At 35.7% G+C, this 71,145-nt stretch overlaps 9 protein-coding genes across 9 annotated transcripts; 3 read left to right on the top strand and 6 right to left on the bottom strand.

Moving 5' to 3' along the window:
* Positions 1-20,702: 20,702 nt before the first annotated feature.
* Positions 20,703-21,965, top strand: LOC146993791 (uncharacterized). The gene is made up of 3 exons (XM_085826526.1): positions 20,703-20,729; positions 20,896-21,039; positions 21,129-21,965. The coding sequence occupies exons 1-3, from the start codon at positions 20,703-20,705 to the stop codon at positions 21,963-21,965; spliced, it is 1,008 nt and encodes a 335-aa protein (XP_085682652.1).
* Positions 21,966-24,607: 2,642 nt separating this feature from the next.
* Positions 24,608-25,423, top strand: LOC146993790 (uncharacterized protein F54H12.2-like). Its single transcript, XM_085826524.1, has one exon. The coding sequence runs from the start codon at positions 24,608-24,610 to the stop codon at positions 25,421-25,423; it is 816 nt and encodes a 271-aa protein (XP_085682650.1).
* Positions 25,424-28,716: 3,293 nt separating this feature from the next.
* LOC146993789 (uncharacterized) lies at positions 28,717-29,685 on the bottom strand. The gene is made up of 3 exons (XM_085826404.1): positions 29,605-29,685; positions 29,234-29,525; positions 28,717-29,132 (listed from the first exon to the last, which is right to left on the bottom strand). Exons 1-3 carry the CDS (start codon positions 29,683-29,685, stop codon positions 28,843-28,845), a joined length of 663 nt encoding a protein of 220 aa, XP_085682530.1. The 3' UTR covers positions 28,717-28,842.
* Positions 29,686-29,769: 84 nt separating this feature from the next.
* Positions 29,770-30,508, bottom strand: LOC146993788 (uncharacterized). The gene is made up of 2 exons (XM_085826403.1): positions 30,111-30,508; positions 29,770-30,018 (listed from the first exon to the last, which is right to left on the bottom strand). The coding sequence occupies exons 1-2, from the start codon at positions 30,249-30,251 to the stop codon at positions 29,770-29,772; spliced, it is 390 nt and encodes a 129-aa protein (XP_085682529.1). The 5' UTR covers positions 30,252-30,508.
* Positions 30,509-54,761: 24,253 nt separating this feature from the next.
* LOC118194128 (uncharacterized protein F54H12.2-like) lies at positions 54,762-56,060 on the top strand. Its single transcript, XM_035365312.2, has one exon. The coding sequence runs from the start codon at positions 54,762-54,764 to the stop codon at positions 56,058-56,060; it is 1,299 nt and encodes a 432-aa protein (XP_035221203.2).
* A 1,952-nt stretch (positions 56,061-58,012) lies between these two features.
* LOC146993787 (uncharacterized) lies at positions 58,013-59,455 on the bottom strand. Its single transcript, XM_085826402.1, has 3 exons — positions 59,156-59,455; positions 58,779-59,071; positions 58,013-58,656 (listed from the first exon to the last, which is right to left on the bottom strand). Exons 1-2 carry the CDS (start codon positions 59,301-59,303, stop codon positions 58,782-58,784), a joined length of 438 nt encoding a protein of 145 aa, XP_085682528.1. The 5' UTR covers positions 59,304-59,455; the 3' UTR covers positions 58,013-58,656; positions 58,779-58,781.
* Positions 59,456-59,997: 542 nt separating this feature from the next.
* LOC146993786 (uncharacterized) lies at positions 59,998-61,170 on the bottom strand. Its single transcript, XM_085826401.1, has 3 exons — positions 60,923-61,170; positions 60,507-60,833; positions 59,998-60,393 (listed from the first exon to the last, which is right to left on the bottom strand). Exons 1-3 carry the CDS (start codon positions 61,148-61,150, stop codon positions 60,148-60,150), a joined length of 801 nt encoding a protein of 266 aa, XP_085682527.1. The 5' UTR covers positions 61,151-61,170; the 3' UTR covers positions 59,998-60,147.
* Positions 61,171-61,388: 218 nt separating this feature from the next.
* Positions 61,389-62,952, bottom strand: LOC146993785 (uncharacterized). The gene is made up of 4 exons (XM_085826400.1): positions 62,819-62,952; positions 62,425-62,730; positions 61,956-62,305; positions 61,389-61,851 (listed from the first exon to the last, which is right to left on the bottom strand). The coding sequence occupies exons 1-4, from the start codon at positions 62,948-62,950 to the stop codon at positions 61,455-61,457; spliced, it is 1,185 nt and encodes a 394-aa protein (XP_085682526.1). The 5' UTR covers positions 62,951-62,952; the 3' UTR covers positions 61,389-61,454.
* Positions 62,953-63,613: 661 nt separating this feature from the next.
* LOC118192300 (uncharacterized) lies at positions 63,614-65,084 on the bottom strand. The gene is made up of 5 exons (XM_085826523.1): positions 64,598-65,084; positions 64,396-64,437; positions 64,163-64,204; positions 63,981-64,061; positions 63,614-63,871 (listed from the first exon to the last, which is right to left on the bottom strand). Exons 1-5 carry the CDS (start codon positions 64,808-64,810, stop codon positions 63,614-63,616), a joined length of 636 nt encoding a protein of 211 aa, XP_085682649.1. The 5' UTR covers positions 64,811-65,084.
* Positions 65,085-71,145: the final 6,061 nt, after the last annotated feature.

Raw genomic sequence — 71,145 nt, 5'->3', positions numbered from 1 at the left:
TCATTTTATGAAATGTTTTAGCTTTCAACACCCCTTCAACTATTCTATTCTTTAAAGTCCTTTCTCTTCTTTTCTATTCTGATAAAACTTGATATCTAAATTTAATTCTTTGTCTTTTAAATTTTAATTTTATATCTCTGGTCGCATTTTTCTTTAACGATTAACATTTTGCATTTGGCTTATTATTATTGTATTAAAATTATGCAAAATGAACAAACAGTAAATAATGAGAAGCTCAATTAAAAGCAAATACAGATTTAATGATAAAAGGGAAATTTTTAATGTCATTACAAACAAGATTTCAAGAGGTTCTAGAGACCGTTGCCTAAAAAAAAAAAACAATTCGTCGTTTCCGGAAGAAATGAAACTTTAAAAAATATTTTCGTTGTCACAAAAACCAAACTTTTTGAAACATTACGTTATTCAAACTCTTACGTCACTTCCGAGTGTCACGTTATCTAAGATGGCATAGGTTTCGGCTACGTCCCCAAGCCTCTGGCATCTCCTGAGGGCGGTTGGTTACTACACCTGTACCAACGATAGTGAACTTCCGGTGATATCCTTCTGTCTGTACCTGAATGAAACTGGCTCTATTTGACGGCACACTAGCGAAACACTAAAAAGTCATGATTTAAACGACGATGATTTGAATAATTTAACTGGAATTTTGAGGACGACAATTTAGATTAACTGCTGATGATTTTTTATTTAGGTGATCGTGAGTATATGGTTTAGTGATGAAGAGTATGAATAATTGAGTAGGATGATAATAAAACTTTAGGTGATCGGGCTTTGTATCTAGGTGAAGTTCTTTTATTCTGACAACGACTTCAATGATGATGATGAAGATGATACATAGGATGGTTTAGAATGACTGATGTGATTTGGGTGATGATGGTTTATCTTATTCTGACGATGATCATGGTGACGCGATATACATGATGGTTAAAATGACGATGTGTATTAAGTGATAATAAAGATTTAGATGAATTTGATGGTGACATAGTTTTGACTGATGACGATTTTATACATGATGTGAGAGTGATTTATATAATAATTTAGAGGAGTTAGACAGTGAAGACGATGATTAAATGAGGATGAAGAAGATGATGATTTGGTTGATATTCCTTTCTATTTAGATGATCTGGAGGATTATGATTTATCTATCTCGACGATGATAATGGTGATGATGACATATACGACGGTTTAAACTGAAGGTATGATTTCGATGATGATGATTATTTAAATGATGGTATTGAATTATCTGGTGATTATTTTATAATTTCTTTCTTGGTTATTCAGATAACAATTTTGATGGTGATTTAGACGGTTGAGGTGATGAAGACGATGATCAAATGAGTATCATATTGTTGATGGTGGTGATTTAGATGATACTGCTTTTTATTTAGTTGATTTTAGCTATGATGATTTATCTTAATTTGGCGATATTTTCAATGACGATGATGATGATAATATATATATGATGGTTTAACATGAATATGCGTTTTGGGTAGTTATGCTTAGTTAGATGTCTTAGATTAGCAGATGAAATTGATTGGATTTAGAAGGAAATTTATATAGATGATGATTTCAATGAGTTAGATATTGATTTAGATGAAGGTATATTCATTTGATAATGATTATTTAAGCAATAAGAGGGTCGTCCGAAAAATTACTTTGCCGTAAACCATAAAAAACAAAGTCTTATTACCTGGAAAGACCTACTGCAAAAGATACAGCTATATTTCTGCTACATCTCAGCATAAGAAACATCGGAACTATACCAATTGTCATAGCGTCGGTTACCTATTTCCATTAGAGTGTCATAGAAGTCTGTCGCCTGGGAAGAAAGGCAGCCCGTCACATTTGTCTGCAACATTTCACCTGTATGAAAGTGTGCCCAGACAAGAACATCTTCAGGTGCAATAGCACGTGGAAGTACTTGACAGCAAGATCGGAGCCATAGGATGGATGGACATCTCCCAGTGAAACGTTTGCAACATATATTTTGTGGAATTCCCCGTATGCGTCCGATGTTGTCGTAGGACACCACAACACCAGCACTGAGCATCCCAAACCATTTGTTCTGAATGGCTCTTCAGATGTTCTCTAGTAAAGCGCAATAAAGATCAGCTTTCACCGGAGCGCCACTCGCCAATACGTCAATGAGCAGAATGCCTTTACTATCGCAGAATACCGTGGACTTCAATTTCCGTGCATAGACTGAGGATCGTCCGGCGCGTGGATCCCTGTGACGCCAATCAGTCGTGAGTTGCTGGTTTCTGTGGTGAAGTGAGCTACCCACATCTCTTCACCTGTAACGATTCTGTTAAATTGCTTTCAATAAATTGATTTATGTATCTGCTGCCTCTAGTTCTTTGTGTTTAAGTTTTGAGTATTCGAAATGGAACTCAAATGCAATCAATCGCATATATAGATTACATATCAATTCATATATTTGAATTAAATACATATTTACTTACCGGCCCGAAACTTTCTTAACACGTTGAGCTCGGCGCCGGTCACTGGGGACCGACAGTGAACTTTCCGTGTGGCCGGCGTCGGTCCCTGGGGACCGGCACTGGAATTTTCGTTTGCCTGGCGTCGTTCCACGGGACCGACAGTATAAGTTAAAAAATAAATATAGTCTCAATGAAATGTGATCAAATTTAGCTTTAATGAAATGTATTGAAACATTCTAAACAAAAATACGGCTTAGCTTTAAGGCTTAGCTCGCTGCCGGCTGAACGGAAAGGACAGCAAATTCGGCGCCGAACTCAACGTGTTAATTGGAAAGCCACCGCTCGGCCTTAAAAACGCACAGCAGTTTGATTTAAATAACCCTTGATAACACTATTCTATAACGTTCTTTGTACGTTAAAGTACATATAGCACATGAGTGTGCATCACACAGTAACATTTAGTTATTGTACATTGTTTTTAATCAGCACTTACTAGCTGAAGTTTCGTCTTATTAAACTATCCATATTGGTGTTTTTCATGCTCCTAAATTTTTTTTTGTATATAAATAATGGAAATTACAATTGGGATGATCAGTTCCATAAAACTGTCAGTATTCTGCAATCCTAACCACATGACCAATGGTGCCCCAAACATACAAGAAACAAACAGGTATGTACAAGTAGGAATGATTTCCGAAACGTTTGCTTGAACAAAACTCAGAACAAAATAAAACAAAAAGGTCGAATCAAAATGTTAATATTTCATACAAATGTGCAGTATAATGTTAGATGTAAAGCCTGTTTTCGTTTCCCTGGCAGACGTACTAGGAAGTTTCATAAATGAAAGGTTTCTCTTTTAGTGGGATAGTGGCTGTGACCTATACATCGAACATTCATTGCTGGACAGTACGTGTATAATTACAGATAGATAGAGATAAGTAATTAATAGAGTATTTGGCAGATATAAACTCATCATTCAGATCTTCGAAAGTGTTCAAATAGTAAAAACACGATACCGTATGCTTTCACCACTTCACTTATGATGTATACTATGCCCATATGAGGTAATTCTGCCTGTTAGAGTTAACTAAATCTTAGCTATTGAAATATAGCATTTTAAAATTCTTTCCATGTGAATTTAACATGAATAATTTTACTCTGATCACTCTCTTTCTTTTCTGTTTGTTTCTTACTTCTAGCCATCTATATCCAGTTCTATATCTTCTACTTGTGCCTCTGATATTTAATGTAACGGCATTTTGCTTTAGAGTAAATAGTTTTAAAATAATTTAAAATTACATTCCTATTTTCAAGATACTTTTATTAATTTTTCAAGGTAAACATTTTGATATTCGTCAAATGGAACTCGAACCTAAAATTTAATTTTTATTAAATCTTTAATCTAAACTTCCACGCAATGCCCTTATGAAATAATTCACTGTATATTAGAAAAATACGAGAAACAGACGCGTATTTTTTCGAATGAAAAAAGTCGAAAAATTAAGTGCTTATTTAAGTCAAAAATCTCAGGCGAACAACTGATAAGGCCTTATAAGGCCTTATGTGTTGTTCCTTATAAGTTATGTGAACTTCCTTATAAGGCCTATTAAATTATGCACACTTTTTGCTGCTGATAATTTAAATTTATTTCTTCGAATTGATCTTTCAAACTTGAATACCCGATTCCTAAAAGAAAGTTGCTGATTTTGAAATTACGTATACTGCACAATTTTGGTCGTGCGTTTATGAATTTTTTCTATTTTTTTTTTTCTTTATTAGCGGAAGTACCCGATGTCAATTAAGTTAGATTGAAAGCAATGTATCTAACAACAGAGAGAACGATACCGTTGTAATCCTTCTCTAACGATGTAAAAAATACGATTCATAGTTATACATTTTTCAGTCTGGTGCGATATGGAACCCCACATAAAAAATTTTAATAGAAAAATATAATTCTCTCTCATTGTATCAGAAGCAATGCCACTCAGCTTTTAGTGATTTTCGTCTTTCTAATCAAATGGTCATAACAGCTCAAGTTCCGTCCAATATTTCACCTATATTCAACTTTAGTCGATTTAGTGTCGCAAAACATTTATCATAATTGATCAGAAATCAATAACGCAAACAAACAAACAAACACACAAACAGACATTCTTCTTTATATGTATAGGTTTTGTAAAACTTACAAATTTTTTATTAATAAAATGTACGATTTGCAAGCGAGCAGTAGCAACACTTTTCGAAATAAAGCAATTCTATCTCCAACGCCCGAGACTGTTACCACTAGGAAAAATGAGTGCGAAAATTAGTACTTTCAGAATTTTTAATTAGTATTTTGGCTCATGAAAGTGGTAAAGATGAGAATAGTCGAAATGGCTTCCCTCGAATTTTCGGAATCGGGAATAACGTATTTAATGTTTGGGAAAGCTATTTTTATTTCATCTTTTATCTATTTTCGTATTTTAACAAACTCTAGGATTTGAAAGAGAGCAATGGTAACAACTTTCGAAATTAAGCAGATTTTCGTCTCCAGCTTGCGAGACTGTTGCCATTCGGAAAATGAGGAAGAAAATTATCATTTTTCCGAGTTTTTAATTTATAGCTCTGATTTTATCTACTTTTTTTTTTTTTTTTTTTTGGAGAAAAGTGACGTCGACCTATTCCGGGACCGATAAAAGAATTGTAGAAAGTTTGGTGGTGATAGCTATAGTAATGACCGAGTTATAAGAGGACAAACACACAAACTTTCTTCTTTAATACTATATAGATAAAAAGTATGAAACTTTCCCAAATGTAAGTATACGAACCGCGAGACTGTATTAAAATTTGGATTTACTTATTTGACAAAAAAGATTTTTTTTTAAAATTTGACATCGCCAAAACATGAATATTTTCGTGATTTGAAAACATTTCGATAACTGGAAGTATATTACTACAAGCAACGATTGCAAAAATAAAGGTCGTGTAGGGACTTTTAAGCCGGATAAAGGATGTTGGTGTACATATACGTGAGCATATACATATACGGTTGGTACAGCTAACCTGCAGTATGAAAGAGAGAAGCACGCCTACTCTTTAGAAAATTTCTATATTATTCGGCTAATCGTTTTTGAGTTATACATACACACATATATTATATCTACATACATACAGAGAACACGAAAAAATCCCTTTTGAATGCATTATAAAATATACTATGAAAAGGAAGAAGTCTTTATTCTGTCCGTATGAGATGTCGCACAAAAATCATCCAAGTGGATTCAGAAATGGACAAAATGGATATTTCCACTGAAATGTGATACTTGAAATTTTTCGTAATTATAATACTTCCTTTATATTGTAAAAGGCAGTAATAAAAAATTACCTAAATGGGAAATCTTAGAAAGAGGAGAATTAGTACCAGATTTCCGCAGCTATACTTTTAAGAAGTGGTCGTAAAAGAAAGTGGTTCGCTGAGAACTTCGTTCTAAAAGTTCAAGCAATAACTAAAAAATTTTCGAATGAATTGTGTGTGAAAACTGTATGTCCCGTCGTTCAAAAGTAGTGGACTGTAAATTCACTTGATGTTCCCTCAGTGTAGAACCCAAGAAACCTCAGAGTCATAATGTTGACCGAAACTACTTTATTGGCTTTCAAACATTAAGTTGGCTGAGGAACCGCGAAGAACACGTTGAAATCTTCGACTTCAGTAGCGGCTCACCAAGTAAACTCAGGAGAACCTATGCTTAGTTGAAACTCACAGCAACCTAAAAGCTCTAAACCCGAGCTTTACGATCCTAACAAATTTGTGTCCGCGCCGCTCCTCGGTACAAAGAGAGAAATACAATTTGCGTAACATAGAACTAAAACATTTAATCTTTTGCAGAGCACTGTACGTTAACGTCGGAATTTCAGCAAGAAACGTTGTATGCAGTCTATTTAGTCCTAAAGGAGTATACAGGTAAAATGTTGTAAAAATTGCACTTACCGTTTTAATTCTGTGGGTGTTCCATGAGGTGGAACACTGCGCCGCCAGAGCTTTTAATACGGTTTCTAATATTACCTTTCATGACTGAAAATAACTGCTCGCACCGATAAGTGCTACCAAACATGGAAATAATTTCATATGCGAATTTTCGAGTATTTTCAAACCTGGCTGGTAAATATTTGTAAAGTTCAGGCACGCCCACTTCAATGAATTTTGCTTTCAAATTTGAGTTGCATTGAATCTCCATCACCTCCATTTGCATATGGCTGGGTACTGAGACAATGCTTATTGAGAAAATCGAAGAAAACCTCTTGAAGATAAAATCAAGTGGTTAGCGTAACGTTAACTTACGTTATATAATTAGCAAGAACAATACACCAAAATGAGTTTTGGTGAAAGATGTGCATAGTGTATATACTGTTTTTTCTACTTTTCATTATTTATTCCTTATTATATTTCCTTAATTAGTGCTGGAAAATCGATATGGATCTTGCGCCCTCTGGGGCAGCACTTTGATGTGTATTATGCGTTAAAAATTTCAACAACTGGTCTGTGCAACTATGCTCCGCCCACTTCTGTTGTATGCCTCAACAACTACCCCTACGCTATTCCGTTAGCTTCAAGACACGGAGGAAGGCGGACGCTACAGCCGTAGCACCTACGAGGAGAACGTTACTACAGAAAGTTTTTATACTACAGACGTGCTAATTTACTTTTACGATGCGAAAGTTATTTTTCAGATATTTTAAATCGCTATTTTACCCAAGTTGCTGTTACATATTGCCACACTGGATGGGATTCAGAACTTCAAGTGCACAGGTGTGTTCCAACATTTGGATTTTATTTTTCACTTTTATGATACACACTAAGGACAGATATGGATAGGTAAAGATTTCAGGGTCGTGTTCCTATTAACCAGGCGACGACATTTCATACGACCATCATAACAGACATTCTGAACATGTAAAACCGAGTGAATAGACTACAACACTTCAATTCTCTACATTCCTCAATACTAAGATATACTAATTTGGAAAGATGCTCAGTAGAATTCAAGTCAGGGCTTTTAAGTAGCCAATTCATGACAGAGACGTCAGACGAATGCTCATCCATTCAACCAACCAGTAGCCAACCTTAACCTGTGAGAGGCGCAGTTATCTTTCTGGGATACTCCCTTTTCGTGTTAATGACAGGCACATAAATGGATGTAGATAGCTCATCAACTCTACGTACAGAATCACATTGAGGGAGATTGGAACAAGGACCTAAGATCCCAAACACAACCAGAAGAAAGCATCCCAGACCAAGATTAAGCTTCCACGGCCTTCTACAACTCCAATCTGCGATACCGGATTTATAACTTTATGATTCTCTCGCCATATTCTCAGCCTCCCATCGGTATTATTATTATAATACGCCAGAGAACTGGGGCTCCGTTGCCTTGCAGTATAGCAGACTGCCTTACACGGATTAAGGTCTCTGCCTCCGGCAGCTGTCTACTACCCGCTTCCCCACAACCGGTTAAATTAGACGGATCGAGACTCATCACTCCTACACATTTCAACTCCACTAGTGTCTATTCTCTATATTTTCCTGCTCAGGTAAGAATGGCAACTCGATGGCATGTATTTAGGAAAGGTACCCTCGTGTGTCTACGGCTTCCGATGGCCATATGTTGAAGGGAGCGATACACGATCTTTTTACTGACTGTACGACTTTCTCCTGCTTCAGCTAGGTGGTAATTTGTGCTATTGTTTACTTCGTTGACCATGTACAATACGGCTGAGACGTCTCACTCAACGATTATTGCACTTTGCCCCATCGCTAGTTCGTTTTCCCACCATGCGTGCATTCTTGGTACACTCTTGACACTGTCTAATGTTAAAATGCTATCCCGCTGAGGATTTTGGAAATTGTATTTTACATGGCACGAATGACTACTATTAGCCGGATATTGAAGCTGTCTATGTCAGAAAGTTTACTAAACTGGTATGTGAAACCACTGATTATCAACAACCACAGTGCTAGCTTAATGTGCATTTAGCACAACTTCCTCACGTAAGCCCAGATACGGGGCAGCGCTATTCAATTTGCAAAGCCATGTCTATCCCTAATTTAGTGGCACTTCAGTGTAGTTACAAATCATGAAGCTTGGACATAGGTATAACGATTGCAATAGAAAAAGATTAATTTACGACCAAAAAAGAGGAGAAAAAGACACAGTATATTGGTTCAGAAAAATCAAGGACAATTTTTCTAAAGGTTTTATTGTTCTTACTGGATTCTTTTATAACGAGAAACGTAAAGTAAGGAAAGTAGAAACAAATATCAAAATTAATTCGGATTACAATCAGAAAAATCTTTAAACACCTATATTAAAAGACTAAATTTCATCTCTTTATCCAAAAGATCTTGAATGTATTAAGTTCCATCAGGTCAAGGCTACAATTCATACCTCTAAATCTACTGCTTTATGGTTTGAAAAAATGAGATATGAAATCGGAATTAAATCTGTACCCTCTAGATGCATATCCCCAAAATCTCCTGATGTGTCTCCTATGGATTAATGTGCATTTGTACGTTTAAAACAAGCTCTTTATACGTGGCATCACCAAACATTGGATGGACTGTGGAACATTTTGAAGGAGAAGTGGCATAAAATCAACATTGATGTTTTGAGAAAAAGGCTTTTCTCTTGGAAATCAAGATGTAATATGATGGTTCAACAAAACGACTCTCAGACGGAATATATTAGATAATGAGATTATAAGATTTGTTTATATATCTAAATATTTGCAAAATCCTTAAAAAATACCTGAACACCCCCTGTACTCAGTGATTTGCGATTGTTACGTTGAATTTTAAATTTCAGACTAAACGTTTCAGGATTATTCATACTGTTTCCTTTATTCTCAATTTTATTAATAATGCCTCATAAATATTTATTCAAATATATGAAAAGTTCATTTTGTAATTTATAAAATACGCTGTTTTTAAATATTTTTAACCCAGAGTTATATTAGCCCGAATTCTGTTCAAGCGTCTTATGTGTGCAAATAACAAAATGATCCCTTTGCGGTAATACAGAGTCTGAAAGCTTTCAGTTTAATATATGTTTTTCATGTATCTGTGGGGTTGTAAATTCTTTAACTTCCAGTATATATCCAATCGAGACATTTTTATAAAAGTTATTTAAATTAATTTCTTTCAAATTTCATGTCATGACTGATTTGTTTGAGTAAAAGTTAGGTTATCTGAAAAGGGCAAAGAAAAGGATGGTTACCTGCCTGGCGCGAGGGATGGCTTAACGGAGAACGTTCTATGGGAAATCGCCTAATATACATCGAGATAAGGAAAACTGCAGAAGCCAACCATGCAGCCAGCACGTTAGCGGGGAATCAAAGAGGGTAAAACTCTTAGCATTCTTAAACACAGGGCATACTGCTATGGGACACATATTGAAAATACTTCGTTTGAAAAGAAAGCAATATATTTTCATTTATTATTTCTAGTACGTTTTGACATGAAGGCCACAGAGAGAAAAAAATCTAAAATAAAAAATAACATCCTTATTCGTATTTTAATGATAATCTGGAGACTTTTTATGCGAAATGCCGACAAATCACTTACGAAAAACAAAAAGGAAGTGGCTGACGATCACTTTGAATTGAGAGCATAGACAACAAGGGAAAATATGCCTAAGAAAAATTTCAATAATAGCTACAGCTTTCCTTAATTCAATGAGAAGTTATAGTTAAAAATAGAGCATATTGGTAAATCATAACTGAATATGGTGTGTAAACTAGTAAATTAATTTAAGAACACAAGAAAAAGTAATTTAGCAATAGCATTTAACTGCAAATAATCATTTTAATTTCAGGTTAACATATAATTTCATTTTTATTTTACAGTTCTGAAAAATAGCTGCAAAAAACAATTTTAAAATTACTTTCTGTTTGCATTTCAGCTGTAGCGAAATCGATTGGACTGAAAACATCCTTCCTCTCTCTTATCGAAAAAGGCAATTTTTTCCGTCAAAATGCAATGCTCAGTCAAGGAGATCGTCACTTAGTCAGTCATTTTTCAGTCAAAGTCCAATTTTTATTCAGTCACTGGTCAGGCAAGGAGATCTTCCCTTCCTCGGTCCCTGTTCAGTGAATGTCTAATTTTTAGTCTGTCACTGGTCAGTCAATGAGATCGCTACTTAATCAGTCATTGCTCAGTCAATGTCCAATTTTTAGGCAGTCACTGGTCAGTCAATGAGATTGGTGTCATGGCAAACGAATTTTTGACGAATATGCATTGAAATTGTGTAAACTTATCTGAGATCTCGATAATATGCTATAAGTCCTTTGTTTATTTTTAATTTTTTAAAACAGAAATATTTTACTAGTGGTTTTCATAGGTTTGTAATTTTGAAACGCTTGCTATGATTCGAAGAAGGATGTTGAGTGTACTCGTCATCAATATAGATAACAGGGACGGTACCAACGACGACATCAATAGGGTGTTCTTGAAAATCTTGAATTGTTTTGTGTTCTATTCTGTCTATTTGATCCACTTTGCCATTCATTCCTGGTTCATTATTTGTGTTAAGGAGATTACCAGAATCGATGTCACTTTTTGCTCCAAGATCGTTATGCGATACAATGCATTCAGCATCCAATGATTTAAAACAGGCATTCAAACTGAATTCTTCTTGGTTCAAGATGGTTATACAGCTATTCGTGCCTCTTTGATTACCTGAGTTATCAGGTTTGTGAAAATCAAAATCCTTTTCTGTCTTTAAAATTATTTATTTATGTAACATATTTAAACACAATTCCATAATTTTTAATACAGAAACAAGAAATTAAATTACAAAAATAATAAAATTACACATATATTTACTAATGCATGTTTAGTGAGCAATTAAAATTAAAAAAGTGAAATGCACTAAAATTATTTTCCAAGCCAAAAAATTATATTGGTACATTTCTAATATATTCTTTGTTAGTTATGCTTACACAGCAACTGTTTTTAGTTTTCTTTTATCTGAATATTTAGAAAAGCTGTCATTTTTGAATTTACAATAATTGTTTAAAAGAGTATTTGTGCATGAGTATATAAGCAGTTGCATAATTTTACGTGACAAATGGTTTTTACAAGAAATAATTTTAATTTCTTTACACATAAGAATTTCTAATGTAATAGTGGATATTAAATTACGTTGGTTACATACTTGGAGAAAACTATTTTCATATTCAGGGCTTATGAGCTTATGACAATAAAATTATGCAGTATTACATTAATGACATCAGCAGATGGGTACTTTAACCCACCTCTATCACAATTATGAATATGTTTGAAATTGGGAGGAATTATTAGTGGTTTTTCAATAACTAAATTACCTCCACAGTCATCACATTTTAGCCTATTCATAACTGAGTGGCAACAATATCCAGCCAAGTATGCATTTAAAGGTAATTTATCAACCATAGTTTCAAGATCAGTATCTGTGACATTAATATGCTTGAAATTATGAAAATATTTTACAATAGATTCATGGGAAGTATCATTAATCAAATCAAAAGAGTTAGAAAATCATCGATAACAATTGTCCCTTTACTTTTCGATAACATAGTTAGATTTAATACAGAAAATGCACGTAGTTTGTTTTCTACTTCAAAAACCTGTCGAAGTGATATATGATAATTTGTTCCAGCCATCCTGCGATATAAACTAAAACGATGTTCCAATTAATCTGTCTGAATTTTACCGGGCAAAAAATACGGTATGTTGAGTTCACCTAGACAATACCTACACATTTCTATCATACACGTTGTTGTTAATATAAGAGCAGAAAGTGTCTCTTTTGTCAACCTACCCGTATCACTCTTCATTTCTTTCCATTTCATCAACCAATCAAGAAAATTATTTAAAAATACAAACTTTTGCCTGATTCATTTCATACTAATGGTTTACAGAAGTCATCACAAGAGTGTACTCCCTTGTTTGGTGTTTTAACATTCATTATTGAAAACCACGACGAAAATATTTTAATATATGCAGATGTTTCGTGAAAATTTAACAAATTATGCTTTACTCCTAATTCTTTCAGGCCTTGTGATGTTTGATCGTTGAAAATTTGTAAAGCCAGTTTCCCACTTTGACGTTCTAAATTTGTAGGCCACAGAGCTTTACGAGATATTGTACATCCATATTTTAACAAATTACCACTTTTAGCTTCATACATATTTTTTAAAGTAAGAAATGAAGAGGTACATACATTATTTGAAGACAAGTCAAAATTTGGAAAATACATAGCTTGTTTAGGGTTTTTCTGGTTTAACCAGTTGTTACGAACACTTTTAATAATATGAACAGAATCAACTGCATAAAACAATGGACGAGTTGCATCAACAGGATGAGGAAATACAAAATTTGATAATGGATTATTAAACAGAGATATACATCTTCTATTAATGGAATTATTGTCACTAACAACAACAATTACTTTGAAACCTATTGCTTCAAGACCAACAATACCCTCAGGGGGCTCACTTTTGTGAGTACGGGTGTGGCAATCCCGAGGTACCCTAGCCCTTCAGGGGATCATCTTCTTGGTGAGACGGGTGTCACGATCCTGGAGCCCCAGTGATCTATCCTCTTTTCCGTCTCCTCTCCTCTTGGCTGGAACTTTTCTCCTTCCCTTCTCCCTTGTGGTTTCTCTCTACGGAGTTTGGGGCTCGTCACGAGAAACTGGAACAACCCTTGCGTCCAATTTTCAAATGGCGAGAAAACTGCCCACGTGTTTGCCGTGCGTGGAGACCCGTGTCGCTGGAAAGGAGGGTCCTGGTAGTTGAGGGGCGAGATACTGTCCCCAACACACTGCTTTGGCCTCTGCTTCAGCTAAACGGGAGGCACCTTAGTCGTCCTCACGGGTGTCAATCGGCTGGTCACTAGTCCTTGTGTCAGTGGCTTGGGGTCAAGCTCTCGGGAGTACCTGCTTTCGGGAAAGCCGACTGTGGGGCTTCAGTTTGCGTATAGGTCCGGCTAGCCCTAACACAGGAATCTGTGTTCCCTTGTAGGGCTCCGTGGTGGGCGGGGCCGTCGGACCCGAATCTTTTCTTTTCTCATTATGGCTAACCCTCAATTTTTTCTAATCAAGGATTTTGAAGTTACTCCAGTCACTCAACCGAATTCTGAAAAGTCTACTGCTAAGCCAGTCACTCAACCTAGTCCTGAAAAGTCCACTACTAAACCAGTCACTCAACCTACTTCTGAAAAGTCTACTGCAAAAAAATTACGCACAGATACAAATGAAAAAAATCATAACAATAGTCCCCGTTTCCTAGTTATTTCTAGTCCTTCTGGAGAGCTGCAGAAGATGTCTCCTTTCATAATAAATAAATATATTCATTCTTGTATTGGTGAGCCGAGAAATATAAAGCGCCTCCGCTCCGGAGACTTGCTTATTGATACAATCTCAGCCACCCAGTCTACTTCTTTACTTCAAATAACTACACTTGGGCAAGCGAATGTCACTGTAACAGCACATAAGACACTGAATTATTGTCGTGGCGTAATATCGGAATTCGACCTTCTGTATGTTCCTGAAGAAGAGATCGCTTCCGAGCTATCCGACCAAAATGTCTGCGGTGCTAGGCGGATCAAGATGCGTAAGGAAGGTAAGTTGATCGATACGAAACACGTGATCCTTACCTTCAACACGCCTGATCTGCCTAAGAATATTAAGGCCGGATATTTAAATTGTCCTGTAAGACCTTATATTCCCAACCCTATGCGATGCTTCCAATGCCAGCGTTTCGGCCATTCTAAGATGTCTTGTCGTGGCAGCCTCACATGCGCCCGATGCTCACAGATTGGCCACGATTCTGAAAATTGTACCGCTGCGCCTCTTTGTATAAATTGCAAGGGTGAGCACCCAGCATTTTCACGCCTCTGCCCAAAATGGAAATTGGAAAAAGAAGTGCAGACTGCAAAGGTTACGAGGAACATCTCATATGCCGAAGCCAGAAGATTAGTCCAAAGCACACAGCTACGACCAAATACATCTTACGCGAATGCTCTTAAAAGATCTCGCACAGTTGCCACCCAAACATCAGTTAGTATGCAGACTCCACCAAACAAAACTCAACAGACTACAAACAAGAAGAAAGAAAACCCAACCCATACAGTACAAAATAAAGAAATAGTAATTCAAAGCAAACCCAAAACTACCACAGGAAAAGAAACAAATAAAAATAGAAGTTCCAGCAATAGCTCTTTTGATGGAATGGTTTCTGAATCTGCGGATTCAGACGGTATGGAAGTAGAAGAGGGTCTGGAAGTTCCCAAGCATCTACTTCCACGAAAAACCAAACACGAGTACAGAAAGAACAAAAACTATTCATAATGGCCACCCTCGTATCATGGAACTGTCGCGGTTTCCACCGAAATCTGCTCGACATCAAAGCTATAATCAATGTTCATCAACCTGTATGCTTCGCAATACAGGAAACAAATCTAAAACCAGAACAACAGGCAAAGCTTCGGAGGTTTTCTTTCGTCAGGAAAGATAACATTGCAGGTGAGCGTGCCAGTGGAGGTGTAGGTCTCCTCACCTCACTGGATTATCCCTCAAAAGTGCTTCCTTTGACGACATCCCTCCAAGTTGTCGCTACTCAAACAAATTTTGATATTGTTGTTACAGTCGTTTCTCTGTATTTGCCTCCAAATGAGCATATTGATCAGCAAGATTTAAATGGTCTTTTAGAGCAGCTGCCTGAGCCTTTCATCATAATAGGAGATTTTAACGGCCATAGTCCGCTCTGGGGTAGTAAAGATACAAATTGCCGAGGAAGACAAATTGAGCAGATGATCGAAGATCATAGCCTTTGTCTCCTCAATAATGAGCAAGATACTTACTTCCATGAGCCTTCAAAGACATTCCATGCTCTCGACCTTGCCATCTGTTTACCATCTCTGTTGCCTTTTTGCACTTTTAATGTGGGAAAAGATCTTTACAACAGTGATCATTATCCCATTTTTGTGTCTCTTGCACGAAGAGGAGCAACTCCCATGACGAGACTCCCTCGGTTTATACTGGACAGGGGGCCCACCAGCGGCCGAGCGGTAAAGTCGCTGAACACTGGTAGTTCGGTCCGAGGTTCGAATCCCGCAAACGGGCTGGCTGCATGAGTGTTTTCGTGGTTTTCCTCATGTGTAACGTTTATACGAGCCAGTTTCCCTTAGAAAGTCCTCCACGAAGGCATCCCTCCTCTTAGGCAGATAGCCCTCGAGGCTTTGCCGTAATTAAATAACCTAACCTATACTGGACAGGGCAGACTGGGAACTCTTCTCTTCCATTGCAGAGCTCAGAGATCAAATGGTAGAAGATGGGCATATCGATGACGCTGTTGAAGCTGTTACTAATACTATTATTCAGGCAGCTATGCTCTCCATTTCTAGAACATCAGGAACACTACTAAAATATTCAAAACCATGGTGGAATCGCGACTGTCATGAAGCACTGAAAAAACAGAAAAAAGCATGGGGTATTTTTCGTAGATATCCTACTCTGCGAAACCTCATAGCCTTTAAAAGAGCCAAAGCAAATGCACGAAAAGTAAGAAGGCAGAGCCAGAGGGATTCCTGGATTTCATATGTGTCGTCAATAACATCCTCCACGCCTAGTAAGCGGGTTTGGGAAAGAGTTCGAAAAGCATGCGGGATATATAAAGACCACTCACTTTCCTTTTTGGAAAAAGATGGCCGAGTGATTAGCTCCATAGAAGAAATTGCAAATACTATAGGTGAGACATTTGCTGCCGTTTCTTCCAGCAGAAACTATTCACCTGCATTTCTCTCTATCAAGCAGCACTCTGAAATAAATCCCATCGCATTCAACTCTACCAAATCTGAGCCTTACAATAGAGCATTTACTATGCTGGAATTAAAGAGAGCTTTATTGCTGACACATAGGTCTTCTCCGGGTCTTGATGGCGTGAATTACGAAATGCTAAAGCATCTGTCCTATAAGTCACTGAATGCCCTTCTCACTCTTTATAATAGAGTGTGGAAGGAGCATATTTTCCCCAGTGCATGGAGGAGAGCTATTGTAATTCCTATTGCTAAGCCAGGGAAAGACCCAAGAAATCCCTCGAACTATCGGCCAATTGCCCTTACCAGTTGCGTATGCAAACTTTTGGAAAAGATGGTAAACAGCCGCCTAGTCTACTTCTTGGAAAAGAATGATATTATATCGCCTTATCAGAGCGGTTTTCGAAAGGGAAGAACGACTGTAGATAACATGCTCCTCTTAGAGACATCTGTTCGAAAAGCATTTGTAAAAAGAAGCCACCTTGTCTCGATATTCTTCGACATTGAAAAAGCTTATGATAAGGCATGGAGATACGGTATACTCCGGGATCTTCACGAGAGTGGCTTGCGCGGCAACCTACCAATTTTCATTCAGAATTTCTTGAACAGTAGAACTTTTCAAGTAAGAATTGGCTCTGTTTTTTCGGATGTTTTCCAACAGGAAGAGGGTGTGCCTCAAGGCTGTGTGCTTAGTGTAACGCTGTTCAGTTTAAAAATAAATTCTGTATTAAAAGAACTTCCTCCTACCATCTTGGGATCACTATATGTAGATGATTTACAGATTAGCTGTCGAGGAGCAGACATGAGATACATAGAGAGGCAATTGCAGATGGCTCTGAATAAGATCCAAGAATGGTCAGACAAACAGGGATTTACCTTTTCGAAACAGAAAACTGTGTGCGTACACTTTTGTAGGAAGCGAGGTCTCCATCCTGAACCTGAGTTATATCTAAATGGTACAATTATTCCAGTTGCGCCCGAAGTGAAATTTTTAGGAGTGACGCTCGACCAGAAATTGACTTTCCTTTCTCGTGTTTTAAACCTGAGAAAGAAGTGTCTAAAAACACTAAATATTTTAAAAGTGTTGGCGAACACCTCTTGGGGTGCAGAGCGTTGCTCCATGCTTCGCATTTACAGAGCGCTTATCCGCTCTAGACTGGACTATGGCTCAGTGGTTTATGGATCTGCTTGCTCATCTGTTTTGTTAAAACTCGATCCTGTTCACCATCAAGGTTTGCGGATTTGTTCAGGAGCTTTCAGGACTTCTCCTGTACAGAGCCTATACGTTGACTGTAACGAACCATCACTTTATCTGAGGCGTGAGCAATTCTCCCTTTTACAATATTTTAATATCTTATCCCAACCTGAACATCCCAATAAGCTGTGCTTACTTGATAATGAGTGTAACACTTTATTTGAAACACGTCCATCCTGTGTTCTTACCTTTCCTTTAAGACTTCGCCCTATCATTGAGGAACTTTCCCTCTCTGATATGCGCCCCCAAGCAGTACAGAACTTTGAAATCCCACCTTGGGAAATTTCACAGATTCAGCTTCTTGATGTTTTCAAACATCACGTTAAGGCAAGCACTAAAGAGATCGTTTATAGACAACTCTTTGCTGAGCACAGGCACAAATATAGCAGTTATTATCCGATATACACAGATGGATCAAAATCAAATGATCATGTCGGGATGGCTTTTGTATTTGAAAATTACATAGAGGGCAGATGCCTGCACCATGCTTTCTCAGTCCTAACATCTGAACTGACTGCAATATATTATGGTCTTTTGTACATCTCAAAGCTCTGCCACAAAAAGTTCATAGTTTACACAGACTCGTATAGTGCTCTTAAATCCTTGGAAGCTTTTCCCAACACTCAGAATCCTCTGGTAGTGGATGTTCTCAAAATTCATATAAATTTAACGATTCGAGGTTATGAAGTCCTGTACTGCTGGGTTCCTGGACATGCTGGGATAAAGGGAAATGAGCTTGCAGATATCGCAGCCAAATCTGCTGTTGAACTGTCCAGTCAACAGCAGATATCCCTTTAGATTGCAGATATCTCTTTTAGAGATATCTGCAATGTCATCAAGGGAAAGGTCCGAAAAAAATGGCAGCAATTTTGGGATGTTCAGCATCACAACAAGTTGAGAAACGTCAAGCCTAGAATTGAGCATTGGGATTTTGTTGGAAATCGTAAGGAGGACGTTCTTTTGACTCGCCTCAGAATTGGTCACACTCGAATCACACATAACTATCTTCTCAAAGCTGAAAATGAGCCTATTTGTTTTAATTGTAATGTTTGTTTATCTGTTCGTCATATTTTAATTGAGTGTCCATGTTTTAATAGTCTTCGCCAGAAATATTTTAATAGCTGTGACTTACCTCTCGACCGTTTAATCGGAAGAGAGGTGAATTGTAATTTATTTTATTATTTAAAAGAGATTGGCTTTTATTACCAAATGTAATTTGTTTTGAAGACTGTGTCTTGAATTTTAATATGTGCTTTTAACTTGTGTTTATATGACTTCATCCTCTGGATTTGGTACATTTATCTACTTGTTTTTATTGATTGAATTTTAATGTCATCAATAGTAATCATCCCATCTTGTGTTTGGCGCGTCATAACCATCTCTGGTCTTTGCGCCATAATCACTCACTCACTCACTCAAGACCAACAATTATTTTTTTCAAAACAATGAATAAAACTTCAGCTGTCATTTTCTTCGATGGTAATATATGGACAACATCTTTAAAGCAGCACAAAATACTCTGTATCATAAATACATGTGCACTAGAAGCTAAGTTATGAACTTCCTGGCCAATTCCAACAATATCTCCACTTTTGTAGTCAAGAAAAGGTCTGATGTGAATTTCATCCATCATTAATGAAACATATAATTCATGCTCTTTCAGATAGCAAGCTTTTTGCTTAGCATATGCCAAAAACAACATATCATCTGTTTCCTTTTGGGGATTTACATTTAATTTAGAACTTATTTTATGTATAGTACTTTGATGAGGCAAAATTAAATTACCAGATTGTCGGACAAATTTATATGCTTGGGGCGATAACAAGTAAAACATAGAAGCTAAAATTAAGGTATTGGACATATATTGACGATTTTGGGGCTTACATTATACTAGAGAAAGTTGTTCAATCATGAACTCAAATAAAATTTTATCGCCTTCATTTGTGAAACTTAAAGATTTCATCAGGTTGATTATAATTTCAATCGAATTCATTAAGTCTTTAGTTTCTAACATTTAAATATGATCAAGTATTTCACGAATTTCATTAATATTACTTACTTTTATAGGTAACTCATTATACTTACTACTGATATGAGTCAATAACTTATTTTGAAACGATACAGATAATAAAAGATCTGCAGTAATGTGGACTGCATAAAGCAATTTTACACATCCATCAGTGCATTTTAAATTCAAAAACATCAAGATATTGTCTTTGTGCTCAACGTTCCAAAACGTAGAAAATTTATATTGCGTACAACAGGTTAAAAGTTCATTAAAGTCTGAAAATGTCCTCGATTTATAATACTCAGCAGCTGATAATTTACTATGAGCAATAGCATTCATCATGAGGTTTGCTTCTCGTTCCAATTTTTTCTCATTTGGACTTTGTCATTGTATGCAAATACACAGTATAAATTTAGAAACCACATAAAATACATTTTCAAATAGTGATAAGTTAATATATAATTAAACTCACAATAAAACAAACGTTTTTACTAGACTGTTCTTCAAAAACTGAACGCTTTGATCACATAACTTTTAAAGTTTGCCATTATCACTTATACTTACACTCATTATACAATGCACTCACATTTATTCTACTCACTCACATATTAGCGTAAGTAGTAACCCGGGGTACTCAATAGGCGGAAGTGACGTCACAGAAAAGGGGCGTGGTCGCCGCCATCTTGAATCACGTGACAACCGGAAATGACGTAGATGGAATGACATAGATGGAATGACATCCTCAAAGTTTCGTTTTGATTCTGTGGCAACGATTTTATGTCTCAAAGTTTTTATTTTTTGTGGCATTGAATATATATTTTTAGGTTTTGTGGCAACGAACTCTTGAACCACGTGTTTGGAATGACATCATCCATTTCTTGTTGGGGCATGTTATTTTACAAAATGGCGTCTGCCGTATCACACCTTTGTATGCCTCCGCTAAGGTGTATGGATACTTTTCTGTGAACCAATCAGATTCTTTGAAATATGACCTCACCGTCTCTTAACCAATCACAGTTGAGATGAAATAAAGAGTTCCTACCCGATATAAGGTTATCCCGAGCAACGTTCCGCATTTCTTTCCTGCCTGTCGCCCTGAGTGTACGTACCTGCTTTTGCTTCGAAAATCTTTCTTCACTGCTTCGAATGGATCAGGCACGAAACAACAAAGAAGTAAGTAACGTTTTGAAAAGTTACTGTTTTTAGATTTTTAATCTTTAAATACTTACTTTATACTTAAAATACTTTATACTTAAAATATTTTTATACTTAAATACTTTTATACTTAAAAAAGAGTTGAATTTGCAATATGTGCTTAATTTGTCTTTACTTTTTTCAGATGGAAAACCTATTTGAGAATGAACCTACGCCTTTGAACGATAAAGTGTTGAGCCATGAAAACCGCACCCAAGATGTTCCCAATGAATCAGCTAGCTCTTGTATCAAAAGAAAAGCAGAAGAAACATCCCATTTCGAGAAAAAAGTACGTATTTGCGAAAATCTTATATATTAAAGTTGATATTGTATGTGACCCCATTTTTATGTATTATATACTAACTGTTTTTTTTTCAGCGCAAAGGACTCTTCACCGAAGACGCTATTCCAGAGGAGCTCACTCACATGGGAGACAATGTCTTTGTGGGACCCAGCATTTACAAGGGAAAAGTGACTGTGCACATCCGAGAGTATGCCAAATATGGTAAAGCTTACTATCCGACAAGACGAGGAGTAAATTTTGAGCCATGGTGTTTGAATGTTCTCGCAACCAACATGACAGTGGAGGAACCAGACCTGATGACACTGAATCTGGAATTGCCCAAGAATTTTGTGGTCACGTATAAAGATTCCCACTTCACTTTGAAGCAACTCTCTTCGACAGGAGATGAAAAAAGTAGCCTCAGCATTACAACGACGCAGTGGGAAGAACTGATGTCCAACTTTAGCCGTATCAGCGATATTGTGACCAACCTCGTTTATCAAAACATGAACTTTTGTGAAGCCTACGAAAGCGTATCCGACGAACCTGTCAGAGAGGAAAATCTACCCCAATCCTTTGACATTTCTATGGGAAGAGCGCGACTTCAAACCATTCTAAAGACGTCACTTGAAGAACTTCTTAATCAACAAGACGAACTGAAATATCCCCAGCTGAAAGACTGTGAAGAACTCGTTCATAAAACAGAAACTGTGAATGCCATTGCTCTGAGATTCAATGCTGTTGACATCGCCAGGCAATTTTATGGAAACATTTGGGGTGAAGAACCCTATTTAATGTTAGTGAAACCTGCTCACTACATTACCAAGGACTTTTTAAAATCTGTGTGCTTAAACCATGTACTCGATGAAGTAAGAAACACATTTTGTACTACCAATGGTGTCTTAGGTATTGAATACTATGAATATTTGTAAAATAATTAGGATGCTCAATAAATGTTATTTTATTTTACAACGATCTCATGACTGTCTCCAGGTTCAGACCTTATTTAAAAGAATTAATATGTAATGATTACTCACATAAATTATTTTCAAAATACCTGTTGACTTTTATAGAGTATAAATAGTGTTGTTATTCTTAAACGTGTATCATTCATTATTCAGCCTTTGAGATGTTAAGTAACATTCATTTTTCTCTCTTGTTTTTTAGACCTATTTCTAGAATCTTAACATACGTGAAACTAGGGTATTTTTTTCTGTTCTAGTTAAACATATATAAATGAATATCAGTGTACGTTTAGATCATAACAACTGTTGCAATGAACGCAGCTCTGGCTCAGACCTATCGGGATCCACAGGTCCCCGCAAGTTTCGGGGGTGTTGCTGCTTTGCATCGTGCTTTAAAAGGTCCCGTAAAAACAAAAGACATCCAGAAATGGTTGCAAACCAAGGATTCTTATACTTTGCACAAACCTTTGAGGCACAAGTTTCCCAGGAACAGAGTCATCGTAGGAGGCTTAAACGAGCAATTTCAATCTGATTTAGTGGATATGCAATCCCTGGCCTCTTTTAATGATGGATATAAATATTTGCTGACCTGTATAGACATCCTTTCCAAATACGCTTGGGCTATCCCTCTCAAAGATAAAACATCCGTGTCCATCCAATCCGCTTTCGGAAAGATATTTTCGGAACGTACACCCGAATCATTACAAACAGATGCAGGGAAAGAGTTTACCAATAAACAAGTTCAAAATTTTTTGAAAAAGAGAAACGTTCGCTTTTTCACGACACATAATACAACCAAAGCTTCTGTCGTAGAACGATTTAATCGAACTCTAAAAACAAAAATGTGGAAATACTTTACCGAAATGAATACACGAAAGTACATTGATGTGATTGATAAATTGATATCCAGTTATAACCATACATGGCATCGCAGTATTAAGACAGAACCTGTGTCCGTTACATTACAAAATCAAGAAAAAATTTGGAAAACGCTGTATAGTCAGCAACCAGTACAAAAACCCTATTTCTTCAGATTTAAAGATTGGAGACACGGTACGCATCAGCCGAGAAAAAATGCTCTTTGAGAAAGGATACGAACAAAACTGGACACGAGAAATTTTTACAATCTATAAAATTATTCGACGAATTCCTGTTGTCTATAAACTGAAGGATCTTGCAGGAGAAGTTATACAAGGAACGTTTTACAAACAAGAACTTCAAAAGGTTTCGGACTCTGGTTATTATCCTGTAGAAAAAGTTTTAAGAAAGAGGAAACGTCGCGGGAAAATAGAATATTTTGTGAAATTTCAGGGGTACCCCGAAAGCTTCAATGCTTGGGTGGATGATGTGAGAAGGGTATAAAAGGCCCGTACATTCTGCTTATCGGTCATTTGAACGAAACATGTCTTTCTTTATCACACTGATCAGCGACAGCTCCATGCGTTTTTTTTCCAGACAACAAAATATCACAATTTACCACTCAGCTTCCTACTCCGATGGATTTAAATAGTCAGTGGGAGTTATCTCTTGTGGACTTCATTTACCCTTACACATGGTATAACGTCCGAAAAGACAATAATTTATTTGGATTTGATTTGGGTGATGGAAAATTGGAAGGTCGAAGAGTGCCTCCAGGATGTTATGAAACGATACCAGATTTATTAAAAGCCATGAAAATACCTTCCCATAAAAATAAGATTGAATTCAGTTATCATCCTGTTACGAAAAAAGTGACCATTAAGACCGACGAAAACTGCAAAGTCATTCTTCACGAAGGATTAGCGGAGCTTCTAGGGTTCGAGCCGGGTGTTTACAAAGGATTGGAACAAAGTCTTTTTGTAGCCGATCCCAAAGTATCTTTTCCTGTCATGTATGTGTATTGCGATCTCGTAGAACCTCAAATTGTGGGAGATGTACAAGCCCCGTTGTTAAAAATTGTCACCGTAGAAGGAAATGACGGAGACATCATAAACGCTCATTACCCCCGGCCCTTTTACTTGCCAGTTATCCGTCAACATTTTCAGACTATACATATTGACATAAGACTTCACTCTGGAGATTTAGTACCATTCGAAAGAGGCAAAGTATTTCTTGTGTTGCATTTTCGTCTGAGACAAATTCTATAAAAGAAGCCTTCATTTGCAAATTGATTTCATTTGGATTGTGTATGCAAGATTAGAAGCATCAAACATGCGGGTGCCTTATACGTGTTGCACGAAAAAATTTGAAGATTATTATTTAGCTCAAACTGGAAATGGATTACCTTACTATCAAGGAACCATTTTACAGAAAGGTTATGGTATTGGTGGATTTTTTGCAAAGCTGTTTCGCAGTGCTATGCCTTTTTTGATGAGTGGAGCCAAAACAGTCGGAAAAGAAGCCTTGCGGACTGGAACACAAATTGCAAACGACGTATTGTCGGGAGAAAATTTTAAAGTCTCCCTCAAAACCAGATCTAAAGAAGCTGGCAAAAAATTAGCGAGGAAAGCAGTTCAGAAAGCAGATGAGATGATTGGTCACGGAAGGTTTAAAAGGAAGCGCAAAACCCCCAAACACTTCATTTCGTCTAAAGCCAGGAAGGTGCAACGACGTGATATTTTTGACTCGTAATGGCTTTTCTGTTAAAAGATTCTCCGGAATGCGCAAAATCCGAATTGGATTTATTTTCGTTACCTCCCACACAAAGAGTTATCGAAAAAGGTCAGTGGGTTGAATTTCATCCATTAGCCAATGTATCGGAAGGAAGTCCTGTCGAGTTCAATGTTTCTGGAAGCGGAGACGACTACTTAGACTTATCACAGACACAACTCTACGTCAAAGTGAAAATTTTAAGAAATGGTGGCAAGCCAATCACGGCTGAAAGTAAAGTGGGACCTGTCAATCTCTTTTTACATTCTATGTTTTCTCAAGTGGATATTAGCTTAAATGAAAGACTCGTTTCCACCAGTAGTAACACGTATCCTTACAGAGCCATGATAGAAAAATTATTGAATCATGGTTTTGATACGAAAACGTCTCAACTGTCATCAGAATTGTTTTTCAAAGATACAGCAGGACGTATGAACGTTTTTGATATTCAAGACACTCAGCCGAATGAAGGATTCAACCAACGAGCAGAATTGTTTAAACTGAGTGCTTCGGTCGATATGATTGGCCGATTGCACTTGGATATGTTTCATCAGGAAAGACTTTTGCTGAATATGGTGGATATGAAAATTAAACTCATACGCAGAAAACCTGAATTTTGTTTATTGGGCGAAGGTGAATTTAAAGTTTTACTCGAACAAGCTTCATTGTTTGTACGCAAAGTGAGAGTCAGCCCAGGTGTTGTGCTAGGACATGCCAAAAGCCTAGAAAAATCAACAGCCAAATATCCCATTAATAGATTGCTCTGCAAAGCCTATTCCATTCCAAGGGAAATATGAGTTTTATTCAAGACAATATTTTCATAGGTCAAATGCCTAATCGTATTGTGGTGGCATGTGTCGATAATGATGCATTTAACGGAAACTATAAAAAGTCTCCTTTTGAATTCAAGCATTATAATATGAACTTTATCGGCGTTTATGTGGATGGGCAACCGGTACCTCATAATCCTCTTCAGCCTAATTTTGACAAAAATCATTTCATACGAGCTTATCAGAATTTGTTTATGAATGCAGACGACAGAGGACTTTACCTTTCAAGATCAGAATTTTCAAAAGGATATTCCTTATTTCGCTTCGACCTGTCACCTGACCTTTGTGATGGCTCTCATTTAAATCTAGTTCGACACAGCAACTTAAGATTAGAAATAAAATTTGGGACTCCCTTACAACAAACTGTTTCGTTATTAGTGTACGCTGAATTTGAAAATTTGATAGAAATCAATAAAGCTCGAAATATTCTGTACGATTTTGGAAACTGATGAATTCATCACAGATTCATCAAATCTTATCTCGAGATCCTATTTCTTTGAGATATTATGCGGGTGTTTTTCCTTGTGATAAAATACCTGCGATTCAAAGTTTTCCCTGTGCACTGGTGCTCAATACGGATAAACATGATGAAAAAGGAACTCATTGGCTAGCTGTCTACATTGCAGACAAACAGACTCTGGAATTTTTTGACTCTTATGGACTCCCGCCTGAAGTATATGGAAAAGATATCACATTCTTTGTCAAGAAATATCGTCATGTTTGCTGGAACAAGATTTCGCTTCAGAGTTTAACTTCTAATGTATGTGGACATTATTGTATTTATTTCATTATTAAACGCTGTCAAGGACTCTGTATGGAACTCATTGTATCACCCTTAGATGGGAAGAATCATGATTTCCAAATATTTCAATTTGTCAAAAAAAGATATGGTGTAAATATGATTTTTAAAAAATAAAGTTGTTTTAATTTGTAAAAATGTCTCTTGTGTTTCTTGTTTCTACACTTATTTAAACAAAATGAATAAATGTCTCATGCAAAAGGATTTTCGATAAAGTATAAAAGTCAGTGTTTTCTTAACATGCTGTCATTTCCAAAAATGGAACTGCCCAAGTTCGTACATCCTTCTACTTGTCTTCTGAGCGGACCTACCGGTTCGGGAAAAACATTTTTTGTGAAGAAATTGATAGATCATAAAATGTTCCATCCCATGCCGACGAATATTATTTATTGCTACGGAAGTTATCAACCTCTTTTTAATTCCATGAAAAACGTAAATTTTGAAGAAGGATTACCATCTAACCTGCAGACTCTTCAAAATGCTTTAATTATCATAGACGATTTAATGTCTGAATTAGCAAGTGATACTCGCTTAAGCAAACATTTTACAAAAGGAAGTCATCACCGAAACCTTTCAGTCGTTTTTATAACACAAAATCTTTTTCACCAAGGCAAGGAGATGAGAAATATTCATTTAAATTCCCATTACCTTGTCCTATACAAAAATCCTAGAGATAAAAGTCAAATTATGCATTTAGCTAGACAAATGTTCCCCGGAAAAGTAAAGGCCTTTCAAGAAATTTTTCAGGATGCTACTTCAACTCCATTTAGCTACTTGTTGATTGATTTACGACCTGAAACAAGTGAAACGCTTCGCCTTCGTACAGGCATCTTTCCTGGGGATAAATACTATGTCTACCAGCCCCGATAGTTCATTTCAGTTTGAGACGTCGAATGGCTAACATGTCTTCTCCCATCGTGATCGATTTCGAAGGTTTTCAGTGGATGCTTCATTATTACATTGTTAAAGAATTAGCTTTTTACTCCGTGCATGAAGGATATCACAGTTGCTGGTCATTTTTACCTCCTCAGCCTTGGAAAACATTATCACGATCTCAGCAAAAGTGTTTTGCTTGGGTCACAAGAAATCGTCATCATGTGAATTGGAGTGAGGGTGTTTTACCTTATACTCATCTTCGTATTATTTTGCAATATTTGTCATCTATTTATTCTGTCATATACGTGAAAGGATTAGAAAAGAAATTATTTTTAGAAAATTTATTAGGTAGAGACATCATATATCTAGACTGTCCTAAGATAAAGAATTTAAAAAAGAAAAGTTCTTAAACATGTTCGATTCATGCAAAAGGATTTAATTGCTGTGCTTTAAACAAAGCGGCTGCATTTGCTACCTATATAAAAGAAAGTGTGCAAGAAAAAGAGATCATTTGTCATCAGCATGTCTCATCTGAAGGATGTGGATTATCTAAAACTATTAGGAAAAAGTCGAATAAAAGCAGCTGTACTGAAAAAGTGTCCGAATCATCTCATCAAATCAGTTTGTGAATGCGTTTTAAATCTTCTAAAAGGAAACGTACCCATCACTAAACGCGTCAAAAATCGACTCGCCCCTTTTAAAAGCACTTTAAGAAAACTAGCGGACAAAAAAGTACCTCTTTTTAAGAAAAGACGTCTTTTGGTTCAAAAAGGTGACGGTTTCCTATCTTTCCTGATTCCTGCAGCAGTCAGTGTCTTATCCTCCCTTATCCATGGAACACAGTAAGAAATTTGCGCTGGTACCCCTGGATCGTATGCAACAATTTGAAGATGAACATTTGAGTGATTTAGATACCCAAATTCAAAACATCTTAAAAAAGAAAATGGACGATGAAGAAAAGTCTAAATTGTACATCCAGGTTCTGCAAAAGTATGTTACATTTCCTCATGTGAACACTTCCGAAGAACAACCGCCTGAACAACGTTCTGAGAAAGATATAGAAAAAGAAATTATGCAAACAGTTCCTGTGAAGCAGAAAAGAACGGCACAGAAAATAATAGATTTTCTAAAAGAGCATCAGATTTCCTGGACACAGAATAAAGAACTCATTCTGGATGATCATGTGTTTTCTGGCTCTGACATTGTTCAGTTGATAAACTTTCTGTTGAGAAATAGAACTCAAAAACCTTTTGCCTTTGAACAGTTTAAAAATGTACTGAATGTTAACAACTTTCCTCAAGACTTTGTGAAAAACAAACATTTAATGAATGTAAAAACTATGTATGCTAGACCTAAAAGAAACGCATCTTCCAAACTATGGCTGAAATTGTAATGATACGTGAATAAATGTAATGGCTGATCATTGGTGTTGTATTTCTTTCTAATTAAGTTAACATAATTTTTGAAAATAAAATATGACAATTATTTTCTAGGAAAAACTTACCTTTCATGAAATCCTTTCAAATAAGAAAAACACAATTTTATCATTCAAACTTCTGTTTATTTTTTTTTTCTAAATAAATTTTCTTTTATACACATACAAATGCATGATTCTGCACATATATATATATATATATATATATATTTACATACAAAATTTCATTTTCAGATAAGGTTCTAACATAAACATAAAAAGTTCTTCTTCAATATACTAATGACCATACGGCAATGTGCTCAAGTCTTTTTGAATTACCCGTTTGTCTAATACAATTCTGTACATTTTTGTCTCGGGTTTATTCATCACCTTTCTTCTCTTCGCTTCTCGGGTGATTTTGGAGGGGTTGTGGAGAGAGATGATCTCACTTCGGTCGAGGCTGCAGACCAACCGTTTCATACTTTCAAAATTCAGCAACTGAGAATTCCGGAAATTCAATGAAAATCCTCGGACTTTGCAGCAGGTTTTCCCAGTGGCCGTCTGATAAGCATAGTTTTTCGGACCTCCTGAAAAAATAAAAGATCATGAGAAAAAGAGATAATAATAAAAAACATGCATTAAACATTTTTGGTACACATTAAATAAAGAACTTTTTAAAGGTCCTTACCAGAGACGAAGGTTTTAATGACATCTCCATCCAGTTCATCCGGGAACTCTCCAAGAAAATTTCCTAACGGGGGATCATTTCTTCCATTTGAGGCATATATTATGGAGTCTGTGTCGTGGTACAGGACATCTCGACCCAGCTTCTCCATTTCACTATACAGCTTGAGACGAGCCCAAGCTGTCGTAAAAGTTGCTAGGAAAATGTTGGTCGAGGCATCCTGCGGCACAAACTCTTTCGCAGACTCCCAGGAAATGGCAGCCACCTCAGGCGTGGGCAGAAAGACATCTTTGATCTGAAAATAGAAGAGTCATGAGTTAACAGCTCAAAATACATTGAGTTTACACATTAATAAAATCGGTAAGGAAACTTACTGTTTTAGTAGGATCCGCCAACATCTTATTAAATTCTGGCACCGTATGCACATAAGTAAGCTGTCCTTTGTTGACGTTCATACCCCATCTGAAAAAAAAAATCCAACATAAATCACAAAGAATTAAAAATGTTTACAAAAAAATTTAAGTCCAAAAGAAATCATCTTACCTGCCCCAAAAGCTATTCAGGGCCAATTTGGCGACTTGGCGACGCCCAGGGTTCTTGGAAATCTTTCTTGCGTCTAACTTGACACCCTCTCTTTCTTCATATTGGCGAATGTACTTCAGTCTGGCTTCTTCCGTCACACACTCCGAAGGCCATCCGCTACTTTCCTGCTTGATCTTCAGAAACAGATCAATGTATGATCTGAACAGAGAAGTAGACGATGCCTGGAAATGGTACACTTCGTAAATCTAGAAAATAAAAAATAAATGTCAGTTATAAAAAATTTTTAAAAGTAACCTCTGAAACTAAATAAAGATTAAAATAATCTTTGAGTACTTACATGTGTGATGCGGTAGCCTTTCTTTTTCGCCAGTTTGACTTCCTCCGTTACCCACGTTCCGACAAGAGCTCGCTCGTCGTCTGTGTGGGTACACGGAGTCTGCAGTTGAAGAAGGGCGCAAGTCCGACACAGGGGGAACATCAGCTTCTTCCGGCACCGATAGGGCAGTACCGGAAGATGCAGATTCCGTGGAGGATTCACTCGGCATTGAATAATTCCAAAATAATCTTCCACATCTCTAAAGCTTTCCGTGATGATTGTTGGATGTCCCACAGGGTAGACGCAATACTTGTTCACCTGTGAATAAAAACAAAAAAAGTCAGAAAAAACACATCATAAAAATATACAGAAAATTTAGAAAAGTTTAAGTAAACATTTTTGAAATAATAAAAAGTACGAACCCAGGGATAGAGTGAGGTAAAATCCACATATTTAGCGTCTCCCTCGTGGAACAATTTGAGGGCATTGGTCCGTCCTCCGAAAAATGAGTCTCGAGGATTAAGCCGGTCCCTCAGATGGTGTAGCTCCAGGAAAGCTTGGAGATCTGGATTTTCCTCCTTCTCTCTTTGAAATTCATGCTCCCACATTTCGATGACGTGGAAACCCTGGGTGCGAAGCTTTCGTGTCGTCTCTTCTGTCTTTTCTCTTAACGTTGCCATGGAAACGCCTTTCAGTGGATGCATGATATCACCATCGTAACACGAACTACATCCATGAAAGAAACAGCCCTAAAATAATACAAATATATATTAATAGTCTTTAACATATAAAACACTAAAAAGAATCACATAGAAAAGGAATGGTTATATTTTCTTACCTGAAACTGATAGACGGTTTGTGTTTCTTGGCATAATCCGTCTACCGAGATTCCGGCGACTCTGTGCTCTCCGGAACCGTTCAACGCATGTTGAATCTGTAGGCCTTCCGAAGCAGCAACAAAGTCCAACCATCGGATCGAATCAGGGCTGTAATTCGTTGAGTTGATGTAGCCGTGTGTAGGCACCATGGCAATCGTGTCGGGTTGAATGTGGCCACTCCGATACGTTGCCATACAGGCTGACGCAATGGTCACGTATCTGAAAAGACTAAAATAAGAACGGTTTAATGAACTGTAAATATGATTATTATTGTATAAGAAAATGAGAAAATGACTTACTGGAATGGATCCACATTCGCCACATCCAAAAACTGGGCTCGAAACTCCAGACAACAGCGGCGAAGAATATCCACGTCCGATCTATGAATATTGTTACGAATTTGCTATTTAAAAAGCTAATGTTAGTTCAATTATAAATTAAATGGTTTTATTTCTCGCGCAGTGCAGCGCGTGACGAATATTAAAAGAAAGCTAAGCCGGAAAAATTAAAAATACAAGAGCGCGTGCGTTAAATAAATAAATATCTCTTTTTGATTTCGAGAAAGTGCTGGAAAATTCTAGCGCGTGATTTTAAAATCTTATAAAAGGAGGAAAACATCTCAGTTTGTAGTAGTTGTTTAGTTTGTTGTTGTTTAGAAAACTACTGTTGTTGATTGTAGCGAATTCGCGGATTAGCGTTCTTTAGCTGTTTTGAATTACGTTCTATTGGACATTTGAGTAGTTAAAAGATAACTACTGTGAGATATTGTAATACTGCATGATAATTTGAGAAAATTTAAGCATTTTTGTTGTGATAATAATAAATTTTTGTTCATTTTTCATCGGACTTGTGCATTCATTTCATAACGAACCCGTACGCACGCAACAATTTTTGGTGTCAGAAGTGGGATTTGAATGCCAATAACAAGAGCGATGGAAGAACAATTCAGGCAAATGATGACTGCATTTGCTGCTTTCCAAGAAAGGATGGAAGGAGCCGTCAACTCCGTTAAGGAAGATATAAAAGCTGTACAAGAGAAAATGGATGCTGGTCAAATATCCGTTAAGGAAGAAATGAAATTGGGCCAGGAATGCGTTAAGGAAGAGATGAAATCCCTTAAAGACGAGATGAAAGCAGGGCAGGACGAAATGAAAAGAGAAATTACCTGCGTAATAGAAAATAAATTTGAGGCTATGGAAGGCAGAATAGACGCGGTTGAAACTAAAATTGCACAAATAGAAGAAAGAGTTTCTTTGGTAAAAGAACAAGTAGAAGAAAGAATTTCTTCTGTAAAAGAATATATAGAAGAGAGAGTTTCTGCCGTCGAACAACAAATTGATGATAGGGTTTCTGCTGCCGTCGCCAAAGAAGTTGACAGCCTAAAGAAGTGCATAGCGACGGTAGGAAACAATTCTGAAGGTTTTAAATTTTTATCGATGCCTGCTCGTTCCGTTCTGAAACTATCTACATATGATGGGAAGACCTCCTGGCAGGTGTATAGGACACAATTTTCTATCGTAGCGGATGCGAATGGATGGGATTCCCAAGCTAAGGCCTGTCATCTCGCCGCTTCTCTGAGAGCAGACGCAGCGGATATCCTGCAGACGCTTCCCGAAAATCAAAGGCTAGATTTCGAAGCTCTATCCGGCGCTTTGGAGCTGCGCTTCGGCGAGAAATGTTTAAAAGACTACAGCAGGCTCCAATTAAAATCTCGTCAACATAAGCTCACCAAAACGCTTCAGGAGCTCGCCGCGGATGTTGAAAGGCTGTCCCATCTCGCCTTTTCGGAATGCCCGACAGAAACAAGGGAAATCCTGTCCTTACAATACTTTATCGACGTCATCCGAGATACTGAAATACAGAAAGCTCTTCGAATGGCAGATGTAAAGGACATAAAAAGCGCTCTGTTGTACGCCATGAAGTTCGAGGCAGCCCAGCAAGCAACTAGTAGAGATCGCTACCCAGTTAGAGCTGTGCGAGTCCATGAGCCAGTGGATCAACTGATGGCTCGTTTAGATGATTTAGCCAGACAAGTCGAAGATTTGATACGGAGTAGGAGCGAGAAGAAAGTGGCTCTAAGGTGTTGGAGATGTGGTAGTGAAGGTCACCTAAGACGGAATTGCAGAACACCCCGAGGTACGGAAAATAAGACCATTTCCCAGCAACAACGCAGTAAACAAATTAGTGACCATATCGAGGAACGGAGGTTGCCAGATAGTGAAAAAACTTGTTTTAAAGCTCTTAAAATTTATACAGTGAGTGGCAACAATAACGGACTGTCCATCAATGGGAATATCGATGGAGTTCCTTGCAGTATGATCATTGACACAGGAGCTAATGTTACCATCATTAGGAAAGATTTAGCTGAACAGTTTAAAGATAAACTTATTTGGACGCCATCCTGTGTTACCCTTCAGACTGCGTTTGGTGACAAGATCGAGATAACTGGGAAGTTAAACGTAAACATCACGTTTGGAAGTGCCGCCTACCATCACACGGCATATGTGGCGGATATTACAGATCCATGCATACTCGGATTGGACTTTTTAAGGAAATACAATTTTTCCTTAGACTTGAAAAACAACAAACTGCTTTCAGGATCTAAAGACATGACTATCCATCCTAAGAAGGGATCCTCACCTGGAAATGCCGATGCTTTGTCCGAAAGAACCAGCTCGAAAAACAGCCGAAATCATGCTAGGGTCGAAAAGAAACACCAGACTACCAGCTATTCTCCATCTCAGATGCTCTTCGGTCGAGACCTTCGTCCGCCTTGTGACCGCCTGTTTCATCGCCGTACGGATGCGCCTTCATCGCCTGAGGAACACATCCAAGATGTCAAGGCCCGTTTTGAAGTGATGCACCGTTCCGCACGAAAGCGAGTGAACTTGGCGACGGAGAAAGTGAAGACCAGATACAACACGAGAGCTGCTGGACATAGATCCAACGAAGGAGACAAGGTGTGGTTGTGGAACCCGATTCGACGAAAAGGAGTCAGGCCTGATTTACAGTCACCTTGGGATGGTTCGCACACAATCCTAAACAGGCTAAATGACGTCATGGTTCGGATCCGTGAGTCTTCGAACTCTTACGACAGGTTAGCTCATTACTATGGCCATAGTACATAATGTAAATAATTGTAAATAGTATAAGACCATGGTCCATTTTGTTTTTAAATGTGTATTTGATTTGATTTGTATTTAGTATTTGATTTGCATTTAGTGTTTGATTTGTATTTGATAGCATTTGATTTGTTTTACTTATTGCATTTATTGTTCATGTTGTTTAATATTGTAATGTAATGCTTATTAATGCATTTATGCCACAGTTGTAAGTTTAGCTTCCTGTCCAGGGATTGTACTGCCCGGGACGTGCAGTCCTTGGGAAGGGGGCAGTGTTACGAATTTGCTATTTAAAAAGCTAATGTTAGTTCAATTATAAATTAAATGGTTTTATTTCTCGCGCAGTGCAGCGCGTGACGAATATTAAAAGAAAGCTAAGCCGGAAAAATTAAAAATACAAGAGCGCGTGCGTTAAATAAATAAATATCTCTTTTTGATTTCGAGAAAGTACTGGAAAATTCTAGCGCGTGATTTTAAAAGCTTATAAAAGGAGGAAAACATCTCAGTTTGTAGTAGTTGCTTTGCTGTTGTTTAGAAAACTGCTGTTGTTGATTATAGCGAATTCGCGGATTAGCGTTCTTTAGCTGTTTTGAATTACGTTCTATTGGACATTTGAGTAGTTAAAAGATAACTACTGTGTGATATTGTAATACTGCATGATAATTTGAGAAAATTTAAGCATTTTTGTTGTGATAATAATAAATTTTTGTTCATTTTTCATCGGACTTGTGCATTCATTTCATAACGAACCCGTACGCACGCAACAATATAAAAAGAAAATGTTAAATATACGAAACATAAAATATAAAATTAAAGCAAGAAAAAAGGAAAAAAACATACCTGCAATAGGCCAGCATCTCGTCTTGAAAATTGAACACATCCCCCTTGTGTTCCTCATGCCAGGACAGAAATGCCTGTCGGGCTGAAGTGCTCATGGTATCCGGGCTGTAGTACCGGGCTTCAGGCAGCGGTCCGACATAACTCTGATTTTCTCGCGAGTTAAAGAGATGCGGGAAGTAACCCTTTTTTAATTCGGTGAGACCGAAGCATCCCGGTAGCTTGGCCAACGCCATCGGCAAAAAATTTAACGAGTCTATGACCCGAATGTTCAGACTAGGGTGTCTTACACTCATGATCATAGACCCGTTAGGGATCACCTCCGGCGCTGTACCTTGCTCCAGGAGACAGGCCATCACGAACTGCCCATCAAACCTGTAAGTAAAAAAATTTTATGAATAATACTGAAAAAATAGTCGTACTTAAAAAGCATGCAAACTATGATATTTTTTAACTTACCCTTTCATGTTGTGTGCCACGGCGGTGAAGCCCTTGTGCTGTGTAGAGAACAGCCAAGCACAGAAATCTTGGCAAGCCGTGTATCCCGGAAACACTTTTTCTGTGCCGTCGGCATACTGAGCCACCGCGAAATTTACGAGATGCTCCCCCGAAGACTGGTCCGTTTCAAAGTAAAAAAAGATGAACTTGTCATCAGACTTCTTCAGAGCAACACGTCGCAAATAACAACGGTGCTCAGCAGCCACGACAAACTGGCCGCAAGACGGACATTTGGTGGTGCCGCACTTATGCAGATCTTTCGGGCACTTACGGCGTTCAATCACTTGGCAGCAGTCCCTGCACTGGTATACCTGTAACGACAATATTTTTTTTTTAACATAACAATTTTGAGAAAATTATATGGTAAATAACTTTGTTCATTAAGATATATTTTCAAAACACTTACCCTATCGCAAAGTGAAAATTCTTGGTTTCCAGTGAGGGCTTTGTGTGCTGCATAACAGGCATCGGATCGGCAGAGACGGTCACAGTCCGGGCATCGTTGGGGCTGGCCTGGAGCACAGTCCATCCTCAAACATATGGGACACGCATTGACACATCGATGTTCTTCAACGCGCTGGTAGGTCTTCTCACAGGTCGTGCAATAGTGATCACTGCCGAAAAATCCTTTGAGGGATTTGATCACATCGTAATGTCCATCGTGGAGCCATAAATTGATCCGCTGAGACCTCTCCTTTCCTTTATAGACCACCTAAAACACAGAAAGACAAAAATTTTCTCTTGAATTCTAAAATCAAACCCTTTTAGATATATTTTTAACATCGAAATGCCTAAAGTTAATCATCTAAAAATTACTTGTGCATTAAGCATCTAGACTAATTACATGCCTAATCATCTGAAAATTCATTGTGCATTTAATTAAAACATCAAAACGAACTGCATATAAAAATAATCTAAACAAGTTAATGTAACCTAAACATAAAACTTTTTACAAGTGAAAGTTTTAACGAATTACATATATAAAATGAATCTAGCAATTTAAAGTAAACTAAAATCTCACTACGCATTTAATTTTTATAAGGTATATTTTTTAACATCAAAGCGAACTGCATACATTCATGCATTCTATGCGTGAATATGCATAAAATATAATCTTAAAATTTAGAGTAATTCAAAAATTCACCATGCATTTTTTGTAAGACATATTTTTAGCGTCTAAAGAAATGCATGCATAAAATATAAATTTTATCTTAAATGTAAAATTAATCTAAAATTTTTCAAGTTATGTTTTTAGCATCTAAATAAATTTCATACATAAAAATGATCTAAAAAATGTAACACAATCTAGGAAATTCACTATGTATTCAGTATTTTCAAGTTATATTTTTTTAACGTGGAAACGAACTGCATACATGCATAAAGTTAATCTAAATAAAAACAGAATTATCTTGAGATAAAAATATTGACTTACCCGGTTCAAGTTTTCCGAAGAAAAGACGGCAATCTGCACGTCTAGGTGGTCTTCAAATATGGCTATCTCCGCAAACGTGCAGGGGCCTAGAGGCACATTCGCAACCATATGAAGTTCCTTTGCACGTTTCACGAGGGCTGGTCGGCGACGATCTTTCATGGCATTGATGGCGGTCGTATCCTTATGTAAATGGGCCAACGCATAAACAATTGCTTTGGCACAACACAGTCCTTCGTCGTCATAGGGAATAGACAAAATAGATTTCTTATCCAGTCTGTCCATGGAGATGTTGACTACTTTCCTATTTCGTCCGGCACCCACAGAGCGTTTTATGGTGATCACATCAACTGCAAATCCCGTATCCAGTTCAATTTTGTCTTTAGACTGCAACACTTTCATCACGGCAGCCAGAATCTTTTCAACTGTTAAAGTCGAAACTGCCATCAGGGACGTGCTAATCGGCTTATCCAACCCATCTGCTTGGATACATAATCGGATGAGGTCTGATGGGCCCAGATTTGCTGTTGTCCGGCGAATAAGTTGCTCAAACAACTCCCGGACGGTGTCAGGAATTCGGACCATCGGGATGCCTTGCACGTTCCGAGGCAGCCGTTCCATATCTATACTGGCCCGGAAGGTAATCTCCTCGGCCTGATATTTATGGTTCCGTCGACGAGACTTCTCTGTGAGTACAATCGCCTCATCAATCTGGAAAAAAAAAATAATTTTCAGTAATAATTAAACATTTTCAAAATACATTATTTTAATAAATCATGCAAGAAAAGAAAAATATATACCGATCGTTCATTCAAAGCAGCCATATACACAGGGCCATGAGCTGATGAGGAAGAAGTCTAAAAATAAATACATTAATTTTAGTACTAAGAAAAAAGTATTCTAGCAGAATCTAAAAATGCTGAAATACTTAAATAAAGATATACTTAAATATTTACCTCAAATCCGGAACCCACTTGATAATACAAGGGTAGATCCATAGGATTTTCCAGAAAAATCTGATCCACTTCATCGATTAACTATCAAAATAAAATAAAATACGTTTAAAATACATTCAAATAGTAATAAAATACGTTAAATAAAAAAGTGCGTTAAAAATACGTGTAAAAACTTACATCGTCATCTGAGTCCCGAAAAGGAAAGTCAGGATCTTCAAACAGGACCTAACAATTAAAAATTTAAATAAATAAAACATTCAAAAAGAAATAAAATTCGTGTTTAAAATAGTAATCTAGACATTAAGTACAAGCGAAAAAATACTTACATTAGATGCAGAATAAGTTCGTTTAGCAGACATCGTGTACAAGAAAACGAAATGGCGCAGGAAAATGAGAGAGTCAAAATGACGTTCACTCAGCAAGAATCAGAGTAGAAATGATGAAATCGTGAAAGCGAGCGAATTTATAGGCGATGTATAAGAAACAAACACGCTGATTGGCTGAAATAAGATAGAAAATATTAGTGAGAATCTGATTGGTTGTTAAGATTGTATACGTTCGCCACGGCGGATGTAGAAAGCGTGGTTTCGACAGGCTGCAACGTGAAAGAGATGACGTTTGCCTGTTTCCCCCCCAGCCTATTGACGTCATGGTGATTTTCGCTCCAAACGGAAAAATAACAGGTTTGATAACAGGAAGGGCTTAGACCAGCGGTAAAGCGCTAGACTCCCATCTCAGAGATAGCAAGTTCGAATCTCAGTCGTGGAGTTACTTTTAAAATTCAGGAAAAATAATATTAATTTCCACAAAAATTCATTAAAGGTAATAAGTAAAATAATGATGTACTAAATAGTTAAAAATAATAGTTAATAATTAAAAAGTTAAAATTAATGACGTATTAAAAATTAATCAAATAACAAAATAATATTAATCACATGTCAAATAATTAAAAATAATAAATTAAAAGTGATGTCATTCCAAACACGTAGTTCAAGATACTGTTGCCATAAAACCTAAAAATATATTTTCGTTGCCACAAAAAATAAAATCTTTGAGACATAAAATCGTTGCCACAGAATCAAAACGAAACTTTGAGGATGTCATTCCATCTACGTCATTCCTTCCATCTACGTCATTTCCGGTTGTCACGTGATTCAAGATGGCGGCGACCACGCCCCTTTTCTGTGACGTCACTTCCGCCTACCGAGTACCCCGGGTTACTACTAGCGTACATACGTTTGTTAACTGATATACGTAATTATTAATTTAACTAGATTTATTGTATATTAATTTAACTAGATTTATTGTATAGGTTACATCACATGCGATAGTAGAACTTCAAGAGCAGATCCGTAGGAATAAATCTTCAGCTCTCCATACAGCAGTACTCTGCATGGATCTCAAAAATGCGTTTGATTCCGTGTGGTGGCCTGGTATCCTTGAAGCCTTGCGCAACATTAAATGCCCTCGGAACATATTCAAGCTAATGAATAGTTTCCTAACAAACAGAGCAACGATAATCATCAGCAACAACTGTATAGTAGAAAGAAGAATAACGAGGGGCTGTCCACAGGGCTCTTGTCTAAGTGCAGACCTGTGGAACATCACCTTCAATTATATCACCTCATACAAGTGGCCGGACCATACAAAGCTCATCGCCTTTGCCGACGATGTGGCCTTTGTAACAAATGGCCATTCAAGAGACATACTAGAAAAGAATAGTAACGAGACTCTCTCCATATTCCATTCCCTCTGCGTCAATCAAAAACTAATAATTTCAGAGCCCAAATCACATATTATTTTATTTCCAAAACCGGGCAAATCGCTACAAAGGCTACCTTGCATTAAAATCAATAATAGAAGAATCAAGATCTCAAAAGAAATCAAATTCCTCGGATTGAAAATTGACCAAAAGTTTTCTTGGATCCCACACCTCATGGAAATTCGGAAGAAGACCCAAACTATTTCTAGAGCCCTCGCAAGGATGCAAGGCACAACGTGGGGCCTCAAGTCGAAGATGCAAAACATTCTCTATAATACCGTGATCAAAAAAATAATCCTCTACGGGGCATCAGCATGGACTCACCCTATGACAGTGAAAAAGAAAAGACTCTTAGCTTCGATCCAACGCCCCTTCCTCTTACAAATAGCAAAAGCATACAGAACTACCTCAACGGCAGCTCTCTGTGTATTAACAGGAATCCCACCCCTCCACCTGAAAGCAAAAGAAGATGCAGACTTAGCCACGTTATTCCACCTCAAGAAAAACATAGAGGTAGAAGATCAAAACCTGTGCCCCCTTGATTTTGAACAGCCACGAAATCCTTACCTAAGACACCCTGCAGTACATGCAAAACTCAGAATATCTACAAAAGAAGACACCCTCAGTGTACCTTCATTTCCAGTCGTGTACACAGATGGGTCAAAGTTAAACGAAGAAGTAGGATGCGCGTTCTTTGCACTCCTCTCAGAACAAGAAACAACAGAATGGAAAGGACACCTAAGGAACAACAACAGCGTTTTCCAAGCTGAGCTTTCAGCCATAAAACACGCTATTCTATGGTCTCATCAAAAGCATCTAACATATGTTACCATCTACAGTGATAGCCAAGCGGCAATTAAAGCTGTCAATGATGCAACAAACAAATCATCAATAGTGCAAGATATCTACGATTTATTATCACAGCGCAAGAGAACATCTATAAAAATAAAGTGGGTAAAAGCGCATGCTGGACAAGCCCAAAATGAAAGGGCAGATGCGCTTGCTAAAAATGCAGCTCAAGACCCATCTCTACCTCCAATCAATGTCCCATTCCCTAAATCGTATGTGAAACATATGTTGAAAAAAATTACATTAAAAAAATGGCAAACTGAATGGGAAAATGCAGAAGTAGGTAGAAGGCTTTTCAACTTCTACAAGAAACCTACATATGATCCAATCTCTTATAACTTCTTCATCAACATATTCTTATCTGGACATGGTCCTTTCCCCACGTACTACTTTGTACGAAATTTGAGCGAATCAGACAAGTGCGTATGTGGGGAAAAGGGAGACCCAGAGCATTATATTTTCAAGTGCCAGCTCACAAAAGAGCTACACTGCAAAGGAAGGTCACAAATTACGCCTGAGTACATTAAATGCATGCTAACGATACCTCATTTACAACAAAAGGTTTCCTTGATTATGAAGAAACTTTTTGCATATAAAAGAGAAGACATATGTCAAGATGCTATCGCATCTGTATAAATACCTCTTATTCTACAACTTGCAAAAATAATGCAAGATTTCAGAAATATTGCAAGTGTCTGAAACAGGCTAAATATGGTATAAATAGTTTTTATAAAATAGTTACATTAAGAATTTGGACTGTATTAGTGTAATAATTAAATCATTAATTAAAAAATAATGTAAATAATATACGACTCTATTAGATATATTAGTGTAAATGTAAGTATTATGTGATTTTCTAATGTATATTTTCTGTATTTATGATACATTAATTTACAAAAATAATAATGTAAGACTTCAGTGCTGGTGCATTTGTGTGTAACAAGTTAAAAAAAATGAAAGGAAATGTATTAATAAGAGAATTCGCCTTAGTAATTCAACTAAGTATGATAAAATGCACAAAAAAAAATCTTCAATTAGCTCCTTAAAATGATGTTTATTTTAATTCGATGTAACTAGATATACTAATGTAAATATATTGTTTGTATGAAGTACAATGTACAATGAAAGTTTGTATGTATGTTCGAAGTAATTATGTTATTTCAATCTGCCATAATCCAACTTTTGTTGATAGGTTAATTTCTTTGCAATAATTGTATACTATGTCTTTGTAATTGTATATTCAATACGTAAGTCTAATATTAATGTAAAATTACTATGTAAATGTCTTGGTAGGCTAGCATCCGATGCGGGCCAACTAAAAGCCCAGCGGGGTACAGTAGTGCGGCGGAGCAACACCTGTAAAAGTCACTGACAAAGTTCTGGTGCTCCGTCCACTTTTCCCTGTCCCTGTCCCTGTATAGGTTTACTTTCAATTACATTTTTAAAAACTGTTAAGCTTTATATAAATGATTAGGTTAAAAATTCGTAAAACAGTAATGAAATAATAAAAAACTTTTATAAAAGAAAATACGTAACATTAGATACTGCACACATAAAATTAAAACTTCGCTGATGCACTTAAACAAAATATATTAAGTAAATTCAGAAATAAGATTAATAATACAGTCAAAAGTCATTAATCCGGACTCGTCGGGACTTCGGCGACTCCGGATTATAGATCATCAGTTTAAATCTCGTAAGATGGCATGCAGAAATTCTAAAATTAAAAATATGAAACCGTAATTTATGAAATAAAGAACAATTATGATCTAAAAGGTATCAAAATTTACAAAAAAAAAGCTTAATATTTATTTGTTTACTTTATTAAACATTTCTTTCAATGTAAGTTGTTTAAATTGCTTCGTTTTATGTGATAATACTTTCTCTTTAATTCTATAAACAGACATAATTTCTTGTTCAGTTACAAAGTTCTGCTGTTCAAGTCCCGTTAATTGCTATGCCGAGGATACCGACTAACTTGTCAATCGAAATTTTTTCGTTTTCACTAACCTCTCTGTCACATTCTTCATGTCTTTATCCATTTTTTGCAGCAATTCCACTTTTTGTTTGTTGAACATCGAAGCATACTTTCGTTTTGTAGATCCTTTGGAAGTTCCAGCATCGGAAATTCTATTTGACATAATCGAAAGTTCAAGTTTACTTTTATAAAATTGCTCTTACAGTCTGCAAAAAATAATAAGCGGGATCCAATTCGAAGATTAAGGAACAACGCAATCATTAACATTAACTGAAATAGATAATTAGATAATTTTAGCTTACACCGCTCATTATACATTAAACGCGCAGGCGAAAACGTATTCTGCACTTGTGCACACGCATCTGCGCAGTAGTCAAGATCTTACGCGCACGCGTAAAACGCTTGTGCGCATGTCCCAACGCGGCGCATTCGCAGACAGTTTTTAGCTTTGAAGTCTGGATTATAGATCATTCCGGATTATGGGTGTCCGAATTAACGACTTTTGACTGTAATAATAATGGCTAATCAATACAAAGATAAACATAATAAGTATACGTGTGTTACTAATAATTAAGCAATTAATACTTAATTTAATTCAACATTAGTAATAGCAAGCATTTATTTCAATGAACAAAATATAAAGTTACATTTCAATAAATACGAACTTACCCAGTATTTCTTCTCCCCGACAGCACGTGCTAACATTCCAGTCTATGTACACCACAAAGCGATGGCTCCCCAATTGAGAATCCAAACCTCGAGAACATCACGTGGGCCTACTAACTTTGACGTCACACTTGTTTCTACAACCTGTCCATTGGCTTTATAATCTAGGAGGCACTAGCCAAGGGAGAGAGAAGAGCACTGTCGCTCTTGCAGTGCGGAAATTCTGGCGTGTTGTTGGAAATCTGATTTCTTTTTACTCCGCGCGTGTAGTATTCCTTCATCATATGAACCATAAACAGAGTTCATGAAAATTTGCAACCTTAAAAAAATTACCTTGCTGAAATTCAATCAACATCAAATGCAGATCAAACTATTGCAAAAGCAACAGGAATTTTAAAATATCTAAATGATGATAATTTGAAGTGATGATTAGAGCTTTTTTATCAGATTATGCCTCATGTTGAAATAATATACAACTAAATGCAGTCCAGAGAAATTAGTGTGCTTAAAGTTAATGAATATATAACAAATTTCAAAACTGCTATTTTAGAATTAAGAAACTCAAAGTACTGTGAGAATTTTTCAAAGACACTGATGGCAGAAGCTAAGGAAATATGTGACTTGTACCGTGTACATTATATCAGTACTATGTACTGATATAATGTACACGGTACAAGTGCATTATATCAGTACTATGTACTGATATAATGCACTAATAATCTTCCACTAAACACTTAGCAGCTGCTAAATTGTTAACAAGAAATGCTTTGCTAGTTTTAGGAATGAACATCCTGTAGAAGAAATAGTACTGACCACTGAAACATATCCAATGACTGACAAAGAAAAGCTTGAAACTGAGCTAAAAGTATTCTTTGTAGGTCTGATATCCATGAATACTGCAAATTAATTGAGCTGCTGAAATTTATCTTCGAAAACAATCTAGATAATGTTTTTAGTGAAATTACGAAACTGATAAAAATTCTCTTGAGAGTTCCCATGACTACATCAGAGGCAGAACGCTGCTGTTCAACACTGAAAAAAAAATGAAAACTTTTCTAAGAAGCACTAGGAATTCAGGAAGACTAAATGCCCTAGTATTGCTTTCAATAAAGAAAAATTTCCTCAGTTGTGATCGAGAGATCAAGGAGAAAATTATTCATCTTTTCGCGCAAATTAAAATAAGAAGAATGGATTACGATTTTATATGACTAGATAAAGTTTGAACTTGTAAGATTTCATGAAGTTTCAAAATAAAATTTATTTTTATACATGTTAGTTTCCTTTTACACAATTTTAAAACAGATGTTAATTTTTTTTTTTGGAACAGCACCCCCACTCATTTTAGCTACGAGCCGCCACTGCTGCTTTTCTCTAAAACTGCATACACTGCGTCATTTTTCTTTCAATTTTTAAGTAGTAATATTGATTGAAAGGGGAGGAATCGAAAGTAAATACTGTGCTTAAGATGTCCAGTAAAATCTCAGTGCATTCAGCTCAGTTTCACTGCACAATGTGAAAGAATACTCAAACATGTTCAGCATAAATTTAGATTTGACCTAACAATATTTTATGACAAGAACAGTAGATGTGTTTATCCTTTTGACTGCATTGATGGAAGTCAGATCTAATGTGAAACAATTCCTGTAAGAAACCAAGTGTAATGTGCAATAATCCCTGTTAGAATTCAAATCTAAAGAGAAATGACATTAGATTTGGTTTCTAACTGGAACTTACTAAATTCATAATTCAGCAAAATCATATATATGAATAGGAATTTTAATATTACCCAAGGACTCCTTTGTGCAAGCCTATGTGCAAAGCAGTCTGGCCTTCTGAGTCCATGCTGACAGGATCTAAACATCGCAGTGAGGTCTTCAGAACGTGTATACGAACAAAATTCGACGTATACACGTTCTGAAGACCTCATTGCGATGTGGACTGCTTTAATTTCTTCCATTTCAGCTATATCAATAACGGTGTCCCTTGTAACATGGGCATCCAATGCTAAAAATAAATTTTAAAATATGTAATAAAAATAATTAAATAAAGATAAAACATTTAAATTAATGTAAAGTTATACAAGTTTCAGTGAAAATTTAAAAAAACATATTCATTGAAAAATGCATTATATAGCAATATGAATCTCTACACGCTTTCTTCTGCATAAAAAAATGTTTACAAATTTTCATTACTTATTAGAAAACTTAATAAATGTAATAACCAGTATTCACTGTAAAGGTGAATTATTCATGGAAACAAAAGAGGTAAAAAAAATGATAAATTGAGTCAACATTAAAAAATATACCTTTAATTATAGTCAGCAGTCTAGTAACATTACCTATCAGTCTAGCTCATGTACACCATCATTAAAATTTGAAAATGGAGAAAAGAGTATTTTTTAATAGCACAGATTGCATTGTAATTAAGTCTCATGTAATCACCTTTTGCTTTCTTAACTTCCCATTGCACCTTGGAAATGTACGATGTTGTGAATAAAAATTGCTTTTTCCTTCGAAAAAGAAAACAGTTTGGAAGGCAGAATTCTTTAAAATGTGCAAAGTTTTTCCTGTATGAGATAAGAATAACTGATAAAATGTAATGCAAAGCATTATTTTTAGTCCAAAGAGGCTTTGTCCCTGAAGGACTATTGTTTTCGTTTTGCGATTTTGCGTTGAATCACTATAAATATCCGTTTCTCTTTTCAACTGTTGCCACCAAATGTTAAGGGTCCTACATTATATTTCAAGAAATTAAATAATGAAAATCTGCATAAATGTATGTACATTTCTCACATTGTGATAAAACAATGGTACATAGAGCCATCGAATTTTGAATGATGTAATCCTCCTACGAATATGGGCATGAGGAAGACCAAATTTGAAATTTGTTTTATTATAGATTTCATATTTTGTAAAACTTTAACGAATTTTTGATTAACAAACTCAAGGATTTCAAAGCGAGCAATGGCAACAGTCTACGGGGGTGAACCTTTTTATCTCCAGCGCGCGGAACTGTGTATCGGAAATTCTAAAGATATGCTAATTTTAAAATTATTTTGAGACATTTTTATGGAACTGAATTTTATGGTTTAAGTGCAAAGAATGTGATATTTAATAAATAAAGGTAACACACAAAATGTTAAAAAAAAACACCCCTTTGGACGTAATTTAAGATCTGAAACCATTCACCATTCAGATTTTTTTTTCTTATTCTTTTTTGTTTAAAAGGCCAGAAGTTAGAGATTTTGCTTGCTTACCTTTTAGTTATGAGACTGGCTTAATGAATAGAAAAGCTTTTTTGGCTAGTTTATTCGAGACTGGGAAAAGTTTCTTCACAAAGCACTTTAACAAGTAGCTTATACCTGAAGTTTTTAGTATAAAATTCTGTTTTCACATGTAACATTATATGTACAGGTGCAGGTAAAAGTAAACGGAATACCAGGATTTCAAAATGGTAGCACAGGTAGAGTCCCACCGCATTAATAGTGCAGTTACGCCTTGCTTTTGATGCAGAACATTCAGGAGGAAAATCCGAGTGAGTGAGTGAGTGAGCGCCACCAAGGAAGACCACTGACCTGGCCTTAGCCTCACAGTGTGTTATCTTCCTGGCAGAAACCATCTACTCTCTGCTCCATCCTGCTCCGGGAACGCAGCCGAATAGACGGCTAAGAGCCTCATATAGTCTACATATAAGCTTGGATGTTGTTGTACGGGGAAAGAGTATCCTGTTAGGAACTACTTAAAATTAAGCAAAGAAGCAATCAAAAGACTGTTAAGAATCGCTGTTAGAATAGACAGAAACTTGTGTTAGATAAAGTAAAGATAGAAGGACTTTGCCTGAAAAATTAACTGCCGTGGATTTTCTGGACTTGCTAAATGTCTACATGCGGGTGCTTATCGTGACACAACCGTCATATCTTTATGGGGCTTCTGTGAAATCGTTGGTCCTGCATGGAGGAAAGTTGTAACCTATTAAATTATTGCACATAGTAAACTTTAAAAAAAATAAATAAATAATAAAAAAATAATAAAGAGAGAGATTAAAAGATGATTAAAAAAATCCTAGCGCCCAAACATAATTTAACGCAGTTTACTTTCCATGTGCCTGACTCTTATGTAAGAACATTTAAAAGATTGTGTACCTGTTATCACTAAGATAACAAATTCCTGCATAGTTTAGTTCTTTGCGCATACTTAAACTGTAGTTGTTTTACAAATTGAACCATTCACCTACATTTTCTTTCGTAGTACTTGCAGACAGGATAATACATACATAAGTACAAAACTGAATATTAAAGTGAAAAACTAACATGATACTGAGTACAGAAATACAGAAAGCTGATCCCTAATGCCTGCATACATAACACTTAAAAATGCATACATAATACATGAAAATTAAAAATAAAACTGATAAGCATAATACATAAAACTGATCATTAAGTACTGCTATGTAGTCTAAATCCTAGCCAAGTACGAACTGACCTTCATAGTACATGCTGAGAAGGAATAAATACAGACTTGAGTACTTTAAAGTGAACATAAACAGAAAAGTACAGCACCATACTCAGTAAAACTGATATCTGATTCCAAACACTTGAATACATAATGCTGATACATAATTACAAAGAGAAACTTACCTACATTAATTCCATAGTTAGTTTTATCACCTTAGAACATGCACATAATTTATACAAAACATAATTAAGCACGTAATGCTGATCACTAGGATTCAAACATGCAATTGATCACATAAATACAGATATTTCTTCCCTAAGATTTGCATAAAAAGTTGAATATTTATTAAAATTAAGAAGGCAAAAATGCCATACCAATAATAATATCATTCATAAACTTGAGGTGATAACATAAGTTGACCTTGCCCTTCTTGGACCTATTTATCACAAACTTGTAATTTAAATACACGATTAGTAAGTGTAAGAAAAACTCATTGCTGTTGAAGATTTTACTGGCACGATCTGGTCTTGCGAGACCAGATCGTGCCATCCGGCCCCGGTGCCTTTTTCTTTGCCAAACCATTTATGCTTAGGTCTACCTCCTCTATTGTTGGTGGGAGATAGTCTCCATTTATGGAAGACCAGAATTTTTCCTGAAATTGCGTCCTTATTAATGTATGCGTTTCTGAGTCATTGGCGGGATCATCTGAAGGAAAAACCGTTTTCAGTATTACCGAAAGAATATTTCTTGTATTTGGTGCGTCAGGGGCCACATTCGCAGTCAATTGAGTCGGTCTAAAGACCTTACCTGCGGCGATTTTTTGTATTTTCCCAAAAATTTCCGGTATTCTACTACAGTGTTCCTGCCAGGAGTCGGATTTGGCCTTTATTATCTGTAGTTTGTATTGCGCAAGTGCCTTCTTGTACGTCTGCATTTTTTGGTCCCTTTGTATGGAATCTGTTTCTGACTGTGCCAGTCTTCTGAGCGCCCGAACTCTGCTTCTGTTTGCCGTTAGTTTGTCATTCCACCAGGAAAGTTCTTTCTTCTGGCTGGGTGTTTTTTTCTTATACGTTTGTTTTGCTGCACTTGCTCTCCTACCCTGACATGAAGGTAGAAAGTAATAGTTTCACTTACGCATCGCTGAAAACTGAATTGTGAATTCATCGCCAAGCCAAACACACATACATGTTCTTTGGCCAAGCAACGAAGTTTACAATGCTGAAAATATGCCTATTGCGCATGCGTGAAGCGTAAACCATGCTAGGGCTGGATGCTACTAGAAGTAAGTCCCCTATAAGAAACAGCGGACAAGTTCGAACTGGTTTTTCCCATACACTGCTACACTACTTTGAAGCAGTGACCCACCCCTCTTCGTGACATTCGGTGATTTGCCATTACAGGGGAGGGAATCAATAAGTTTTGACAAGATTGGAAATAAATATTTCGTAATTACGTCGTAAATATAAGTATAAATGTGTATATTTTCTTTTTATACAATATTTCAGAGTCCTAAGTATTTGAAAGACTACATTTTTAAACGACATATCATTCTGAAAGGAATTACTTGAAACATTTTGATATTTAGAACATAAAATAAAAATAACAAATACACAATCAAGGGTATTGAAAGATGTATACAAATTTACACGCTTATACTCATTAATTATAAGGAAATTGAGTTTTAAACTGTTATACTTGAGCGATATTTTGGCATTTTAATGCTTCCTTAAGGTATTTATCATTCTTAACACACTGTAGAGTCATTAGTTTATTTTTGAAGCAGGAAACGTGAAAAATGTGTAATGCCCTCGCCTGGACCTCTCGAATACGCGAAGTGTGCTACCGTTACACCGCAAAGGCATGCTAGAAGGAGGAAGAAAATACCTTATATACTCCCCCTTTTAGAGGGCTAGAGGGCGACCGTGAATTAGGGGACCCAATCGTCAAATCCTGGTGGTAATGAATAATCTTCCACCACCCTTTTTGTTCGAGCATCACTGCAAAATAATTAAGTTTTTTTTTTTTTAAAGCAGGAAACATGAAAACGTGCAACAATGCCCTTGCCGGGACTGGGATCTCTCGAATACGCGTCGAATGTGCTACCGTTACTCCACGAAGATATGCTGGATGGATAACGAAAACACCTTATTACATAACAGAAACATTTTGCTAAAATATATATTTTTGTAGTCCAGTAGCTTAGAATTTTCTAAAACAAATTCATAATCAAAACCGCTATTGCAAGTTATCGAAAGATAATCAGGATGTGATTTGTGTGAAAATGCCACTAAACTATACAAATTGCTATTACCCATCAGTAGTATACCCCCCACTATATGCGGCAAAAGGATGCCGCCATGACGTAATAGAACAAAGGATGACGCAACGGGGGCGTGGCCTCCGCCATATTGGATCACGTAACTTCCATCCGCCATGTTGGATCACGTGACGTCCGCCCGCCATATTGGATCACGTGGTGTTCCTTTGGAATGACTCATCCTTTTCCCGCCATGCCGTGCGTGCTGAATCGCCGAGGCATTCATTAATTTTATTCGGTAAGTATTTATGAAGGATTTAATTAATTATTATTTAACTTACCTAATTAATTTATTAATCACGTGGTCTTTGGAGAACATCGGCCATTTTGTTTTGTACGGTGATTTATGCTGCCCTTCATGACAGTTTCAAAAATTGCGTGGGCCCGAACCCATGATGTCGAGATCTCCAGCTACGCGCTTTAACCACTGAGCCACGCTTTTGTTACCACAGAAGACTAAAAATTCGTACTTAGAAAAAAAAAAGGCAAAGCGTTCAACGAGTTTACCGATCGAAAAGTTTCTTTTAAACGATGAAAGAGGGGTAGAAGACATATATTTTAATTTCTTAATTTTTTTTCGAACATTGATTACCTTCTTTAAGATATTATAAAGATTATTTTATGCTTAATTTTTAATTAATATTTTCAATTTATCAAATGAATTTTTTTTTCTTCTAAGTGGGTGATATTATTTTCGAATGGAAGAAATTTTTTAAAATTATTTATTATCTGCAGGGAAAGAGTTAAAATGATATTTTTACATCTGTACTGATTTTCTTGAAGCTGTGCTACTGCTGGCGCCATCTAGCGTCCAGAACATCATCTAAAAGTAACAGGATCGTAAAAAAAATAATATGAAAATGTAATATATTTCCTTTTCACGGGGTACGAACAACCAATAATTAATAAAAAGGGATTGAGGGGGACCGCATCCAAGTCTTTAAGCGATACCCCACAATTCCTTGGTTGATATGGTTCTTAATTATCTGCATAAGGTTTTTCCGTGCTCCGCCATCTTGGATTTCCTCTATAGCCGCCATTTTGAAGAATTTTCTTGGTGGGTAAATGACGTCACCCTTATCATGTTTGTGCATGATTTGGTTGGGAAATGGCGTCTGCCTTTTCACTCCCTTTGTGTAGACATCCGCGTAGGTGAACGAATACATTTCTGTGGACCAATCAGAAAGCAGAAAAATGATGTCATGCCCTCTTAACCAATCCGCGTATTCAGACAAAGTAAAAAGTTCGGAGCCAAGTTTCAACCGCTGGATTGCCTCCAAAATTCATTACTTGCTAAATTTTGGAAGTTGTTACCACGCGTTGCTTATTTAGTTTTGTGTTTGCTTTGTTGTACTGTTGTGCATAATGAAACGTCTAGCTGCAAATTCATGTTTATCATCAAAGACGTTTTTCGGTGCTTCATATGACGAAACTTTGCTGAAGCTTGATTCTTTGCCAAAGAATATGTTTCATCTCGGAGGGGATATTTTTGTCACTGTATCGTGTTTTTTAGGTTTGACTCGTGTTCACGTTCGGAAATATGTGACTGATGACAACGATTTGCTACATCCTAGCAAAGATGGAGTTTCGCTTTCTCCTATAGTATGGAAAGAATTGAGCGATCATACCAATACATTTGCTTCCTTTGAAGGTTCCGATAGTGTTTTTATTGTGAAGAAAGATGTGTGTGTTTCAAAACAAAATGTCAACGGTGAACTAATTATATCACTACAAAGATTGTTCCAAAGAAAAGATTTACGATTTGAATTTGTACCGGAACGTGTTCTGTTGAGGAAAGAACATTTACGCAAACTGGACTCCATATATAGCGAAATATGTGGTGTCGCGAAGGAAACACTTATTTCTAAAACTCTTAACTATTTTGTGGAAAAGCAGGTGGTTGGTGATACACATTTTGAATTGAATGAATATGCTGGTGATCCAGACCGTCCAAATGGATTTCATGAGCTGCAGGACTCTTTGTGTAAGTGTATTGAAAAATTTATTTCTAAAAAAATTTCAGAACTTTTTGTGTGTTTTGGTTGCAAACAAGGGATTAATAATCAGCTCGGACATGAATGCTTATCAACAAGCCGTGCTGAAAAATGTGAAACTTATTTTGACCAGGCTTTGTTTACAGTTAATTGGCCTGAGATAGCAAATGACTTCATTCGTGAAAATGAATGTAATATAAATTTTAAAAAACTAATTGTTACTGATGACTTTTTTGATGTTATTAATGTAAATGATGTACTGAATATTATTCAAAATTTATATGTATGTGAAGAAACTAATTTGTTTAAAGATTTACTGAATAGTTCTTTTTGGAAAAAATAAAATAAAATATTAGTTTTTATTCACTTTTTTGTATTGCTTTCTTTTTTGTTTCAAAATATTGTTTTGTTTTTTTTTAAAAAAAAATTGTATACTTTTTGAGTGACTCGGCATGAATTTTAATTTTCTAACTAAGAAAATACTAAATAGTTAATATTTTTAAAAAAGATGTTATTAGGATTAGGTGAAGCGGGGTATAAAAAAGTATAAATAAATGTTCACTTTGATTTATCATTTCATTTGGGTAGTGCTTGCCCGAGGATGAACATAACTTTTTCTGTTGATAAAAATTCCTGTTGTAATGTCAGAAATTCTGAATCTGACATATCGGGATCCAGCGCAGCCGGCAAGCTTCGGTGGTATAAATGCTTTACAACGTGTTTCTGGAGTAAAAAGCAAAGAAATCAAAAGATGGTTGCAGGCGAAAGATTCTTATACGCTTCACAGACCTCTGCGGCACAGATTCCAACGCAACCGAGTCATTGTAGGGGGCATCGACGAACAATTTCAGTCTGATTTAGTGGATATGCAATCGCTGGTATCTTTTAATATTGGTTATAAATATTTACTGACGTGCATAGATATTTTTTCCAAATACGCTTGGGCTATCCCTCTCAAAGATAAAACAGCTGTGTCCATTAAATCTGCTTTCAAAAAGATATTTTCGGAACGTACACCCGAGTCTTTACAGACAGATGCAGGAAAAGAGTTTACCAATAAGCAAGTTCAAAATTTTTTGAAAAAGAAAAATATCCACTTTTTTACGACACACAATAATACAAAAGCTTCTGTCGTGGAACGGTTTAATAGGACCCTTAAAACTAAAATGTGGAAATACTTTACCGAAATGAATACACGAAGGTACATCGATGTTATAGATAAATTGATATCCAGTTATAACAACACATGGCATCGAAGTATTAAGACAGAACCTGCATCGGTTACGCTACAAAATCAAGAAAAAATTTGGAAAACTTTGTACGGTCAGCAATCAGCACAAATACCTGTTCCTTCAGATTTAAAGATTGGAGACACGGTACGCATCAGCCGCGAAAAAATGCTCTTCGAGAAAGGATACGAACAAAATTGGACAAGAGAAATTTTTACAATCCATAAAATAATTCGTCGAAATCCTATCGTCTATAAATTAAGAGATTTAGCGGGAGAAGATATACAAGGAACCTTCTATAAACAAGAATTACAAAAAGTAGCGGACTGTGGGTACTATCCTGTCGAAAAGGTACTGAAGACAAGAAAGCATTGGGGAAAATCAGAATACTTTGTTAAATTTCAGGGTTACCCTGAAAAATTTAATACTTGGGTTTCAAATTTGAAAATGATATAAAAACATGCGTACTGTATTTTACTTTTCATTTGAGCGAAAATGTCCTTCTACGTAACACTCATAAGCGATAGCTCTAGGAGATTTTTTCCAGACAATAAAATTTCTCGATTTATTACCCAACTACCGTCTCCTATTGATCTTAGTAATGGGGACTGGGAACTAGCTCTCCTAAATATTATTTACCCTCATTCATGGTATAATGTCGGAAAAGATAATAATTTATTTGGGTTTGCTGTTCACAATGGAGAACTGGAAGGACGGCATATTCCTCCTGGTTATTATGAAACGATACCGGACATATTAAAAGCTATGACTTTAGTTTCTCATAAAAACAAAATTGAATTTTCTTATCATAACATTACGAAAAGAGTAATGATAAAGACGGATGAACAATCAAAAGTGGTTCTTCACGGAGGACTAACTGAGCTCTTAGGATTTGAACCGGGTGTTTACGAAGGAAGTGTCCAAAGTCCTTTCGTAGCGAATCCGAATGGTTTTTTCCCCGTTATGTATGTATACTGTGATTTAGTTGAACCACAAATCGTAGGTGACGTACAAGCCCCCTTCTGAAAATTGTAACAGTGGAAGGGAAAGACGGAGAGATTATTGACAAACATTACTCTCGACCTTTTTATTTACCAGTGATTCGTCAACATTTTCAAACGATTGAAATCGAAATAAGGTCTCATTCGGAGAGTCTGGTGCCGTTTGAAAGAGGTAAAGTTTTCATAGTGCTCCACTTTCGTTTGAGACAAATTCTATAAAAAGCTTTACCAAAAGAAAAAATTATTCATTCATAGTGTAAACGTTCTAAAAGCTGTATCAAAAATGCTCATTCCATATGCTTGTTGCACCAAACACTTTGAGGATTATTATGTGGGACAAACTGGAAAAGGTCTGCCTTATTATCAGGGAATGGTTTTACAGAAAGGATACGGAATAGGTGGATTTTTTGCGAAACTTTTCCGTAGTGCCATGCCATTTTTAATTAAGGGAGCAAAAACTGTTGGAAAAGAAGCTCTACGTGCAGGAACGCAAATTGCAAACGATGTGATATCAGGAGAAAATTTTAAATCAGCCTTTAAAACCAGATCTAAAGAAAGTGGAAAAAAATTAGCAAGGAAAGCAGTTCAAAAAGCAGATGAGATGATTGGTCACGGAAAGTTTAAAAGGAAACGCAAATCTCCCAAACGCTTCATTTCGTCTAAAGCCAGGAAAGTGCAAAGATGTGACATTTTCAACTCATAATGGCTTTCCTCTTAAAAGATTCTCCAGAATGCGCCAAATCTGAACTCGATTTATTTACATTACCTCCAACCCAAACAGTTATAGAAAGAGGACAATGGATAGAATTTCATCCCCTTGCGAATGTGTCGGATGGAAGTCCTGTCGAATTCAATGTCGCGGGTAGTGGCGATGACTATTTGGATTTATCTCAAACTCAGTTATACGTCAAAGTTAAAATTTTGAAAAGCAATGGCGGCTCTCTCGGAAAAGATGATAAAGTGGGACCCGTGAATTTGTTTCTGCACTCCCTCTTTTCTCAAGTTGATATAAGCTTAAATGAAAGACTTATTTCCTCCAGCAATAACACGTACCCTTACAGAGCCATCATAGAAAAATTACTTAATCATGGTTTTGATACGAAAACTTCTCAATTATCATCAGAATTATATTTTAAAGATACAGCAGGCCGTATGAATGTTTTTGATACTGCGGATAAGCAACCTAATGAGGGATTCAATAAAAGAGCAGAAGAATTTAAACTTAGTGCTACAGTGGATATGATTGGACGGCTACATCTAGATATGTTTCATCAAGAAAGACTTTTGTTGAACATGGTCGATATGAAAATTAAACTTATCCGCAGCAAACCGGAATTTTGTTTACTGGGGGAGGGGAATTTTAAAGTGTCATTGGAACATGCCTCATTATTTGTACGCAAAGTTCGAGTCAGTCCAGGTGTAATTTTAGGGCATGCAAAAAGTTTAGAAAAAGCGACAGCGAAATATCCTATCAACCGAGTGCTTTGCAAAGTGTATTCCATTCCATCAGGAAATATGAGTTTTGTTCAAGATAGTATTTGTACGGGCCAGATGCCTAAACGCTTAATTGTTGCTTGTGTCGATAATGATGCTTTCAACGGAAACTATAAAAAATCTGCCTTCGAATTTAAGCACAATCATATCAATTTTATTGGCATTTACGTAGATGGGCAACCTATGCCTCGCAATCCTCTTCAACCTGATTTCATGAATAAATCCTTTATTCGTGCTTATCAGAATTTATTTGCCAATGCAGAAAACCGAGGATTGTATCTTTCGAGATCAGAGTATCCAGAAGGATACTGCTTATTTCTTTTCGATCTATCACCTGACTTGTGTGATGGTTTTCACTTGAATTTAGTCCGTCATAGTAATTTGAGACTGGAGGTAAAATTCGGTTTCCCTCTGCCAATAACAACATCGTTAATAGTCTATACAGAATTTGAAAACTTAATAGAAATCAATAAATCTAGAAATATTATCTACGATTTTGGTAACTAATGAATTCTTCAGAAATTCATAGAATACTCTCTCATGACAAGTGGACAGCAAAGTACTACACTGGAGTTTTCCCTTCAGATAAAATCCCAGATGTTCATCGTTTCCCAGCAGCTTTTGTAGTCAACACTGATAAACACAACGAGAAAGGGACGCACTGGCTGGCTTTCTTCATTGAAAATAATCAGACTTTAGAATTTTTCGATTCTTATGGACTTCCTCCCATGACTTATGGTGATGACATAGCAAAATTTACTAGCAAGTTTAACTGTGTGACATGGAATCAAGTTTCTGTTCAGAGTGTAACATCAAATGTTTGTGGACAATATTGTACTTATTATTTGTTAAAACGATGTCAAGGATTATGTTTGGAATCAATTGTATCTAATCTTTCTGTAAGAAATAGCGATTTTCATGTATTTCATTTTGTGAAGAAAAGGTATGGTGTAAAAATGATTTTTAAGAAATAAAATATTAATTTGCTTGGAATTTTAGTTTTGTCTTTCTTATTAATAAAGTGCAATTTACAATTTTCTTAAATAACTTTTCTTTTACCTTTAAGTTATAGAATAAATTTTAAAGGTTTCATTTAAGCTTAAAAATTATTTTCCATTGTAAATTACTGGAAAAAAAAAAAAGATTTATTTTACTCCTGACATCTGCACATTTTTTTAAGGAAAAAAAACTTACCTTTAAAAAAAAAATCTGGATCATTTTTTTTCAACCTGAAATTAAAAAATATTTTTTCACACATAAAAACACACCAAATTTAACTAATATCTTTCTTTTTATTTAATATTTTATCCAAGAAGTTGAATACAATTTTCTTTTCTTTTTTACACATTTAGGTTTAGCATACATTGTAAACAGATACTTGTTTTTTACAAACTCCCTGGGAAAATCTACAACATCTAAGAATTTTTTAAACTCTTCATAACCTACAGGCTTGGTCTGTTGATTTCTTAACAAATAATTCACCAAGTCTTGAACATTAGAATTATTAATTTTAACTTGGTTCATGATTAATTCTTTAGATGGAGTCCATGTAATAATATCATTGTGAAGTTTTAAAAAGTCTATAATTCTTTTGGCAATGTTCTTAAATTTCACTGGAGCGGAATTCACAATTTCTTCTTCCATGGTAAACTTTTTCTCTTCTTCTTTGCTAAGCTGAACACTTTCTTGTGTTTCTGATTTTAATTGGGGAAATGTTACATATTTTTGAAGTATTTGAAGGTATTGCTTGGCTTTTTCATCTTCGGATAACTTCTCGTTTAAAATGGTGCTCATTTGCTGATCTAAATCTGATAAATGGTTTTCAGCAAATTCTAATTCTCGATCCGAGGGTACAAGGATAAATTTACGAGCGAACTCCATTAATTAATGTGCTCAGTACAGAAACTGCGGCAGGAATGAGCAACGAAAGAAATCCATCACCTTTTTGTACCAATAGTCTCCGTTTTTTAAATAAGGGTATCTTTTTATCACCTAATGTACGCAAAGTCCGTTTATATACGGCCAGTTTACGTTTCTGTCTTTTAGACAAAGGAACGTTACCCTGTAATACATTTAAAGCACATTCACATACACTTTTAATAACACTATTGGGACATTTTCTTAGAAGAGTTTTTTTTACTTTACTTTTGCCTAGGAGTTTAAGATGTTCCAGGCTCGACATCTGGACCTCAAATGATTGGTACTTTAACAATTCCTTCTCTTTTATAAAGGTCGCATAAGCAACCGCTTTTTGTGCAGATCTTATATTTTAGGACATTTTTTAAATAATCTAATTTTCAGAAAAAAAAAAAAAAGTTCGGTGTGGCAAATTTTATTCTTTTACAATGTAAAAGAGAGTTTTAAATTTTAAAAAACCTACAAATTAAATCACTGAAGGAGAAAACTTGTTGAGTGCAACAGCAACTAACGGAGTTCATAAACAAAATACTTATCTGAAGGGAAAATGCCTGTACGTAACCTTAACATTTCTTGGGTTTCTGGTCTTAAATCTATTAGTAAATAACTGTAAGGGTTTGAAGTTGCATCCTGGAAGACTTCCTGAAAAGCCTTTGTTTTCCCGGGGAACATCTGCCTTGCCAAATGTACGACTTGACATTTATCTCTAGGATTTTTGAACAGTATCATGTAATGACAATTCAAATGAATGGTTCGCATCTCTTTACCCTGCTGAAATAAATTTTGAACGATAAATATTATAGAAAGATTTCGGTGATGGCTTCCTTTCGTATAAAGTTTACTTAAACGAGTATCGCTCGTTAACTCAGACATTAAATCATCAATGATAATTAGTGCATTTTGCAGGGAATTGAGGTTCGATGGTAGTCCTTCTTCAAACTGCACATTTTTCATTTTACTAAAAATAGGTTGATATGCTCCATAGCAATAAATTATACGCTGAGGCATAGGAGAAAGCAGACTTTCTTCGATGATTCGTTTCACAAAATATGTCTTACCGGATCCTGTCGGACCGCTGATGAGAGATGTGGAAGGGTGTTTCAACACAGGCCACTCCATTTTGTGGGGTACTGATGATCTTCAGAAATGTGTGAAGCTTTATATACTCCTCTCGTTTAAGAAAAGGCTAAGAAAAAAAAAGAAAAAAAGTCAACCACACAATTTTAAAATTTTACTGCAAAATATAATTTTTTTTAACATTAATTCAACAATAACCCTGCAATGAAATAAAATAAATGAGATGCATACCACTTAAAATCCATAGGGAACAGTAGTTAGATCTTCTTTTAGGACTCTTTTGTTGTAAACAATTTTGTACAGTTTTGTTTCTGCCTTAGTTAAAACTTTCCTCTTTTTGGCATCTCTCATGATTTTATGTTCATCGTACATGGCGATTGTTGTTTTTCGATCCATCGAGCACACTAAATTCTTAATCTCCAAAAAATTTAAAATCTGTTGATTTTTGAAGTTGAGGGAGAAACCTCGAACTTTACAGCAAGTCATTCCTCGGGCTGTTACATAAGCGTAATTTTTAGGGCCTCCTGAATGGGGGAAAAAATATGCTACAGAAACTACAAGAATAAAAGATCAACGTAATAAAAAATAAAAATAAAAATGAAGCTCACCAGAGACAAATGTAGTAATAGTATCTCCATTGAGTTCATCTGTAAAATCCCCCAAAAAATTACCAAGAGGCGGATCGTTGGTAAAATCGCTTGCGTATATAATTGAATCCGTGTCATGATACAACACAGCACGGCCCAACTTCTCCATTTCACTGTAAAGCTTTAACCGTGCCCATGCAGTAGTAAAAGCTGCCAAGAACACATTTGTGGATGTGTCCTGTGGAACAAAATAATGTTTATAGTCCCATTGCACAGCAGCTACTTCAGGAGTCGGAAAATATAAGTCTTTGATCTGGAGGAAAAGTTAGCAGGCTGCAAGATTAATCATTTAAAAATATACATCTTAATTTACATTAGAAAATAAAATTACAAAACTTACATTTTTTGTTGGATCTGCTAATAATTTATTGAAATTAGGTAATGTATGAACATAAGTCAAACGTATCTTGTTCAGGTTCATTCCCCATCTTTAAAGAAAAAAAATATATAAGAAAAGAATGAGCATTTTTTTAAGAAATAATAAATGATATAAAGATGTGAAACAACTCTTTCTATTAAAAACATTATAATAAATATTTACCGCCCCCAGAAGCTGTTCAAAACCAATTTGGCTACTTGCCGTCTTCCAGGATTCTTCTTAATATTAAATTCATCAAGCTGCACACCCTCTCGCTCAAAATAGGCTTCAATGTAGCGTTTTCGTTCGGTCGAGCTTACACAATCGGCTGGCCAGCCGCTGCTTTCTTGTTTTATTTTTAAAAACAAGTTGATATAAGATTGAAATAGAGTATCCGTAAATTGAGAAAAATGGTACACTTCATAAATATGAAAAAAAAAAAAAAAAGATAGTGGGAATATGAATATAATAATATACAATAAAAATACATGCTGTGACATTTATAACACATTCAATAATACTAATAATTACCCAAAATACTTACCTTTGTTATACAGTAACCTTTTTTCACTGCTAATTTGACTTCTTCAGTCACTCATGTGCCAATGATGGCTCTCTCATCATCTGAGTGCTGGCAAATGCCTTGATACATTAATTCAGCACAAGTCTTGCAGAGGGGAAACATCAGTTTATTTTGTGCTCTGTACGGCAATACGGGGAGGTATAAACCTCGAGGAGGCAGTATTCGGCACTTTATAATACCGAAATAGTTTTCCAAGGCATCAAAATTTTCAGTAATAATATTAGGGTGTCCGACGGGGTACAAACAGTATTTATTGACCTAGGAAAAATTGAAAAAATATGAATAATCGGAAAAGCGATTTTCTTTTTAAATAAGACATGCGCGTTTAATAAGATTATTTTATGCCAAAACACAGAAAAAAAAGTATTTACCCATGGATACAGTGAAGTGAAATCCACATACTTTGCATCACCCTCATAATACAGCTGAATGGCATTTGTCCGCCCGCCGAAGAAAGCATCTTTAGGATTCAATCGATCCTGAAGCTCGTGACTTAGAAGAAAATATTTTACTTTTTCATCTGTTTTCTTTTTCATCTCAAACTCATGCTCCCACATTTCAATTACATTATACCCTCGATCACGTAGCTGGTAAGTCTTGTCTACCGTTTGTTGTCGCAATGTCGACATGGGTAATTTTGTTATGGGGTGGAGTGCATCTCCGTCAAAACAGGTGGAGCAACCGTGAAAGAAACATCCCTGCGATAGTTAAAAATTTTTTCGTATAATACCAATAAATAAATGAATTAAATAATATATTTATAAATAAATAAATATTGAACTCTTACGTAGTATTGATAAACAGTATTTGTTTCTTTGCAATATCCGTCTACAGATATACCATCCAATCGTCTTTCTCCTTTTCCGTTCAAAGCGTGTTCGATTTCAATGCTCTCTTTTTGGGCAATAAGCCAACGAATACAGTCAGGACTATGATTCGTGCGATTGATATAACCTCCTACAGGTATCATTGCGATGGTATTAGGTATTATGTGTCGGGATCTGTAAACCGCCATACACGCTGATGCAATGGTTATGTAACTGAAAATAAAACGGACAAGAAAAGTGTAAATCATATATACATAAAGTATACATGCACGTATACAATACGTTGTTACAAAATGACAAAACCATGTAAAAGAAAAGGTTTGTAAAATACCAAAAGGGGTCTACTCCTGTAATTTCTAAAAACTGATTTCTAAATTCAACACAACATCTACGAAGGATATCAACATCTGATCTGAAAACGAAAAGAGTAAATAAATAAATAAAACATGGTACCAAAAAAAATACACCTAAAAGACGGATCATAATGAAGGATTAGAAATAGATTGTTGATACAAACCGGCAATACGTGAGAATTTCTTCTTGGAAATCAAATATATCCTTCTCGTGTTCTTTATGCCATTCCAAAAAGGAGGTTCGCACCGCACTAGTCATACAATCAGGATTGTAGTACTTAGGCTCAGGTAAAAATCCCACATAATTTTGATTTTCTTTCTTGTTGAAAAGGTGCGGAAAATATCCTTTTTTTAGTTCTGTAAGGCCGAAACAAGCAGGCAGCTTTGAGAGAGCCATCGGCAGGAAATTAAAAGAATCAATAAGTTTTATGTTGAGGGCGGTATGGGTGATTACCCTCACTTTAGAGCCATTAGGGATTACTTCAGGTGCCGTACCCTGTTCTAAAAGCCATGCCATTATAAACTGACCGTCAAATCTGTAAAGAAAAAAAAATTATTATATTTTAAAAAATGTATTATATTTAAAACAATAGCCCTATAATATATATATGCAGATTAAAAATAATAAGAATACATTTACCCCTTCATATTGTGTGCAATAACAGTGTAATTTTTGTGCACTGTTGTAAACAGCCAAGAGCAGAATTCATGACATGCTTCGTATCCTTTAAATATTTTCTCTTGGCCATCTTTGTACTGCGCTACAGCAAAGTTTACGATGTGTTCCCCTGATGATTGGTCAGTTTCGAAATCAAAGAAAATTAATTTATCGGATGGACTTTTCGCAGAAATGAGTTGTAAGAAACAATGATGTTCTGACGCTATAACATACTCTTTACACGAAGGGCATTTGATAGTCCCGCAACGATGTAAAATTTTAGGACACTGCCGTCGCATGATAACTTTTGAGCATTGTCTGCACTGATACATCTGTAATTAGGAAAAAAAAAGTAGAACAAAGATTTTTTAAAAATATATTTAGAAAAAAAAAAACGTTTTAAAAATGTAAGTATTAAAAACTTTTTTTCCCCTAGTTGAGTAATACTTACCCTATCGCATACTGAATGCTCTTGTCTACCTGTGACGGCTTTATGCGCTGCAAAGCAGTCCTCAGATTGACAGAGGCGATCACAATCTTTACATCTTTTAGGCAATGCTGGAACGCATTGAAATCTTAGGCAGACATGGCACATATTGTCACACCTGTGATCTTCTGGACGGTCATATGGCTTTTCACAATTTTCGCAATAGTTTTTCGAACCATAAAAACCGTGTAAATTTGTAATGACATCAAAATGGCCATTGTGTTGCCACAAATTAATGCGACGAGTTCGATATCTTCCTTTATACGAGACCTAGAAATAAACAGTTTATAAATATAATTTCATTTTACATTTTTTTTTCAATTTAATTAATTTTTTTTGTTTAAAATCTTTGGCTTACTTTATTTAAATTTTCACTGCTTATTACTACGATTTGTATATTTAGATGATTTTCAAATGTGCAGATTTCAGTGTATGTACAAGGACCAAGAGGAACTCCAGCACACTTGTGTAATTCTTGAGCTCGTAGCATTAGAACAGATCGTCTACGATCCCGTAGAGAATTAAGCGCTGACTTGTCTTGCTCAAGATAAGCTAGGGCATATACGATTGCTTTTGCGCAACACAACCCTTCATCATCTGACGGGATGGAAAGGACAGAGCGTTTTTTAAGACGATCTACTTGAATGTTGATTATCTTTGCTCTACCTGCACCGATATCCCTGCGAATCGTGATCACATCTACTAGGAAGCCTGAATCCAGCCGAATTTCATCTTTTGACTGCAGAACTTTCATAATAACCGATAATACGGTCTCCACCGTCATGGAAGATACGGCAATAATTTTCGTAGACATGGGTTTATCCAATCCATCGGCTTGGATACACATTCGTATCCAATCTGTCGGCCTTAGATTTTCTGTTGACCGTTGAATTAATATTTCAAACAGCTGTCTAACAGATTCAGTTACGGCTAGAAGAGGCCTGTTGCGAATATTTTGAGGCAGACGATTCATATCAACACGTGCCTGGAAGGTTATTTCCTCGCCTTGATACTTTCGGTTACGACACCGTGCCTTCTCTTTGAGTATAATAGCATTTTCCATCTGGAAAGAAAAGAACATAATTCAGTGTAAATGAAAATAAGCACACACGCAAACACACCATAAGCCCTAAAACAGGAGAAAAACTCACATTTACGGAAATGTCATGTTCCACATATGCAGGTCCTTTAGATGGAGCAGAAGGTTGAGTCTAAAAGATGTATAGACATCACAGTGATATGAAAAACATAACAAACATAGAAAAACATAAAAAACATAGAAAAAATAATTCTCATATATATTTATATATATATTAAAAACTGATATTACCTCATATCCCGAGCCTACTTGATAGTAAAGAGGCAAAACCAAAGGATTCTCCAAAAATATCTGCGAAGTTTCACTTAAGAGCTAAAGAAAAGTAACAGTTGTGTTTAAAGAAATTTAGGTTCAGCTTATATAAAAAAAAATACAAAAAAAATTAATGACAGGGGAAAAAAAAAAAAAAAAAACTACGTACTTCATCTCCTGAATCACTAAAATAATTTTCAATGCCGTCAATAGGATTTTCGATGAATATTTGAGATGTTTCACTCAGGCACTAAATAAATTAAAAATAGTGAATAGTCTTTTTCTAGGTGGGGCAAAAAACTATACATTGTAAAAATAAGCCACAGAAGGAAATAAATAAAACTAGCTTACCTCATCATCAGAATCTCTTAAAAGCGCATGGAAATCCTCACACTACAAAATAATAGTATTTTTAATCATGTAAGTATTACAAACACGTGGTCAAAGAACAATTGAAAATAATATGGCGATATAACTGTTTTGAAACGTTAATATTACAAACACGTGTTTCAACAAAACAGGGTAAAATATAATAAAAAAATCTAAGCCGTGTAAATAAAACACATAAATAAAATTTAGCTTACTTGATCATTAGAATCTCTTACAGATACATCGGAATCCTCACACTACAAAAAATTTTAATTGCGTGTCAGTATTACAGGCACGTGGTCAAAGAAAAAAAACAAAACACTAAAATAATAAAATTAAACACATAATAACCTTAATACATTTTATATATAAATAAAATAAAAATAAATAAAATAAATTTTAAATATGAATACTTACTTGATCAAAAAAGGGTTCCAAAGAACGTTTACTGTTTCTTGAAGCCATTTTCGCAGATACGAAGAGAATTTCTTGTTTTTTCAAAAAGCGTGGTAACAAACTTCTAGAATTTAGCAAGTAATGAATTTCGGAGGCAATCCAGCGGTTGAAACTCGGCTCCGAACTTTTTACTTTGTCTGAATACGCGGATTGGTTAAGAGGGCATGACATCATTTTTCTGCTTTCTGATTGGTCCACAGAAATGTATTCGTTCACCTACGCGGATGTCTACACAAAGGGAGTGAAAAGGCAGACGCCATTTCCCAACCAAATCATGCACAAACATGATAAGGGTGACGTCATTTACCCACCAAGAAAATTCTTCAAAATGGCGGCTATAGAGGAAATCCAAGATGGCGGAGCACGGAAAAACCTTATGCAGATAATTAAGAACCATATCAACCAAGGAATTGTGGGGTATCGCTTAAAGACTTGGATGCGGTCCCCCTCAATCCCTTTTTATTAATTATTGGTTGTTCGTACCCCGTGAAAAGGAAATATATTACATTTTCATATTATTTTTTTTACGATCCTGTTACTTTTAGATGATGTTCTGGACGCTAGATGGCGCCAGCAGTAGCACAGCTTCAAGAAAATCAGTACAGATGTAAAAATATCATTTTAACTCTTTCCCTGCAGATAATAAATAATTTTAAAAAATTTCTTCCATTCGAAAATAATATCACCCACTTAGAAGAAAAAAAAATTCATTTGATAAATTGAAAATATTAATTAAAAATTAAGCATAAAATAATCTTTATAATATCTTAAAGAAGGTAATCAATGTTCGAAAAAAAATTAAGAAATTAAAATATATGTCTTCTACCCCTCTTTCATCGTTTAAAAGAAACTTTTCGATCGGTAAACTCGTTGAACGCTTTGCCTTTTTTTTTTCTAAGTACGAATTTTTAGTCTTCTGTGGTAACAAAAGCGTGGCTCAGTGGTTAAAGCGCGTAGCTGGAGATCTAGACGTCATGGGTTCGGGCCCACGCAATTTTTGAAACTGTCATGAAGGGCAGCATAAATCACCGTACAAAACAAAATGGCCGATGTTCTCCAAAGACCACGTGATTAATAAATTAATTAGGTAAGTTAAATAATAATTAATTAAATCCTTCATAAATACTTACCGAATAAAATTAATGAATGCCTCGGCGATTCAGCACGCACGGCATGGCGGGAAAAGGATGAGTCATTCCAAAGGAACACCACGTGATCCAATATGGCGGGCGGACGTCGCGTGATCCAACATGGCGGATGGAAGTCACGTGATCCAATATGGCGGAGCTCACGCCCCCGTTGCGTCATCCTTTGTTCTATTACGTCATGACGGCATCCTTTTGCCGCATATAGTGGGGGGTATACTGCTCCCATCCAAGCAATGAATGTTTCATTTATGCGGAAATGTCCCCGCTTTTCTGTTTGAGCAGTTTGTAAGGTTTTAAGTGATTTCTCCTGTGCACTTTCCTCCTGTGCAGTGGTTAGCACATTCAGCTTGCAAATTAAAACCCGTGGTTCGATTAACGAGTTAAACTTAAATAATTTTTAAATATTTCTACTTCAAAAAGCTTAATATATTGGCTTCAAAGTTTTAGAAGTATCGCAGTTTGTTCAGATAAACTTTTTAAACAATCCATGCATCAAACGTTATCACCTGGTTTGACGAAGATTGATGGTAGCGATAGTAAGTGAGACAAAAATTTGTTATTACCTTACACTAGGATCAATGTACAGTATGCTAGAATTACGAGCTATAAACTAGCTCAATTTATGGTTTTGGTATGACTTGATTTTTCTGCTGGAGGATGTTATTACTTTTGTAAAGATCACAGTAAATTTACGATTAAAATTATCTTTCTGATCGATCTCAACGGTATCCTGGTTACCGGAAGCTGAGTCTAAAATCCAGGACAGCATAGTTGTTTGTGAGTGTCCTTTCCATGGAGGTAAGAAAGGAAGGAGTGGCCAACCGGGCACTAAAAGTGAAGCACTGCTTCAAAGCTTCGGTCACCAGATGGGGTGTTCTTTGATTACATTCAGAAGCTCGCTTAACAGTGTTCTGATAGTATTTCGACACACGACAGTTCCATACAAATAGAAAAAAGGACACTTTCACATGAAAGAAACATTCATAGAGTGATAGATAATAGCAATTTGTATAGTTTAGTGACATTTACACAAAAATAACATCTTGGTTATTTTTCGATAACTAACAACAGCGATTTTGACTATGAATTTGTTTTAAAAATTCTAAGCTGTTGAAATACAAAAATATAAATTTTAGCAAAAATGTTATGCATAAAGAATGAAAAATACCTTACGGTACCTTTAAAATTGTATACGTCTTTCGATACCCTTGCTAGAGTATTCGCTACTTTTATTTTATGTTCCAAACACCAAAATGTTTTAAATAAAATAAATTTTTTTCACATCCATATATTATTGTAACATGTACCTTTTAAAAATTTTTAGAGGAAAGGCTTTACTGTTCCTCATTTTACTTTTATATATCTGAAAAATAATCCCTTTGGGCTTACACGTTTTATTTATTTGGGTTATTTAAAAATAAAATATAGTGAATGCACAGAAATTAAAGATGCACATGCCAGAAATGAGAAATATGAAAGGGTATTTATGCATGTGCCTGCAAAAAAACATGTATCTGCCTTTAACAAAATACATAAATCATCATTAAATTAATTCTAAATGTATTTGAAATGAAGAATTTATTCATTTATAAACAACTGTAAAGAAATCTAATTATTAAATGTATCTAATTTATAATGATTATAAATGTTATCTAAATATATAACAACCTTAATATTGAATTGTAAACATAAATTGAAATCCTGTTGACAAATACGTTATAAAACTATTTAAGCAAGAATTGTTCGTACCGGAAAGCAATCTATTAAAAGATATTGTAAAGCAAATGCTATGAGATGCGCACTTAAGAAAGTAATAAAGAGTTTTGGAATATGTATTGTTGAAATTAATGAGAAAAAAAATCTGATAATTAAAACAATTATTCCCTCTACATTTTATAATAACTCAGTTACAAGTTTTAAATAATTAAAAAAATCCTTATTTTATTCCCTCTCAGATATGTTCAGAGAAAGTTAAGTACTATTTAAAGTATTTCGCTAATTTTTAATAATTCTCTAATTTAAAATGAACCGAATAGAGCATTAATTATAAATATTTTTTTTTTTAAAAGATGCCTCAGAAGCCAAAAAATCATTTCATATTTAAGAAAGTATTTTAGGAAGAAGCTCTATAAATAGAAAAGAAATAATGCATAATTTTAATATTAATAATACAATAAACTTTGATCTTAATTTTTTTACCTTAACCGAATAAAATCGAATTACCTTAATTTTTTTTTCTAATGTAATTAACGAAAACTTGTGAAAATATTTCATTCAAATTAAACCATTCTGAGAAAACTGTTCTGAGAAAAGTATAGCATTTAATTCTGTTCAGAATGAAATGTTGTTTAAAAATATGTCGTTTTCATATACTTAGGACTCTGAAGTGTTGCAGAAAAAGAAAATATATTCATTTATATGTATATTCACGACGTAATTATAAAATATTTACATCCGATTGCGTCAAAACCCATTGAACTTAATGGTAAATGACCCAATGTTTTGGTCACCACGTAGGGATCGCCGGTGCTTCAGAGCAGGGTACGAGAGAAACCTGTTTAGGGCTACTCCATCTTACTTCCTACCTCCATGATTCAATTGCTTTCAGAGGTCAAAAATCACTTTTTTTTTTTTTTCCATATAACGAAGTATTAAGCCAAGTTCCATAAAAATCGTGAGAAATTTTAAGAATAAGAAAAAGTCAGGAGAAATATATTGTAAATCATGTTGGCCAGAGAGCGGTCGAAAATCGGGAGTCTCCCGCTTAAATCGGGAAAGTTGGCAACTCTGTAAATAGATTAAAAATGAATCCAATAAGAAAAAGAAGCTGAAATAGAACATTTAAAAAAGACTAATAAATAAGATTTTGAATAACTCTTGAGTTCCATTTAATTAAATGAAATTTAAAAAAAAATTTTTAATATTTTCCTTTAAGAAATCAAATTACACTGAATTACCTAAACTCATATACAGTCAAGTCTTTAATCCGTACCTCAACGCTACAAACTTTCTGCGCATGCGTAAACGCATAAAGTATCTACGCATGTACATAATACCTTTACGCATGTGCATAATACGTTTAGGCATGCGTGTTTAACGTATAATGGACGGTATAAGCTAGGCTAAAATTATCTAATTATCTATTTCAGTTAATGTTGCAGATTGTGTTGTTCCTTAATCTTCTAATTGGATCCGGCTTATTATTTTTTGCAGACTGTTAGAGCAAGTTTATAAAACTAAGCTTGAACTTTCGATTATGTCAAAAAGAATTTCCGATTTTGGAGCTGCCAAAGGATCTACAAAGCGAAAGCATGTTTCGATGTCCATCAAACAAAAAGTGAAATTGCTGCAAAAAATGGATAAAGGCACATCCTTTGTTTCTCTAACCATTCCGAAATCTGTTTATCAATTTCACTCTGCTCTGCGGGGAGGCACGTCGTGGCATGCAATGAACTGGAAGTTGATCTGTCAGCACTATCTTTATCTTCAGGGCAGATGTTTTTATTTTATTCGGCTTATAATTCCTTACTAAATGTAGTATTTCATCTCGATGTACTCTGTCTTTCATATGATTTAAATCAAATTCCTCGTCATTATAAATATCACAAATTACACATCAAATAGTTTTCTGGTTTCAATTTTCTAATTTCGACTATGCGTAAAGTAAGCTTTACGCATGCACACGTTGAAAAAATTTTTTAATAAATATTAAGCTTTTTTTTTTTTTTTTTTTTTTTTTTTTTTTGTAAATTTTGATAACCTTTAGATCATAATTGCTTTTTATTTCATAAATTACGGTTTCATAACTTTAATTTTATAATTTCTGCATGCCATCTTACCAAATTTAAATTGATGATCTATAATCCGGAATTGCCGAAGTCCCGATGAGTCCGGATTAAAGACTTTTGACTGTACCCCATTCTATTATTCATTTAAATATGATTTATAATGTAAAATGACATTTTCTCATAATTACACATATAAGATAGGATTATTTTTGGTACTTTAGAAAAGAGTTTCTGAAAATCATTATCCTGCAGCTGATAAGAGACTTTTTACATTTTCATTTGTAAAAAATTGACAGATTGCCCCAGTGTGGTTCCATTAATAGTTAAGTACCTTATATTTAACCTAATAAAGTAATATCTTGATCTATAGCCATCACTGATATAGAAAGAGTATCTCCGCAGACTTTTCCAGCAAGTTATTAGTACTAAAAATAGGGAACACTATTTTTAGCTTTAGAATCGCTTCATGTTTCACTCTACAAATTAAGATGCTAGTGCCCATAGTAACATAGAAAATCTCACTATGATGTATATTTTGCTATATTTGTAAGTGCGACATATAAACAAAACATCCCTAACTTTTAAGTCTCATATTAGTCAAGAATCTCATCTCGCATTAACGACCGTTCTACACTACACTTGAAGGAAAAGGACAAAAATATTTTTTCTCGTTTACCTATTAGTCTAATTTTAAAAAATGTAACAGGAAAAAATTATATTTATTCACACCGAAATCTTTCAAACATTTGCTTTACAAAGGTATTAGTAAAATCTCTGATTTCATTTTACTATTTCTACACTGGAACTCTTTTTAATATATTTCTTACATTTCGGAAAGTTTTACAACAGACAAATGAGCTGATGACCAAAATAGGCGTCTTTCACTGGAAATATATGTCTCATACACGCATCTTTACAAACTTACATCTTTTGGTATGATATAGTGCAAGAAATAGTGCTTTTTTTCTTTTCAATGCAAGTCTACCAGCAGCCAAGCAGAAGGAACATAAGTTCAGAAATCTTTCATCATGTATCAACTACTATCAACCCTGAAGGAAGGTAAAGGTAAAGGTAAAAGAATGGGGGACACCAGCGATGTACCATAGCTCAACTGGTAATGCCTTCCTATACTAACTCTTCGAGAGAAAAAAAAGGGGGGTAATTGAAAGTTTTATAAGAATTTGCATAGATTCAAAAAATTCACTAAGTTTAAACTGTATGTGGAATTACACTTGACAGAGATCTAGGCCGTAGGAAGAGAGTCGTTGCATAATTTTCTGAAACTTTAGATATTGATATTTATCTTTAAGTAAAAACCTTTGGAATGCCAGGAGGTCAGTTTTTGGGGATTTTATGTGAATATCCTCAGTTAAGGGGCATGAGAAAGTGTAATGATCAGGAGTTCCCTGTTCCCCACATATACAGATATCAGAATTTGCCAAATTTCTTGCGTAGAAATATGTGGGGAAGGGTCCATGTCCTGTTATAAAGTAATTTAGTGAAGGATTCGAGTTCAGAGATGCGAAGCTTACATTGGGGATCAAGTTATATGTGCGTCTTCCCTGTGGAGCAT

The sequence above is a fragment of the Stegodyphus dumicola genome, chromosome 11 (genome assembly GCF_044657685.1).
Source record: "Stegodyphus dumicola isolate Sdum_Otavi_A_Nest chromosome 11, ASM4465768v1".
Taxonomy (NCBI): Eukaryota; Metazoa; Arthropoda; class Arachnida; order Araneae; family Eresidae; genus Stegodyphus; species Stegodyphus dumicola.
This window is presented reverse-complemented; position numbering and strand designations above follow the sequence as displayed.

Coding starts and splice junctions, on each gene's coding strand:
- LOC146993785 (XM_085826400.1), bottom strand. CDS start 62,950: ATGCTACGAGCTCAAGAATTACACAAGTGTGCTGGAGTTCCTCTTGGT. Junction 62,306..62,424: donor AGCATTCAGTATGCGATAGG/GTAAGTATTACT, acceptor TCCTAATTACAG/ATGTATCAGTGCAGACAATG. Junction 61,852..61,955: donor ATTGCACACAATATGAAGGG/GTAAATGTATTC, acceptor TTTTCTTTACAG/ATTTGACGGTCAGTTTATAA.
- LOC146993786 (XM_085826401.1), bottom strand. CDS start 61,150: ATGGCGGTTTACAGATCCCGACACATAATACCTAATACCATCGCAATG. Junction 60,834..60,922: donor ATACTGTTTATCAATACTAC/GTAAGAGTTCAA, acceptor TAACTATCGCAG/GGATGTTTCTTTCACGGTTG. Junction 60,394..60,506: donor TCACTTCACTGTATCCATGG/GTAAATACTTTT, acceptor AATTTTTCCTAG/GTCAATAAATACTGTTTGTA.
- LOC146993789 (XM_085826404.1), bottom strand. CDS start 29,685: ATGAACGTCAACAAAGGACAGCTTACTTATGTGCATACGGTGCCAGAA. Junction 29,526..29,604: donor TGGCGGATCCTACTAAAACA/GTAAGTTTCCTT, acceptor TTCTATTTTCAG/ATCAAAGATGTCTTTCTGCC. Junction 29,133..29,233: donor CATTAAAACCTTCGTCTCTG/GTAAGGACCTTT, acceptor TTATTTTTTCAG/GAGGTCCGAAAAACTATGCT.
- LOC146993791 (XM_085826526.1), top strand. CDS start 20,703: ATGGATCAGGCACGAAACAACAAAGAA. Junction 20,730..20,895: donor AGGCACGAAACAACAAAGAA/GTAAGTAACGTT, acceptor TACTTTTTTCAG/ATGGAAAACCTATTTGAGAA. Junction 21,040..21,128: donor CATCCCATTTCGAGAAAAAA/GTACGTATTTGC, acceptor TTTTTTTTTCAG/CGCAAAGGACTCTTCACCGA.
- LOC118192300 (XM_085826523.1), bottom strand. CDS start 64,810: ATGATGTCATGCCCTCTTAACCAATCCGCGTATTCAGACAAAGTAAAA. Junction 64,205..64,395: donor TAAGAGATTCTAATGATCAA/GTAAGCTAAATT, acceptor ATTATTTTGTAG/TGTGAGGATTTCCATGCGCT. Junction 63,872..63,980: donor TTAGTGATTCAGGAGATGAA/GTACGTAGTTTT, acceptor ACTTTTCTTTAG/CTCTTAAGTGAAACTTCGCA.
- LOC146993790 (XM_085826524.1), top strand. CDS start 24,608: ATGGCTTTTCTGTTAAAAGATTCTCCGGAATGCGCAAAATCCGAATTG.
- LOC146993787 (XM_085826402.1), bottom strand. CDS start 59,303: ATGGAGAAGTTGGGCCGTGCTGTGTTGTATCATGACACGGATTCAATT. Junction 59,072..59,155: donor TATTACTACATTTGTCTCTG/GTGAGCTTCATT, acceptor TCCCCCATTCAG/GAGGCCCTAAAAATTACGCT.
- LOC118194128 (XM_035365312.2), top strand. CDS start 54,762: ATGGCTTTCCTCTTAAAAGATTCTCCAGAATGCGCCAAATCTGAACTC.
- LOC146993788 (XM_085826403.1), bottom strand. CDS start 30,251: ATGTTCCCCCTGTGTCGGACTTGCGCCCTTCTTCAACTGCAGACTCCG. Junction 30,019..30,110: donor AAGGCTACCGCATCACACAT/GTAAGTACTCAA, acceptor TTTATTTTCTAG/ATTTACGAAGTGTACCATTT.